At 39.9% G+C, this 59,392-nt stretch overlaps 3 protein-coding genes across 14 annotated transcripts; 2 read left to right on the top strand and 1 right to left on the bottom strand.

Moving 5' to 3' along the window:
* Positions 1-11,256: 11,256 nt before the first annotated feature.
* Positions 11,257-43,184, top strand: si:ch73-217b7.1 (ensconsin). 11 transcript variants are annotated; one of them, XM_036147506.1, is made up of 20 exons: positions 11,257-11,390; positions 27,313-27,459; positions 27,563-27,640; positions 28,104-28,267; positions 29,088-29,205; positions 29,577-29,678; positions 29,991-30,101; positions 31,131-31,226; positions 33,397-33,516; positions 36,475-36,623; positions 37,931-38,070; positions 38,166-38,419; positions 38,492-38,633; positions 38,718-38,889; positions 39,874-39,978; positions 40,062-40,112; positions 40,204-40,228; positions 40,308-40,428; positions 40,524-40,711; positions 41,592-43,184. In XM_036147506.1, exons 1-20 carry the CDS (start codon positions 11,345-11,347, stop codon positions 41,600-41,602), a joined length of 2,340 nt encoding a protein of 779 aa, XP_036003399.1. In that variant the 5' UTR covers positions 11,257-11,344; the 3' UTR covers positions 41,603-43,184. The 11 variants fall into 11 exon arrangements, with proteins under 11 accessions (XP_036003399.1, XP_036003400.1, XP_036003397.1 ...); XM_036147507.1 differs by having other exon boundaries at positions 36,451-36,623; positions 38,166-38,383; XM_036147504.1 differs by having other exon boundaries at positions 36,451-36,623; positions 40,524-40,701; positions 41,588-43,184.
* A 72-nt stretch (positions 43,185-43,256) lies between these two features.
* Positions 43,257-47,007, bottom strand: armc1l (armadillo repeat containing 1, like). The gene is made up of 7 exons (XM_012868849.3): positions 46,886-47,007; positions 46,302-46,480; positions 44,667-44,758; positions 44,345-44,528; positions 44,141-44,257; positions 43,960-44,034; positions 43,257-43,853 (listed from the first exon to the last, which is right to left on the bottom strand). Exons 2-7 carry the CDS (start codon positions 46,452-46,454, stop codon positions 43,659-43,661), a joined length of 816 nt encoding a protein of 271 aa, XP_012724303.2. The 5' UTR covers positions 46,455-46,480; positions 46,886-47,007; the 3' UTR covers positions 43,257-43,658.
* Positions 47,008-47,048: 41 nt separating this feature from the next.
* mtfr2 (mitochondrial fission regulator 2) lies at positions 47,049-54,722 on the top strand. 2 transcript variants are annotated; one of them, XM_036147514.1, is made up of 8 exons: positions 47,049-47,200; positions 48,309-48,514; positions 48,671-48,775; positions 49,503-49,627; positions 50,823-51,019; positions 51,095-51,404; positions 53,819-54,002; positions 54,089-54,722. In XM_036147514.1, the coding sequence occupies exons 2-8, from the start codon at positions 48,443-48,445 to the stop codon at positions 54,140-54,142; spliced, it is 1,047 nt and encodes a 348-aa protein (XP_036003407.1). In that variant the 5' UTR covers positions 47,049-47,200; positions 48,309-48,442; the 3' UTR covers positions 54,143-54,722. The 2 variants fall into 2 exon arrangements, with proteins under 2 accessions (XP_036003407.1, XP_012724301.2); XM_012868847.3 differs by having other exon boundaries at positions 47,050-47,200; positions 48,342-48,514.
* Positions 54,723-59,392: the final 4,670 nt, after the last annotated feature.

Raw genomic sequence — 59,392 nt, 5'->3', positions numbered from 1 at the left:
TGTTCTTCAATTATGCATTATGTGTTGTCATTTCTGCTTTAACTTTCTGTTCTCTCTCTTTTTTCTTCATAGTAGGTACACCTGGTCTGGCGTTCTGTTAACTGTGACATCATCCAGAGAAGACGGCTCACCCACTACTACCATCTAATGTAGAACAGATTACTAGATCAATGTGTGCTTCTGTGCTTTTTTGTTTCTCTTGTTGTGTCTCTGTTCTGTCTTCCGTAACCCCAGTCGGTCGAGGCAGATGACCGTTCATACTGAGCCCGGTTCTGCCGGAGGTTTTCCTTCCCGTTAATGGGGAGTTTTTCTTCCCACTGTCGCTTCATGCTTGCTCAGTATGAGGGATTGCAGCAAAGCCATGTACAATGCAGATGACTCTTCCTGTGGCTCTACGGTTCCCCAGGAGTGAATGCTGCTTGTCGGGACTTTGATGCAATCAACTGGTTTCCTTATATAGGACATTTTTGACCAATCTGTATAATCTGACCCAATCTGTATAATATGATTGAACTTGACTTTGTAAAGTGCCTTGAGATGACATGTTTCATGATTTGGCGCTATATAAATAAAATTGAATTGAATTGAATTGAATAGTGTTTAGCAATTAAAAAAAATGTAAATAAAGTCTAAAATGTGTGGTGTGCATTTGTTTACCTCGCCCATTTACCATCATACCCCTAAATAAAATAAAAAGAATATTTGAAAGCAAGCAGCATTTTAAAGACGAAGGAAAGCACCAAACAGGTATAAGATAAAGTTGTGGGGAAGATTAACAGAGGATCATGTTAAAAAAAAAAAACAATATCCCTTTTAACACATCTGCGAACACTCGTCAATCCATCATATGAAAAAGAAAAGAGTGCAGGACTACTGCAAAGCTACACCGATACCTCATCCGGATATGGCCATCCCTATGGTAAAATATGGTGGTATCAGCATCATGCATAATTTCTTCGATAGAGACTGGAAAGAAAGTCAGAGCAGATAGGAAACATTTTCCACCTCAGCCCTCTACAGGCTCAGTTTGAGGGTTTGCTGCAAAGTTAACGACCTGAAACAGTCGTCTGTGTGCTCTCTCTATGCGCTTGTTTGGGAAGAGAAGGGGCTGCTGCAAAATCTCATTAACAATCAGCTCTGCTAGTTTTTGTACAACAAGAAGACTTGTTGTGAACTGGCGCTATCTAAATAGGCTACACTGAATTGAACTGGAATAAAATAAACAGTGGAATCCCAGGGCTGCAGTTCTATGCAGTTCAATTCAGTATATATATATATATATATATATATATATATATATATATATATATATATATATATATATATATATATACATATATATATATATATATATGTATAGAGAGAGAGAGAGAGAGAGAGAGAGAGAGAGAGAGAGAGATAGATAGATAGATAGATAGATAGATAGATAGATAGATAGATAGATAGATAGATAGATAGATAGATAGATAGAACCAATCCACAACAGTCTTCTTAAAGCACTTTACAACAACCATATCAATTGTATGTGCAGAATTGCATAGTCAGTTCAATCCAATCATACAGACAGATTCCAATTATCATACAGACAGATTCCAATTCAATTAGATCATTTCAAATTTTATTCTGGTTAGCAAAGATGTCAAGTTCAGGTCAAGTTAGAAAAAAATATTTCTTGAAACTTGAGAGTGGAGTGAGGCTTGCCCGTTATGTAGGACAATAATAAATAATAAATCAAAAATAATAGTACATTTTATTTATAACACACATTACATTTACAGAAACTCTCAGTCCTAGGACAATGGACACAGGACAATGAGACTAAAAATACGTACAGCTGTAGGTACACTTCATAGCTCAAAGCATTTTGCCAGGAACACATTGGCCCACTTGATCGATAAAGTTAAAGTGGACATATCATGCTTTTACATGTGTACTTTTCACATTTAAATCAATCAGGTGTGGCCTATATAAAGTGGAAGAGCAATACTTTGGTCTGAATTTGTCCTTATTGTAGCTCCACAGTCCCTCTTTTACCCCTGTTCTGAACTGCGTCACGGGGCGTTCCACTCAATGCCGTTCAGCCATTTTTGTAGTTTGACAGCAGAGATACAATTATCTAGCGATGCAGAAACTTTTAATTCCCAGATTGATTAAAAATGTCAACAATGGACAACTTGCCTGTCCAGCTATATATGTTTGAGCCAAACATTTTGACACATCCTTGAGCTTGGACTACAAAATTGCAGCCAGAAATAAACATGGCAGATCAGTGGGGTAGTTGGCTCCGCAGCAAATACTGTGATGTAATTTTTCCAAAAGAAAACACAACAGAGGATACAGAAAACTGAAAGGCTTGAAAAATATGACTCAAACAGAGCATAAAGATACCTTTGCAACACCTGGAAAGAATAAATGCAACTTTCCTGCCCTCCTAGAGACTCCAAGTGCATAACAAAACATATTTAAGAGCTAGAAAAAGTGGATTTTTGCATGATATGTCTCCTTTAAATCCTGTTAATATCTATGGTAAAACTTAAACATGTCAGTCTCTAAACATAAATCCCACCAGGATACAATAGATGTGTGGGGTTGTAATGCTTTTTTTTCTGGAAATGTCTAGTTGCTATTAATGCATTTCAAAAGCAGTATAAATGAATATGTGGATTACCAGGTTGAATTTCCAGCAGCCATATGAACTTTGGAGACTTGTCTACTATTCTATTCTACTCTACCGTGACATTTACTCCAACGACCCCCACGGAAAACAACGTTCTCTTTCCTCTACTTTATAAATACTACATGCACGTGTTCCACTTCCACAGCTTCTGTGTGTGCCAGTGTAGGAGGAGGGCGTACGTTAACATCTCTAGAGAAATCCTTTTAATTTCACTACAATGAGTCCATTCTATTTTTTACTCCTCACAGAAATGTTACAACTCCAAGCATGAAAAGATGAAGGCATGTACAACATCACACAGTCTGCTAAGCTGTTTTCCCCTTTTTCTACTTTTACTAGTGCAGCTGCTGTTACAACCTGTGTTAAGAATTTATTTAAAACCACTTTAGCAAAAGTAGCGTCATTCGCTGTTTTATGGTATGTGAGATCTGCTACAGTAAACAGTATGAGGGATACTTTATGAACTGTGCAGAAACATGGGGAACACTGTAGATCATCATGCAAATAACAAAAATATCTCTTTATAGTAAAGAGGTGATCATTAAAATCCACTTAGAGCACAACAAAAATACATTTTCCCCTGCTAAATTAATGTTTTTTTTCTTTTTTTTGAGATAAACAAACAATAGTCTTGTAAAATAATTAGAGATGATCTATCTAACTACTAGACTACTAGACACTAAAATCAAGATGAGCTTAGATTTGCCTGCAGATAGTTTTGCATGTTAATGCTGATATTCGAATCATCCCTACCATTAAATTCCCATGTCTTTAAGAAACTTTCCCCGCAGAAAAAGACTGCATTCACTTCTTAAGTGTTTCGACACATTTATCTTATCCCGTGGAAAACAGTGAGAGAAAAACTGATCAATTCCCATTTATAGCTATGGGAATGTTATTATTGACGTTAAATGTTTTTGTTTGCTTACAAGAACTTCAAACTGCATCCTTTTAGGTTAGAAATTAAAAAGTTTATTCCCTACCCAACTTAGGAGCGACTGTTGATTTAAAGTAATTGTCTACAATTTATTCAAATCTATTCAGAGGAAGTTTTATTATGTTACTAAAATAATATCAAGCATCAGAAGCTTCCAAAGAGTTGTTTAGGGTGGAAAATGAGTCATTATTTGTCATTTGAAATTAGGCATTAAAATATAAAATAGTCACAAAATAATTTGCAATTAAGCTAATTATATTTAACATCTTAGCATTTTTGTGATTAACTATTAGCATAATTATTAAAATACATAACTACCATGCAGAAAAATTTGGAACAACTAGATGTTTCAACAGCACATGAAACAGAGTAAAAGTGGTCTAGAAATGGCAGCTTTTTGCCTGACACCTGCAGCCAACTTTCAGATAATTTTACTGAAAGTAACTAGTAAGTAACTAGTAAGCATGTTTGGCGTCACATTTGGCCAGAAAATAAAGATATCTGCTTATATTGGAAGCCAAAAACATACTAACTTGCCAATAAGCGATAAACCTTTTGTGATAAAAAAAAATTAAGCACATTCATGAGCTCAAGAAGTTAAGGTCCTTTAAAAATGTAATAACTGCAACTGATAAGATGACATTACATAAAAAGCACTGCAATTCTTGAAATAAACAATTTTTCCAGTTTTTGGTACAGTTTTGGAGAAGTGCGGAAGAGGATTAGGGCCATTTAAAAAAAGCTTCAATTCTGACTTTATTCTCAGAATTCTGAGAAAAAAGTCAGAATTGAAGCTTTTTTTTTAATGGCCCTAATCCTCTTCCGTAGACAAGAGACAAAACATTTCAACAAAGAAGAACTCGTCCAGATGACCTACTCATTTCTTTTTTTTTTGTTTTGTGTCACAGAGAACACCTTCATGCTGAACCATTATAAGGATAATAAAACTGTAAAACCATCTAATTATTGAAAAGAGTAAAACTAACCAACGCTCCTAAAAAGCAAAGGGATGATCTTCAACATGTTTTTGTCAAATATAATGAAAACTTCATCAAAATGTTTAATATTACTGACAAGGACTCCTGGATAGGTGTCAAACATTTCAAGAAAGAACCGAGCGAAGGTAAATCGCTAGATGTCACGCTACAAACATTGCATCTGTAAACATTGCCTAGAATACTACCGCAGCCATCCAAAGGGTTACATCAAGGATTTTAAATCAGTGACAATTTCCTACCAACACGCAGCCATATGCTTGTTGTCCTGTTTGTGCATGAGCTACTTGTTTTGGAGATTTGCTTACTCTGTTGCGATCTCCTACTACTGTACGCATTAAAGAAGACTCTGTGTGTGTGTGTGTGTGTGTGTGTGTGTGTGTGTGTGTGTGTGTGTGTGTGTGTGTGTGTGTGTGTGTGTGTGTGTGTGTGTGTGTGTGTGTGTGTGTGTGTGTGTGGGAAGGGTAAGTCTGTTTTGATAATATGGGAGGATTCCTGGTGGGGGATCTGTATCTGCTCAGATCGTTCTCCTCAGTGCCATCTGCTTCCAGTAAATTATTTAGATGATTACCACACATAACAACACAAAGAACATCCATGTTGAATCTAAAGAGGAGCATTCGGTCCACATATGCTAAATAATTATATCAAAATAATTTCTTAAACAAAACTGTTACAATAGCCAAAATAAGGGATAGTTCAGGATGTCTGAAGTGGGGTTCTGTTAATAGGTCATAAGCAGTTAATATCTTACCTGCAGTAGATAACACTCTTCAGTGTAAATCAAAGATTGCAACTCGAGTTTGACGGCCAGTTTACATGACAATGGTCCGTTTAAAACCTGATTGTTGATCTGTTCCTGTCAAGACATCTACATGATAACATTTTAATTATGATCTCTGTCCACACGGCACTAAAAGAAGAGTTAAACATTGTGTAATTTCCCTTCCACCCCAGTAGTAGGCGGTATATTCTCTGAAACTAAACAACACACGCATGCCAACAAACAAGGCATCCCCACGAAGTCATACTGCGCGTGTGCCTGGACTTCCCCTATACAATCAGATACTATTTTTTCCTGTGAACACAACAATGGAGCCTGGGATGATTTTAAAATGTTCCACTGTGAAACCTGTTTTCACATGGCGCTGTGTTCAGAGAACACATTTGCTGTTGTGGTGTAGACAAACAGTAGAAACATAAATAAACTTTTCACCTAAAACTGTGTGGATGTGGGCCTGAGACTCCGACTCGATTCACACTTAACTGGGGTGACTGAGGCTCGGAGGTTAGTCGTCTTTCAATGAGCGGGATGTGGGTTTGATTACAGCTTCCACTTATCACATGTTGATGTGTCCCTGGGCAAGGCACTTAACCCCAAGTCGCCCACCAATCTGTGTATCAGTGCGATTGGGTGAGCGGTTGCTATGACTGGAAAAAATGCTATATAAGTTCAGTCCATTTGACATTTACCAAAAATAAAAGACCTCAGACTTGACTTGGACTCTTGCTCTGAGAATCAAGTTTTATCAACGTGTATGAAGGCTAAAAGTAAGTCAGCACGTGAGCTCCAGACTGCCGCTGCTGTAGCACGAGCTTGATTGTTAGCCAGTGACGTTGGTGGGTTATTGGCTGTATATGACGATCTGTTCTTGTTAGCTGTAGCTTCACAGTAATGATCTCATGAAGGGGCCTCAAACTTAACACCTCATTAAACGACTTTGGATCATTTAGGAAACAAAATAAATGCGACCTACCTCCATGGTTCTCTCACAGACTAGCGAACCGTATCATTGCATGGATACTTACAGCTGGAAAAATATTTAAGTAAGAGCACGTGTGCCTTGATCATTATGTTGGAACTCTTTTCTTTTGAATATCTTTACAATTTGGACTATATGAGGACAAGGATAAACTGATGTTAATCTTGTTTGAATCATTTTGAAATTCATCAATAGGAGGTTTTAATCCCAGTGTTTGTCTACATTTCTAACTGGGTTAATATTACATTTGACCAACTTTCCAAATAATATAAAGCAGCATTTAACAGTATTTTGAATGCTAACTTAAAGGTGAAAAGAAAGACATAATTGGTCATGAAAATAAACAGGTTTAAAGATAATCATTAAATGTTGATACGGTAGCTTTAGCCAAAGGATTGGCAGCACATTTCCAACAGTGATGATACCCATTACATAGTTTGACACAGTGGTGCTCCAGGAACAACCTCATGCTGAACACCAGCAAGACCAAGGAGGTCTGTGAGATAGCCTGGCCAAAGTGGCTGAAGAAGGGCTATTTGCCCCTGGTGAGAGGTTTTCAGTCTGTTACATGTTACAAACACACTCTAGTTTCTCAATCAATGTCTGGCTGGACATCGATCCATGCATATTGCACTTTTCTTGTTTAAAATGATTGCACGGAGTTACTGCAGACATGAGTGTATCATTGAATGTGAGTTCAGGTGACTAATTCATGCAACAACACAGCAATTAATATCATTCTCATTCTGCTGTCAGAATTGTTGGACTCAGATACGAGTCTTGTCAGAGCCTAAAGACTATTTGCATGCTTTAATGTTCTCAGGAACTGTGTTGGTCAGTGCAATCAACTGATTTTGTGAACACGCACGCACCAAAAGTGTGGAAACATGTCTTGTAAGTAATGATGTGCAATCTGTGTGGATCCTGAGTCAGTGGCTAACTCATCAAAAATTATACTATGGTAACACATGGTGACAATAAAGATTCTTCATTCTTGACATCTCACATGTGATGGGAAAATGCTTAGAAACTTGATTGGGAATTAGGGCAAAAGACTTAAGACCCGACTAGGAGTTGCCCCTGAAAGACTTGAGTCTTAAAATGGACGACAATGACTTTACTTGTAAAAATGACTTGTGAACATCCCTAATGTAAATCCACACTGCAAAAACAGAACTAAAATAAGTTAAAATCTTCTTGAAATTAGTGTATTTTTCCTTTATTTGAGCAGGTAAATAAGATAATCTGCCAATGGAATAACATTTTTGCACTTAAAATATGGAGAACTAATCTCCATCAACTTATTTCAAGTGCATTATATCTAATTATCTTATTTTAGGGGTAAAATTAGGGGCAGATAATCTTATTTACCTGCTCAAATCAAGGACATATATACTAATTTCAAGAAGATTTTGCTTATTTTTAGTTATGTTTTTGCAGTGCAGATTAGTTGATCACAAAGGAAGTTAGTCAAACAGAGGTCAAGACCATAACAAAGTTTTACCAACCTAAAAAGAAAAAAAAAAACATTTTGCTAATGTGATGGTAACATATTTAAGAAAGTGTCACATTTGCATTTTATTTTTTAAATACCAAAACCAATGACTGTTTAAATGGGAAATGGAGGAAGGAGGCAGTCCCAAGCGGCAGAACAGATTCCAAGGCATCTGGGCTGATTTTTGCATGTATTTTGACTGTGGTGCTGTTTACGTTCGTTCACTCGACACAGAGAAGGCTGATTCTTCGACAACAAGCAGGGAGGAACGTGCTGCAAGCAGAAAAAGCAATAAAACTAAATGTATTAAAGACCACTAATAATCCTCTGGTCTGCTGCCTGATAAACCTTTAACTCCTGGTAGCATTGCGAGAAAAGCCTACCTGTTATTGTTTGCCCCCTACATTTAAACCTTGATCTATCCTGAAACCTCCTTCAGAGACAAACCCGGCTTTTATCAGAAAAATGAATCCGAGTGAACCTACGGAGAGAAAGAGTCTATACGCGCTCTAGAAATCAATCAGTTCTTCAATCGGCTTAGTCCCACGATAGCTCAACCCCCCACCCTCAGTCGAGCGCAGCCTCGAATGAAGAACCCTGGAAATTAATCAGGGGGGGATCTGCATCCTTGAGAAACAGCCAGACGCATATGACCCTGGATCTTACCTTGGGCTTAACCCGACCTACTACTGTAATCCTGTTCTGGGATTCTGAGACGTACAATTTAAACAAATAGAAAAAAAAGAAAAAAAAATATATATATATATATATATATATATATATATATATATATATATATATATATATATATATATATATATATATATATATAAGAATAAAAACCCAGACTCCAAACACAAAAAAGATGAGGAGCTGAGAGAGAGATTGGATGTCTTTGTTTGGAGATGATCTGTCTGGGAGAGAAAAAAAAAACAGACAGTCTGGGATCTAGCGCCTTTAAATAAAAACACAAGAGAGCTGAATGAGTACGGCCTTTTCTTTTTATTCCCAGCCGTTTGCTCCCTGCATCTCCCACCCTGTCAGACAACATGTTTATCTGTCTGCCCGCATCCGACTATATACCTACAGGCCAATCTCCTCCTTCCACCTCCTCCATCGGAGAAGTCGCCAAAACAGCTGGTTGCCATGGCTCCAGATTTCTGTGCACCAATCAGAGGCTGTTTTGCTGAGGGTAGAGAGAAGCCGCTACACAAGGCACAGTCTGGTTAAAAAAAAAGCAGGGATACTGGGAGAGATTAGCATATATCCAGCCAGGAACGACAAAGCCTTATAAAAATGGCACATAGTACATTATCAGACATGAGATATTTTGGTCTCATTTTGTCAAATGGACGTGTTTATTATGTCCATGACACGTTTTGGAGGGGTTTTTTTTATATTAAAATTATATCTCTACCGTCTACGTCCTGCGCTGAATACATTTAATTTATGAAAGAACCAAATTAACATAGATACTGAAGCCAAAAAAAAAAAAAAAAAAAAAAAAAAAGCATCGACTGTTTTGATGAATGAAAGGTTTATATTGTGAGAACATGGCTCCCTCTGCTGGTAGTAAGGCACAATTACGTTATCAATAGCGTATGATTTCTAAAGTGATACCCACAAACATCATTTTTGTTTTTCATTTGGATCTTATGTGACAGAGAAACACAAAATGCAGTAAACATTTAAACTGAATGGCTTTCTCATTTTTCCCCCCAGAAACAAAAACCTGAAAAAGTGTATTCAGGCCCTCTGCTCTAGCAGCCCTGAATAAAATCCAGTGCAACCCTCTGTATTCAGAAACCAGCTTACAGTGAGCAGCAAATGGATCTCCAATGAACACACACCTCAACAGATAAACAGCACGGCACTGCTTTCTTTATTAGATGCAGAAAAGAGGAAAAAAAACTCATCTTACACAATTATATCAAGAAAGGGTTATGATGACTTACTGAGCACAAGTGGCAGGACTGACCTGAGCTGGAAAAACAGAAACAGATTATTATCCTACTACAAGAGGAAGAGAAAGCTGTGAACTGATTAATCAAAGATGCATCACCAAGCCACACAAAATGGGCTTTATATAACAAGATTATGAAAATAATAATAAAAAAATAATCAAATAAAAATACATTTACATTAGGAAAAGCAAGAGATTAACAATTTCATATTGATCCAAATGTTTTACATACATCTTTCTTCCTATTTGTTTTGTTCTACCCCTTAACTTGAAAGGATTTTTTTTAATTTTATTTATTTTTTTTACTTTGGGATAAAAGAGTCAAACTCCAAACATAGTGCTGCACATTGGTGCCTTTGGTAGCACTGCTGCCCTTCAGAACTTCTGGGTTTCAAATTTTGATCTGGGGTCTTACTGCATGGAGTTTGCATGTGCACACATGCAAATTCAAACATATGTATTCACCGGGTACTCCAGGTTCCTCCCAAAGTACAAAAACATGGAAACAACGTTTCTAGTCTCTCTAAAAGAGCCCTTACATAAGAGTATGCACCTGAATAATGGTTTCTCCTTTATCTATCTATCTATTGCCCAGTGATGGACTGGCGACCTGTCCAGTGTATACCCTGTCTGGAGTTAGGCACCAGTCCCCGAGTAACCCTGCACAGTCCTGCAGGTAATGAATGAATGAATGAATGAATGAATGGATGGATGGATGGATGGATGGATGGATGTGCAAATGATAAATCTGGTATATGGGCCAAATCAGAAGATGATAAATTATCTTTTGCATATCACGTGTTTTAAATTCTTGCATGAATGATGTCACGAGTCTCTTAGTTGAGCCCCTTGTTCTGCACCGTATGAACCTACCCTTAGTCCCCCTCTAGTTGAGGTTTGATCAAGTTTTTTCAGACATTGAATTTGTAGATGATAAATTGCATTCCATATTCCTTAAAAAATATATACTTTTAAATCAAAGTGAAAGTTTCAAATTAGATAACCAACAGTGTCATTAGGCAGTTGCTATGTATCGGACCCTCAGTTGACTGGGCATAGAAATGAGCGATACAGATCTGGGTTATCTGTAGTGACCTCTACTGGCCACCAGATGGCGCCATAATATATTGTGCGTTGAATCCACAACAGAGGAATTCCACCTGCTCCCTTCTCTTCCTAAAATATCTACAAAAGGCTGGTTAAATAAAGATTTATTCCCTCAGCTGTTTCTCCATTTACAGTAAATCGTGTACGTATGTCATCTCTGACCTTTTAGAATACTTTAAGAAAGTCTAAAATAAGATCTATAAATTCAAAAGTTTTTTTGCACAAAGAATCATATCAATCGACTTTACGCATATTTATTATCTGTAGCCGGCATCATTCCTCTCCGCTGGCTGGAGCTAGTCTACCTGTCGGAGGGAGGGGCCCCCCTTCTCGCCGCGGCTCCGTGTCGGGATCAGGTCCCTCTGGTTCCGGCTGCTGATGATCCCTCTCAGCTGACGTCAGGAGAAATGGCGGAGCAGGATGGCAGCGACACCTCTCCTACGGAGTCCCAAGGTGAGCTCTCGTACCGAGGCGGCTTGGAACTGAAATGTTTCCAGGCTCGGAGCGGCGACCGCGTCTGAGCCGTGGCGCAGCGCTCACCTGAGCCTTCTCCAATCTCCATTTTTCTCGTCTTTTCTCTCTCGTTTTTAAACTCCGAATCAGAGGGAAACCCGAGTTCTCCACCGGGTCGGTCACGGGAATAGGATTAACAATCAACCAACTCAACCGACCGGTTGCTTATTTTTTTTTTTTTTCACCCTCTTTACTTTAACACGGCCCGTTCTTCTCTCTCTCTTTGGTTGAACTTTTGGTTTATTTGTCGCCGAAGGACATTTGTGCGCTCCCGCTGTCCCGACCAAAAACACCTGTTGCTGACATTTTGTCAGCCGGTCCCCTGTCAGCGCGTGCGACAGGTGGATTCACGGGGATGAACGGAGGCTTGTTGTTTCTCACGGCAGCGGATGAGACGAAGGGCTGTGAAAATCGCTACCTTTAAATTAGACTTGCTGCTAATTTCCTTTCCGTCGGATAGAGGATGCTTTAAAAAATAATAATTATTATTATTATTTGGGTCCTGATACCAGTGTTGCTATTATTAATTCAGGATCTATTGGTACGGTGATACAGGAGATGAATTAAAGTAAAACATCTTGTATAAATCCGTTTTGATTTACGCAAAACGAGCTCTGTTGATACTTGAAAGGAAACATAAGAGGAACTTTTTTTTCTTTCCCCTCCAGGTAGCCACGCCCCTCCATCTTAATAAGAACTGGGCAGGTGTTGTTTTTTATCTATTGTTGGTGTACAGTACTACCTGCCCTGATTGGGATCTGGCTTTGTCATGTCCTCTGTAATGCAGTGTTTCGTGACTGGAGGGTTACTTTACAGAATCAATGTCATCGCCGGGAGATCCTCCGATTCTGGAGAACCCAGTCCAAGCAAACATTAAAAAAAGTGAAACAGGATCCGTCCGGCTGCTTTTATTTGACACGGACTAGCAACAAATATTCCCAGTTCTGCTGGAATAACCTAAAATACTGATTGTCAAATTCCCAGCATCCTCTTCCGCTGAATTCTTGCTTAGACAATAGACAATAAAGTTGTCTAAGTCTAAGTTTCGGTAGTGGTTAGAAATTGCTGATCAGCACCAGTTTAAACGAACTGGATGCAGCGTTTGCTCGCCTGCGATGTTTCAGGTGCCATGCGTTCATAGTTTGCTTGAAAATAACATGTTTAGCCGTTTGGATGAACTTTTCTAGCCTTTTATGTCCACATCTTAAATAGATTTCAGTAGGTGCGACATTAAAGCTCAGGGAGATGGATGGGGATGAAAAAGAAACCACAAGGAGGAATATAGGTTAATTGATATTTATATAATCGTTGCAACATTCAGCAACGATATTATGATGTTGTTGTTTTTTCAATATTGTGCAAACTCTAGATTAAATACCAAATGTAGTTATTTTCAAGTGCTTCCAGCACAGCATATTGTCCCTTTTTTTTTTTTTTTTTTGCTCGACTGCTCTGTAGGAAAACACTTGGGAGTCTGCCAAGCGGATGTTAGCTGGTCCATCTTGTCTGATAACAAACCTGCAGACGTGCTGCTTGTATAGCTTGCCAACTGTAGTTTTTTTAAACTAATGGGTGGCGCTTCTTTAGTCTCCAAATCATCACCAGGAAATATTTCCAGGCACTTGAATTTGTCTTTCTCGTAGAGTAAACGTAGAGTAGTCGCCTGTATGGCGAGCTTGTTGGCAGGGTGGAGCCGCACCACAGTGCTGTTTGGCATTGTGGCTCTGGCATTTTCTCTGGCCTCTATAAGTAAAAATGATACGATGGAGTTTTTGGAACCGTTACCGGACAATCGATACCAGTAACCGGCCAACGGCGGATTAGCAATCTGTGCACGTGACGGAAATTGTGCAGCTTCTCTTGGAAGGTAACCCTGATGTTCTGCTGGCGCCACTTGGAAGTAGGTTCAGTAAACTACCAAAAGCAAACATGGCTGTAAAACTGCTTTTTTGATGGGGTAAATTAAATGTTTTGTGTTATAATTTTTTTTTTTTTATTATTATCTGCATTGCCAGTGAAGAAATCAAGAGACTTGCGAGGCTTTCAGTTAATTTATATCTCTCTCCCTGAGGAACATCGGAGTGCTCATTGCTGATTATGTGATACATCCAGAAAAACTCAAAGTGCCTCTATTGCCCCATCAACCCTCTTATTTGTTTTATTTGTTAGTTTTTGATGTCGGTCATTCTTCAGTCTTACATCATAAGCTGTCTTCATGTTTCAAGATGAATCTATACATCTTTGCATTTCCTGTAATGATTTTTATAATCAACCACCCACCCACCCAGTAGTCTAGTTATGTTGTTTCTTCATTTAGTTTAACATTTGCATGTATGTTGTTTATGTCTGTTTTTATCCTTTGTAAAGAAAAAATAAGTTTGATGGATCACTACTAAGATGAAGAATGAGATATGTGTCGTTCGACAGACGGAGGGCGGTGGAAGGCGCTGAAATCAGTCTTTAAAAAAATCAGTGATTGTGTAGAAAAATCTCTGTTCCTGCAAAACTGCATGAAAGCTACATGAGTGACTAACAAGATAATCCCCTTTGATTTGTAGACAAGCCATTCTTTGGTGTAAGTCTCTAGCTCAGTGTTTATTTTCAAAAGTATACATTTTTTTCTCATGACTTATAAGATATGAAGTAAAAAAAGAAGATGAGCCCAACATGCATTAAATGATCACATTTTTTTGCTATTTTGATTTCGAGCATCAGGAACAGCCCAGGGCAGCTTACCCTGCAGTTAGACCGTAACTATCTGAGAATATAGCCGTTATTTTTGTTACCTTTTTGTTAATAGACAGTTTTCATCCATTTTGATGATTGATATACCAGGTTTTAAAAAAACATACAGCTCTAAAGCTGCTATAACCCTCAGGTTCTTTTAATAAAATCCCAGAAAAAGAAAATGCTTGAAAGAGTTCATTTTTCTCACACTTTACCCACAAGCTACTGCTGAGCACTGGAAGTCAGTGATTTAAAAAAAAAAGTGTTACTTAGTATTAAAATATTAATTGGTATGTATAATAATAAAAGTATTATTTTTGATATACTGTTTTAGCAACATGAGGAATACTTATTAAGTGTCTTTATTGTTATAATGTAGCCATAATGACATTTGTGGTGAGACACACTGCTTCTCTGTTTTAGATTAAAACAATTAGATCACGACTAGGTACTTTTTTATGTAAATACAGAGATTTAATGAAGTTGTATTTTTACTCTATCTGCATGTTGTGAAAACCTCAGGCCACCCCATGCCTACTGAACTACAGCAACTTTTACTCTAAAGATGATGCGGTAATAAAGCCCCCAAACCTGATTTGATGTTATCCATTATTTAGCATGTATTACAAGCTAAAATTTTACTAGTTTTTGTGCTAAAAATCTGTACTTTTCCCCAGGGGAAGTGTAGTTTACTGGTTGTTGTTTACAGTTTAGCTGCGTCCCTTCGCCAACATGCCTACATCGTCACCAGGCCTCTGCAGAGCTGACGGAAACGTGGATGTTGGAGCAGGGATGCAGCTACAGGTTGCAGGACATCAAATAAGTGGGATTTGATTTCAGTGTTTTCCAGATCTGGATAAGTATGGAGAAGGAAAATGCTATAAAGAAAAATATTTATATTTCCAGATTTTATTGTTTAAATGTCTTGTCCATTATTTTGTCCTTCACTCTTTGTGTCCCTCCTTCCTTTGCCCTCCCTTCCTTCCTATATCACTTTCTACCTTCCTTCCCTTATTCATGGTGTCCTACCTACCTCACTTCCTTCATTTCATTCAATGTGTCTTTCCATCTTTTCTTTCTTTCCTCCCTTTTCATTTCTGTCTTTTCTTTCTTTGATTGTACCTTTCTATCCTCTTTTTCCCCTTTCTTGTTAATTTATTTCCTTTTCTGTGCCATACCCCCTTCCTTGTATCTGTCCTTCCCTTCATCCTTCCCTCCTCCTTCCCATCTACCCCCCTTCCTTGTGCTCTGTCTTCGTTTTTTCTTCCTAGCGTCTTTTTTCTTTCCCTTTTGTCTTTCAGTTTATGGTTCCATTCTTAAGGCCTGCTCACTGTAGAAATACTGGAAATAAATGAATACTTAAATATTAGTATTTAATTTGTTGACATGCAGTACCGATACAGCCAACAATAAACTGTAAATACCTATTTGATCTGAATGTTTAAGTCCTGCTGGTGCCTGATTGCGCTACTGAATCTGTGTGAGAAGGGCGTGTAGCAAAGCCTATCACGTTAAAGTCAGGTGTAGGCTTACAGCACTGCTGAGTCCTGGGGGGACAAAGATCACATTGCTCTCTGAGGAGATGAGGCAGCAGATCTCGGCTTGAATTCCTTTAGATCTTTTTTTTTTTTTTTTTTATTGAAAAAGTCCTTTTTAAATAGGATATTAAATAAATAGCGCCAATGGCCTACGAGTGATTAAGCTAAGTATTCACACCCTTTGAAACTTCTGTTTCAAGGGGTGTAACACATGTGTTGTTATAAGCATAAATGTCAGTTTTGTATATTGAGATCTGATATGCAACAAAGTAACGCATGATTGTGAAGTGGAAAGAAAGGGAAGGGTAGTTTTAGTTTTTTTTTTTTTTTTTTTTTTTTTTTACATAAATAATAACCCAGAAGAAATGAGGTGCATATACTTTCAGTAACCCTGAGTTGATACTTTGTAAGACTACCTTTTGCTGCATCTGCAAGTCAGTTGGGGTATGTCTCTGTTGGCTTTGTGTGACCAGAAGGTACCTGTTTTACTCATCTTCTTATTAAAATAGCTCCAACTCAATTATAATTAGGTCTGGACTTTGGCTGGGCCATTCTTACACATTATTGTTGTTTGATCTAAACCCTCACACTGTACCTGGTTGCATTTTAAAAATCGCCCTGCTAGAATTTAAATGCACCATAATGTTGCCACCAGCACATTTCACCATGATGTGCGTTGTTTGTTTCCCTCTTATATGCATTTTGCTCAAGGGCCAAACATTTCAGTTTCACCTTCTATATGGTTTACAGCAAAATAGAGAAATGACTTCATATGGCTTTCATCTTGCCACTTATTTATCATGACCAGATTTGTGGATTTCACAACTGATAGCTGCACCTTTTGATAAACTGCTGTACCCGAGCTGTAGCTCTCTGCAGCTCCTCCAGAGTCACCCTGTCAGTTCTCCAACAAGCCTCTTAAACCTCCACAGAGCAGTTGTAACCGTCCTGGTAATAAATTACCCTCGCGTGGACGGTATTTCCTTAATTTGGGGGACTTCTGAATTGGCACTTGATTTCATTTCAGGGTTTCAGAGTAAATAAAATATAAATAAAATACATTTAAGTTTGTGGTTGCAACATCAAAAAAATTTGGAAAAGTTTAAGGGGTGTGATTACTTTTCCAATGCTCTATATTAGAAACTCTAAGGCTGTGCACAGTAAAAAATAGACTTGTTTTGAGTTATTTTAATTATCATGCTGCTTTCTTTCTTGGCTCCTGGCTGAGTTTGAGTTTCAAAACTATTTTGCTGGCTGCTTTGGTCTTTGCGTTTGAAGCTTGTTAAGTATGAAATCTTAACGCACAGACAAACACCGACAGCGAAGCGTGTGTAGACTGTTTGCACCCTTATCGGTAAGATTTTTTACTTTTGAGATGTGGCCTTCTGTAACTATAGCACCTTTGTTGTCCTCCCTTCCATGTTTATGTTTAATTAAAAATAGTGCATCTTTGGCTTTTAATGTCGTTTTTAGATATACTCTATCCTATCGAGGCAAATTTATGATATAAAGGGACACACAGTTTAAAATTTGGTCCTGCTTACTGTAACGCTGCTTTCACTTTACAATTTAAAGGGACAATGTACAGCTCATAAATATCACCATTTTATGTGCAACACCAGATTAGCTCCCAGCTATTTTTGTGTCCCAAAAAACAAATATAAACAAATAGGAAGGAATAAGAACATATATCTGAGCTTTAGATGACTTTGGACAAAGAGAAGAATGTCAAAACCATCTTTTAATCACATTTTGTCACATCGTGCTAAGGATGGTCATCCCTTCCATATATGGTAAATAATGTTGCAAAATGTAATTTTTTTATATATATATTTTTCATTGGCATCCATGAAAAGCATGTTTTTAAAATTTTGCTTGCATGTCTTTTTTTGAGAGGGGGAAGGCTACATAAATATAGTTTATATAGTAAAGATTGCTCAAGAAAAAAAATTTAAATAGAAAAAAAGGTTTTAAACTGAAAATCCAACTTTTTTTCAGGTTCAACATGTTTTGTTTCTGTATCGAAACATTTTTTGGTTTTTGTACAAACTTTATGACTCCGATTTAGCTCCATAGGAATAGGCCAAATGTGTTGGACCCTCGAGTGTTGTGGGAACATGAAACAAATCGTTCTAATATACCCAAACCAATCAAGCGTAACGTGCCACCAGTAATCAACCCATCGCCGGTTTACATTGCAGAAAAATAATCTGATTTCTCTTTAAATGGAGGCTTTGGGTGGGGTGCCGTAAACCATGCGCTCTCTGGAGGCCTCCCAGAGTGATGGTGCTGCGTTACTTGATTTCGAGTGTCGGCATCAGCAGCGGTGTGCGTTGCGCTGACGTCCACCTGTCACCTCCTTCGCTGTGTCACCGGTCCACGTGCCGCTGTTGTCAGGGAAACCCATTACGATGTTCCGGCTCACCTTCCACTACTGGATCTGCACTGAATATTTTATCAGCTCCCCCTGACCTCTTTTTATCCCTCTCCTCCCTGTGTGTGCTTCTTGGTACAGTAGAAGGAAATGCCCTGTGATGTAATTCTACTGACACATTTCTAGATTAGACTTAGTGTGTGTGTTTGTGTGGTGGGAGGGGGTCGCAGCAGAGGTTGCATCCTCCTGAGGAGCGCAGGAGTCAGCTGTGAGGTTCTTACAGACCTCCATCGAGCCCCTCTTGTGGATTAAGTCTTCTTTTCTAAGCCACAAGCGCTCATCCTCATCCTCACTCTCTCTCTCTATGCCAGGCTGTTTGTCTGCTTCTCGCTCCTTCCTCTGCCACTGCATTGGGCTTGGACTTGACTCATCATTTTTGCCTTTCTTTGGCTCTCCCCAGCATTACCTCTTTTCTTTTTTGTGTCGTTTGCGTAGTCTTTTAGCTTCAAAAGTAGCCTGACGAAGATGGCAGCTAGTGTTTTTCTGTAAGATCCCCGCATCTTCCGGAAGAAGAGAGCCTTTAGGGGTGACCCCGACCTCCGGAGCCCTCCGGAACAATTCCCTACCCACTGTGAATGGGGGGTGGGATGGGCAGGGCTCGGGCGAGTTAGCCTGGGGGCTCGAGCGGTCGCAACAGGGCAGGCGATGCCGGATAGGAAAGCACAGAAAGCAGCAGCAGCAGCAGGAGGAGGAGGCGGAGGAAGTGGCTCATCCAGAGACAAGTGGAAGCTGAGGAGGAGAGGCAGTCGGCTGACGATACAACCGCTCTTTACCATCACTGAGGAAGAGGAGGTAAAGAGACGGAGGGAGGCTGGCAGGAAGCAGAAACGAGGTATGAGGGAAACGAGACGGACAGGTGTCTAGCGTCATCCTGTAAGTTCGGGTGTGCATAAATGTATCTAAGTTAAGGACATTATCTAGGACAGAGAGTTTAAAATTGAGCTGAGGTATTGAACTTTAGGCATGCCCCAGAGAGTCAGAGCTGCAGATGCTCTGAAAATGTGACGCACTAAAGTTTTGTGAATTTCTTTTACAGTATGGCTTATACTGCGAGTAAGGTGTCTTGCTGCACTGTGCTTTATGGGTAAACATGGTTTGGATCAGCCTGCGCTTTGCAGACCCTGTATGTGCAGTATGGGCCTCTGATAATGGACAGCAGACTTGACTGTTTGTGCAAGAAAAAAAAATAGCTGAGGATGCAAGACTGAGTCAGGACAAGGACAGCAGAGTTGAGAGCGAGGGTGCATTTCGCTTCACTCGTGTATGTGGCTGTAACGCGTTAGTAAGCAGAGGTCTGTCAACACGCCCGCCTATGACTGCAATCACAGCCGTAAGAAACGTGCAGAGCTGGGACTTTCCCCTTAAAATTGGCAGGTCTTCAAAAATTAAGCGTTTCTGGTGTTTCTTTTTAGAAAGGCGCTGGAATGACAGCTATGCACCGGTTTCTGCTTGTGCTGAAATTTGCGGTTAGAGGACAGCTGGGAGACTGTAAAACAAGGAAGAATGATTTATTCAGTGACTTAAATATTTTATAACTCTGAAACCAGAGAGTGTATAAGGCAGTAACACTGTTTAATAAGAAATGTTAACGATGGCTTGTACCTTTTTAAAATATTGATTGTAAATTATTACTTTTTCCCTTTTTGTTCTCTGGGTAGCAGCACCATTCTGTGGGCAGGCTTTTTTCATCAGACGTTCACTCTCCATCAGGATGACCCTAAACACACTGCCAGAGCTTCGGCAGAGTAATTTGGATCTTACAAATTTCTGTGTTGGAATGGCTTAGTCAAATTCCAGACCTGAGTTCAGATAAGAATCTATAGCAAAGCTTGAAAACTGCTTTTTATCAAATGTCCATCCTTGGACTGAGCTCCTTTATTCTACAAAGAAGAATGGACAAATGTTTCAATTCCTCCCCAAAACACTTGCAGTTAATTGCAGCAAAACGTTGTTAGAAAAGGAAAGATTATTCGCCCAATTTACAATGATGCACTACTTTGCTTTGGTCAGTCACATCGAATCCCAATATGGTACACTGGAGTTTGGGGCTGTAACATAGGTAAAAAAAATTGTTTAAAATGTATAAGGTGTATAAATACTTTTGATAGGAACTGCATGTTTGAATCGGAGGCTATAGCTTAAATCTCTTCATTCATTGTATTTTGACAGTTTTAACTCTTTTTGTAGTTGATTTCCCAGAATATTAGCAAATGTTACAGGGTTTCCCCAGAAAACTGCTGATTGGGCTGTCCATTTACGTCAAGCTAATAACAGCTAGCATTAGCCTATGTTGTCCGGAAGGTTTACTACTTCACTACTGCAGATACAGGAGCTTTACTGACCTGAGCATTTTACATTGCTCTCAAACATCTGGTGGCCCACCAGGCCTATAATACAGTGGGGGATTGGGGGGGTGGACCCTTAATGTAGTTGTGTGGCAGGTAACTCAAGTGTCACAAAGTTTGTAGACATCTCAAAAGTCTAAGAATGTAGTTGTATTCAGTTACACTTCCTGCTATTATACTATTCATAAGAAAGTAACAATAAAACCTCTGAGAAAGGTCTTGACAAAATTAAGATGGTCAATCTTCAATCAGTTTGTTGTCTTTGGCTGGATGTTGCTGTTTATGACACCCCAGAACTCATTCTTACATTTGAGCTGAAAAATGTCTTCTCTGCGCAGCGAATGCAGCATGGACGGCAACAACATGAAAGCCTCTGTTGTTGCACCTTTGTTGCATCTAGACTCGAATGCCCATCCTAGAGCTATAAAGGAATGCCTCCAACCCTGCCCCCTTTTGCCTCTCCGGTGGTTGGAGGTTACAGTTTGGCTTAGCATTAGCAGCAGCTAATCCTCTCAGGCTGCAGGGAAGGAAGGAGCTGCACACTGTGCCTGCGTGTTACCCACTGGCCTGGACGGCAGAGCATTAATCGCCAACTCTGACCGTTTAATCTGACTGGCGATGAATGCAGATTGACTGGGGGGCGGGGAGGTCGTGCAGAGAGACAGACACAGAGCGCTGGAGGAGGGAGGGGCAGATTAAACAGTCACACTCACTTATATCTCACTCTCTGTCACACACATTCATGCAAAGCACATAAACACGTGCACGCACATGCACGCTCAGACAAAAGGATGGGAACCGGAGAGTCAATAGCGATGACATCGACTGACCTCGCTCAGTTTTCAATCTAATTTAGAAAGAGCAGGATGAAACTGCTGCCCTTTTGGCTTCTACCTGGACTGCTGACGTTGAGCCCAGATTCTGCCGCGAAGAATGTTTTCAGGAAGTAGAAACCCTGCTTTCAGCCCAGAGGACAGACCAGGCAGGGTCCCAGGTCCCTCCTTTGGATGAACACATCTGAAATTATGAAAAAATCAGGTAAAGCCTTGAACTTTTACCTCTTAGCGGAAACGTGATATATACAGTTCCCTTGTATTTTTATCAAGCAATAGACGTAGATAAGAAATGTGGATAAGAAAAGTGAAAGGGCACAAGGTTAGATTTTTTTATGGTCAGAAGTTAAAAAGGGACTTGGACTTTGTCTTTTCTGCATTATACTTTTAGTCCACAAATATCTTCTTATCCTTTGGATAGTTTTTTTTTTGTTTTTACATACATTACAATATTATATTTTGACTGTCGGGGGAGGGGGGGGGAGGGGGTATACAAAAATGGAACTTTTCAAGAAATGAGGAAAAAGCGTCTTTCTTCTTTTACTGTTTGTTCAAAGTCATATGCACCAAAATGCAATATTCAGACATAGAGTAGAATAGAAATATCCTTTACTGTCTCCCTGTTGGGAAATGCAGGTGTACCTGCAGCAAAGTGAAACACAACTGAAAGCATGCAGAGACATACAAGGGTTAAAGTATAAAAGTACCGTACAGCTGTCAAAAACAGCATACTGAAAAAAATAAAGAAGTGGGAAACTGCAAAACTAGTATGTTTATTTATGCGTAAACTATTTACAATAACGAAAAAAACCTGCAAAAACAACAGGGATGTAAAATCTTAATGAGTTTGTTGGGAGCAGTAATGGCTGTGAAGTCTTAACAGCTGCCCGCAGGAAGGATCTGCGCTAACGCTGCTTTGTGCGTCTAGGGTGCAGCACTCAGTCAATGAAGGAGCTCTCCAGCTCTGCAGCAGCTTCGTGAATGGGGTGGGAGACATTGCCCAACAGTGTTGTTATTTTTGCCAGAGTCATTCTGCTATCACCCTACACTGGGTCGAGGGTCATCCTAGGATAGAGCTGGCCCTCCTGATGAGCTTACCTAACCGCTTCCACTCAGCTTGTAGGTAAGCTGCTCCAACAAACTGCACCGTAGAAGATGGCTGATGTCACCACAGAGTCAAAGGTCTTCAGAAGTATTTGAAAAGCACCAAAAAAAGTTTGAACTTAAATAACTGCAGTGTTCTTACCCATTTTACATCATCGATTTAGACATCCTTAAACATATTTTTAAGTGTCTCTGTTTTTACACCTAGAGTGATAGAATCCAGATCGTTGTGGTTCCTTCAGTACCCGGGGTTTCTGAGAAGCTCTGCCTTATTCTGATTTGTAAATGTAGTTCATTGCGTAACGCAGACCTCTAGGTTTTAGATTTCAAAATATGTTGGAAGGTTAAGAGCAGCATGACGGATGAACCTGGTTACATGCAGATTCTGTTGTGTAATGCTTAATATGACGATTGGATGCTTTTGCAAATGCTGTTAACTCAGCCGATGGGTTTGCACAGGCAAATGTTTTTTTTTTTTTTTAATGTCTGACTTTTGTTGGCCTGGAAACGTCTGCAACAGCCTGCGACATTCAGAGAAAGTACACGGCTACACTTAACGCAGGTCAGACCACCGGAGAAGGTTAATGGTCACTGATTCTTTGCAGAAAAGACTTTTCATACCAAAAATATGTTTTTTATGTTTCACTTGGAAAATAAGCGTATCAGGTTTGACACAGGACACCGATCCATCTTTTAATCCATGGTCTTATGTTTATCCGAGATCGGGTCACAGGGTTTAACCGGTCTAGGAGGGAATCCCAAAACACTCCTCTTCCCAGCTGCACCGGTGTGAAGTAGACGTCTGGGTTCTTGGGTTGCATTAACTGCAGGTGAAAGGTCAGGCTTGAAGCAATAGAAATGTGACGTAATACTTGTTTTGATTTTTAAATCTGCTATTTATGCACACTTTCGTTCCCAATGTCCAAAATATCCGTCCAGCCGTCCATCCATTGCAAGCTTTATGTTAAAAGCCTGACCTTGGTATTAATGCCGGTAGGAAATTTAAGTCTGTAAATGTACGGATTTTGTTTATGAACTAAGTGTTGGAAACCCTGCCTGGTTATTTCCAAGTGTTCCCTTTTTCTTTTTTTCTCTCACTGTTTCATCACGCCCTGTACGCTTTAACGTCTTGGCTATTATCGCCTAAATACAATTAGAGCAGTAAGTTATTCCAAATTGCTAAAGTATGTGTTGGACTTGGAGTAGGAAGTATGGTTGCATAAAAATCCTACACTGAATATTTACGATGAACACTCATTTAACTCAAAATGTACAGTTACCTCAACACGGCTTTGTCTATTGGGGCAAAAGCTTGAGCCAGACATGGTAGTGACCTCAGATACGCAACTCTCCAGCTTAAGTGTCCTTTATGTCATGTCTAGCTTATAATGAGTAACTTCCCAGCAGATACCAAGTCAAATATTTAGCTGCGGGAAACGATCCTTTCCTCTTTGAACAGATCTTTCATTTGAGGAAAATGGATTTCAGGTGCGAGCAAAGTCCTAACAATAGTCATTATAACCACATCCACCTGAGGCAGGGCCGACCTGTGAAGGCTTGTGTACACACCTCCGCAGCTGCCCCATAGACGGTGACATACTATACTCTGTCAACTGTGACCTCATGTGTTTTTTTTTTTGTTTTTTTTTTTTTTGTAAGCCATTGTAGGGTCAGCAATATTGGGTTCATAATGTCCTTCTACATGCCAGACACACGAAAGTACGCAGTGAAACCGTGTCCAGCCTCAGAGATCCGTCACTGGTGGAGTCAGATATGAAATCTGCACTTTGCTCCTCCTCCGCTTTGTTGCAGGTAATTACTAGACAGGGTGCCGTGTTCCTGAAAAGATAGGAAGGCCACGTGGTAGAGAGAGAGAGAGAGCTGTAGTGTGTCGTTATAGCTTGACTTGGAGGAATCCGTTGAATTCTAACATTTGCCTCTTTCACATGTATGTCTGTTAAAGTCTTCTAGTCATATATGTATAACCCAGGGGCCTACCTGCAGCAGTCATTCAGCGAGTGGCAGGGTACACCCTGGAAAGGTTGCCAGTCCTTCACAGGCCAACACAGAGACACGCAGGACAAACAGCCAGCCACATTTGCATTCATGCCTATGACCGGTGTCGGAGCGAGCGATTAGCATAGCCAGTGAGGTTTTTGGACCGTGGGAAGAGCCCACACATTCATGCTGAGAACATGCAAACTGCATGCAGAAATTTGAACCCGGGACCCTTCTGCTCCAAGGCAACATTGGCTGCTGATTCCACTGTACAGCCTGAAGATAATCAGGATAATTTCATTTCAGGTGGTCTCAAAACTACTTATACCTCAAATTAATTACCTGTTCATTTTGTGATAAACAACCTTAACAACTGGAACTGACACGTCAGACCTTAATGAAAATATGAAATTGGTCAGGAACAGCCTGACCAATGCATCTCTATTGTCGCTACATGCATGCTCGGTATGAGGGATTGTTGTAACGCAATGACAATGCAAACTGTCCACCGTGGCTACGCGCTCTTTCAGGAGGAGTGAATGCTGTGTCTCTGGATACGATCTGCTGGGTTTCCTTAGATAGAAAACTTTTTTGACGAATCTGTCTGTATGACTTGATTAAACAGACTTTGTAAAGTCCCTTGAGATGACGTGTGTTGCTAATTGGCGCTATATAAATAAATTTGAATAGAAAATGTAATCGAATTATTAAAGGGAATCTCATCTCATCTCATCGAGATATTTAGCTACAGGTAGCGTTGCGGTGGGCAGGATTAGGCCACTTTGGACTAACGATTGGACTGTGAGAAGGAGTCCAAATGAGAAATCGCCTCTGTACTTCATGGCTCTGTCTGATCATGTATATATTTAATTTCTTTTTGTCATAGGGTTCTGTGTTCTTATACACTGCATCATCATATTCAAGTGTTTATTCTCGTCAGTGTTAATCATTCTGGGATTTTTTTATTTTTCTTAAAGCAGCTTCCGAACAACTTCTTATCTTTCCTACTCTCCATAAAACATGTTTTTCTTTCCACTTTTAAATACTTTTTTTTTTTTTTTTTTTTTTATAATTGACTCAAAAACTGCAAGTCGGTCACTAATGTTTTCTTGTTTGAGGCACATTATTAAACCTGAAGTTGGCTGTTATCTGGAAATAATGTGTAATGTAAGACCTTTTGTAAATTGGAACTGTACACACAATTAGAGGTGACATGGTCAATGCGTTGCATTTTTGTGTTAACGCAGGTTGTGCATCGCCAACAACTCATAGACGTCAAAATTGTTAACATTAATACAGCTGGCTTGAGAAACTCGAGAGAAAATACGTTGAAAGAAGCTTTATTTGAACACTGAATAATTATTTACAAATCAGGATTAATGCCTTCAAGGCAATGCTACTCAGGAATCATTGTTGTAATTACATGCACATATTAGTCATCAGTCATAGTCAACCAGTTCCTTTGGTCAGGTCCTCTACCACTATCATAAAATCACTGAAATTATTTTAAAGGGATTTCTGACTTATCACTCGTAATGTTTATAGTTGTGGTAAAAACAAAGTTCTAGATATTTTAGTAGTTTATATGCTATAGGTCTACATATTTTGATCATGTGTGGGAGTTTTTGTTTTTTTTTGTTTTTTTCAAACAAGCTTATTAAAGTTTGGGTTTGTTTAATAAATGTAGGTTTAATGGAAATTTACACTGTGTTTGTAAAATTACAATCATGTTCAAATGATTTAACCATCAAGTAGAAAATGTCTAAGTTGAAACAGACAGCTTTTACATTTCCTCCTTTCCAGGAAGGTTTGCTCAGTGAGAACCATTTACACAGAAAGCACTCATTACTAACTCAATAGTATAATAAACCAGGGAATCATTCGATTATTACCCCAGAGATCAAATATGAGTGAGAGCGTTTAGATTTTTCCACTTTCAAAGGTAGAAACACTTCTATAATAAAATGACTTCAGTACTGAGCGCCGCAGCAATGCAATTATTGCTGTAGTAACCAAATCTCAGATAACAGACAACTTTATAGGTTTTACACGTAGAGATTATTCTGTCTTGACTTCTTTAGCTTCAGACCTTCTTTAAGGTAGTGTTGGGTTGTCTTTCAGCTTCCCCACAGCAATCTAATTGACGTAGAACGTAGGCTTTGCTTCTTTTACTTAATTGGTTGAAAGAAGAACTTATCTTGAGTCAGAGCCTGGTCATCAAGACCAAATGTTCCGATTATGTTCTAATCAACACTTTGCTAACCAATAAAAATCAAATGCAAGGTTTCTTCTTTTTTTTTTTTTTTAAATGGGCTGGAAACGGCTTTTATGACATTCTCATTGGTTAAATATTTCTGATCTCAACTCTGCATCATCTGCCTCGTCGACTCGGGCTAGAATTCAAGAAATACGCCGGCTGATGTTGTCCTACAACCATTTGCTCTGACTGTAGAAATCCCGTTGTTTACATGTGTGTTTGGCGTTGGTGGCAAAGTTAAGAGTGTACATGGTCAGTTTGGCCATAGAAGCATATTCAAAATGTATGTTAGGTATTTTGTGGGTGTAAATGTGTTTGGATAAAACGAGACGCAAGTAGTGCTTTTTATTTTAATCCAAGCGCCTCGTCACACTTCAGTGTCTTCTTCACAGAAAAGCGCCATCCTGTGGGAGTAATGTTGAGTGTAATTTGGAAGTCAGACTTTTACAGCTGTGGGTGATAAGAACCGCTTCTTTGCATGAAGGGTCCTGGAACAGTTTTCAGTCATGAACTGCTTTAACCTACAACAGTGGTTTTCTGTTCTCCTGGTCCCGCTGAATCCTGGTCTTTTCATTTTTCTCACTTTCCTCCTTGTTTTACGCCACCTCTGTTGCTTTTCTTCTCAGCATCCTTCTCCCAGTATAAGTCGGAGGATGGCAGAGTGTCTTCAGCATCCGGGCAGACCTTCTCCCCCACCGGGACGCCTGTGCCCACTCCCGTCCCTAACCGTACCACCAGCAGAAACACAAGCAGTTATGCTGCCACCAAAACAGGTACATTTGATTAAAAATAAAAGCATTTTAGTGAAAAAAGTTGCCAGTGTCTCCTGTTTTTAAAGGGCAGACTTGCTAACAGTACTTGTAAACTGTGCTGCAGACTCGTTGCTCTTTAACAAGATTGATGAGAGGCTGAGGCTGGCCCGTGAGCGCAGGGAGGAGCAGGAAAAACAGAATGGTGAGCACTCTTTTATCTTCATGTGTTTGAAAGGTATTTAGAGGGAAATTGATGTCTGAGGCAACGTAAAGCGAATCCCCAGGCTGTTCTTGTTTGTTCACTCCTGACATTTTGCGGCCCAACTTGGCTGGCAGCTGTGCAGCGCCCGTTTCCCTGGATGTTACATAAAATCCAGGGTGAAAGCCAGTCGCCATGGATTCCACCTTACATAATGCGGCCGTCCATCAGGCAGGTTTTAGGACGGCCAAAAAGTCAAAAGCTGCTTCCTTGTTAAACATGCCGATCAGGTTTTAAATAAGTCAAAGATCTGGCTCCGTGTGAGGAGCTCATGGAGCTTTGTGCCTGCAAGCTACGGCATTCTCGCTTAACGTGCCGCTGATCGCTCACATTGTCGCCGTACGTCTGTGGCAATTTAATAACGCATGTCAAATTCCGACTTGTATGTTCGTTCACGTGCACGCAGCTGCCAAGGAGGCCCAGTGGCAGGCGCGCGAGGAGCGAGCCCGGCTGCACTATGAGAAGCAGTTGGAGGAGAGGAGGAAGAAGCTGGAGGAGCAGCGGATAAAGGAGGAGAAGCGACGGGCCGCCGTGGAGGAGAAGCGACGGCAAAAACAGGAGGAGGACCGGGTACACATTGCTTTTTTTTTATGCTGAACAAGCCTCATCAAAGAGTAAGAGATGAACCGTGGCAACCACCTTCTTCTTCTTTCAGTTTTTTCCCTTTCAGGGGTTGCCACAGCAACCCATCTGTGTCCATCTCACCTTATCAAACCAGAAACTATGAAAATCTGCCATATTGTTTATTTGCATCCATCCATCGTCTATACCAGCTCGTCTCTATAGGGGAGAGGGGGGACCGGTGCCCATCTGCAGTTACACAGTGGACACTTTGCCAGTCCATCACAGTCTATGACATAGTTCACACACACACACACACACAAAAAAAAACTATAGCACTTAATTGCAACAGAAACATTTATTATGATCTCATGAGCTGTAGATTTCCTTTTCACAAATACAATGCAATTATTTGGGTTCAAGTCGCTGATTGCATTATTGCCCAAACAGCCTTGAAAATGGCCTCATAACATCGGTATCTTGTAAAAAATCAATGCAGAACAGCTAGAAATTGCTGAAGATTCTGAATTTGGGGTTTTCTTTAGTTGTCAGTTATAATCACCAAAATTAAAAGAAATGAACACTCTGTGTGTGTAACCAATGAATATAATATACAAGTGTTCACTTTTTGAATGGAGTTACTGGGGCAAAAAAATCTACTTTTCATGATATTCTCATCATATTATTTAAAAAATATACATTTATTTTAAGGCTTTTTCTACATCTCGGAGAACTGGAACATCTCTCACTATAGCAGATTATGTTGAGCTTGTTCAGTTTAAAAAGTTTCCACATTGAGGATTTTTTGTTTCTGTTGTTCTGACCGAAGGTGCGCCATGAGGCGGTGATACGCCGCACGCTGGAGAGGAGCCAGAAAACCAGACCGAAGCAAAACCGCTGGTCGTGGGGAGGAGTGCTGCACACCAACGCTCCGAGCATCCCGGCCGGTACTTAGACACGTCTCACAGCTGCACAGGCCCTGTACAAACACATCAAGCTCTCCCACAGAAATCTCACCCAGGCTTACCCCCCCCCCCCCACCTTTAACTCGGAACCTTGTTTGATTGGTGCCCCCGTCAGCGGGCTCCTTTTGATGAACCGTTTCCAGCTGCTGCAGCTTGTCAGAATTGTTCTGCCGTGTTTATTTTTGTACTTTTCAGGTCCGCTGCCTTCTGTTGTTACTGCTTACTCACACCCTTCTCTGCCTTTCCCTTTCTGTCTCTCTTTGGCTCTCATATTCAACCTCTCTCTGACTCCTGCCCCCCCTCCCCACCTCTACCTGCCGTTTGCTCTCTGTTCTCTTCCTGTCTTGGTTCAGGTTTTGTCGAGTCTGCTTTCCTCTGTCCGCTCGACCTTGCTGGACTGGAGCACATGCAGAGTGCTTTCAGTTTCTACCGCAGATATGGATTGACGTCCCACTGTGAATATTATGGCTCTGTGTCAGATAGCCGGCTAGAGTTAGAGCACTAGCATTAGTACACCTGTTGACCGACGTTAGCGGCGTCGTTAGTATTTGGTTAGCGTTCCACCATGTGTTGCCTGATTTTTTTCTATCGGCAAGGACCGTGTCTTTCCACCCAGAACTAACTCCTTTATTGCTTTAGGTGTTTGTAGTTTTTCCAGATCTAACCTAAATTAGCCAGCGTGTAGAGAGCTTTGGACTGTTGGTTCATCAGCTCTCAGTTCCTCCTGTTTGCTATCACTGATTTATCTTCCTGATTTCTGACTCTAGATGCTGACAGACGGTCAGTGTCCACTGTGAATTTATCCAAGCACACGGACCCCATCATTACCAAGCGCCTCTCCTCCTCTTCTGCCACACTGCTGCACTCGCCAGACAGAGGTAATGAAAATAAACACCATCCACATGTGGTTTCCTTAGACTTTTTTTTTTTTTTGCCTTTTGACAAATCGTATCTCATTTTAATTGCTTCTAGAATTGAGGATGTGACTTACTCAGACATATGGTTATGTTGATGTCCCAATCAGGATTTCCATACGTCTTTTTACTGAGAGTTGGATTAAACTGTGCTGAATAGGGCTGTGCATAAAAATCGATACAAAGATTAATATCGATGTTTTTAAAAACGATTTAATATCGATATTATGGCTTTCAATATCAATATACCTCCCAACCCCCAGGGGACACTATTACCATTACTTTTCACAGCGATGAAGTGCAAGTGAGACAAATTTGCGGAATGGCTGTCAGGATTTTAGAAGCGCCCTAAAATCAGATGTTTGGGCACATTTTTTGGTTTCTGTGATACGTTAAATGTATTGAACCGAATGCACTTTATTTTCCTGTTAATATATCAGTGTTCAATAAATTGAACCTAAATATAATATTTGGCTGGTTTTGTTGATTGAATGACGTTGAGCATTAATTTGAAAGTACTAAACATCGATATTGCAGTCAAATCAAATCAAGCTGAGCTATATCGAGAATCTTATTGTATTGTGAGCTATGTATCGAGAATCGTATCGAATCCTAGATGATACCCAGCCCTAGTGCTAAATAGTTGTTCTGACAGTTAATAAGAATATAGGACCAGCAGGCGACTACAAAAAGGAATCGGCACGTCTGGTTCGGTCAGTGAGAATTGGGAATTATTTATTTGTCTCATTATTTTAGATTATTTTAGCTCAAAGTAATTATTTTCTCAAGTTTCATTCATCTCAGATAGTTGTTTACTATAGCATCGTACTTATTGGACACACAAGTGATTAAAATTGCTCTACGTTTTTTTTTTTTTTTTTTTTTTTTTTTCCCCAAACTGTTTAACTATTGTTTCTAAAATGTGTTTTTTTTTTCTACAGCTAAGTTCAACATGAGATCATGTATTCTTTGATGTTCATATGTTGCTGACAGGCTTACAGATGAGAACAACTTCCACCCCTGTCATGAGCAAAGCTCAGTCCAAACCCCGCCTACATCAGGGGAAGACCACGCAGCACAAAAACACAGGTTTCATTTTAGGGGCACTTTTGGCTTCTTATAACCCACAGACTGCGCAGAAAAAAGATCATAGGCTGAAAACTGTGAATGGAAGTAAAGAAACAAAAAATACTCCTCAGTTGTGATGCAGAATTCCTCTTTGTTTATTATAAATGTGCACATGCTTCACATTGTGCATTTAATCACCAGGATTGGGCTCCAATGTCACCCCTTTCTATAATCCCCGTTAGGATAATCTTGTTTTTGAGGAATGCTGTATCCATCATGGCTGGGAAAATGCCATGTTTTCTATTATCAAACGTGTTTACCTTTTTTAATCTGTTTTTTTTTTAGTTTAATATTGCCATACCAAACTAAAAAAAGAACAATAATTAGGTTTAATACAAACAATTACACTGTAGATTGTTTAACAGAACAGTTTTTGACAGTACATTTTTCAGCCTATTATCTTTTGCTTGCATAGTGATGAAAAGTATTTAACCCATTAGATGACTTCTTTTTTTGCGTATTTCACATCATCAAGGCACTTTCGTATCAAAGACAAGCTGAGTAAATGCAAAAAGTATTTTTATATAATTTGTTTATTATGGAAAAAGGGAAGAAACTGGAAAAAAAAAAACTAACCTGCCTGACATAGAATCGGGAAGTAGGCCAATAAAGTCTAAGCAACACCATGTGCCCAAATCTAAATAAATTCAAGAAAAGATAAGAAAAGCATTCATTGAGATCTATTGTTATAAAAAGGTTTCCAAAGTAGTTTCTGAGGCTTTGGGGCTCCTGCGAATAGCAATGAGAGCCACAAATGGAGAAAACATGGAACAATTGAGAACCTTCCAAGAAGTGGCTGGACTACCAAAATTACTCCAAACACTCATTAGTGACTCATGCAGGATGTCACAAAGGAACCATAAACAACATCTAAAGAACTGCAAGCACTGTGAAATAGTGAGACCTAGGTTTATATTTTGGGCCTATGTCATCTTTAAATCGGGCATAAAACTAACACCACATCTCAGAAAAAGAACCTCATACAGACAGCCGAACATGGTGGTGCTGGTGTGATAGTCTGGGGTCCTTTTGCTTCTGCATCACTTGAACAACTTGCTGTGATTGATGGTACATTAAATTCTGCTCCCTTCCAGAAAGTGTCCAGCCTCCAGGTTATGATCTTGATTTCAAATGCACTTGGGTTTTGCTGTAGGACAGGGATCTTGAGTGCATCAGCAAGACCATCTCGGAATGCATAAAAAAAAAAAAAAAAAAAGCCAAGATTTAGAAGAGGCCAAAAATAAATTTTAGACTTAAATTTCATTGAGATGCTGTGCAAAGATGTTATACAGGTCCCTCCTGCTCAGAAACTTTCCAGAGTAGCTGAACTAAAGCAATTCTGCGAATAAGAATTGGCCAAAATTCCTCCATTTACCACAAAACTCCACGGCAGTCGCTGCCTTCAAGGTGGGCAGAAGCAGATTAGAGTTAGGGGCGATTACTTTTTCACATCGTGGCAGGTTGGTTTGGATAGTTCAAACTTCAGGTGTGCAGTCTCAGAAAGGGAATTCATATTTACTTTTTCCCCCTTGAAATCATCTTCTAAAAACTGCATTTTGCCTTTACTCAGGTTGTCTTTGTCTGACGTTACAATGTGTTTTGATCTATAGAGGTGTGCAAAAACAGTAGAAATCTGTGGGTCCAAGTACTTTTTCAGAACGCTGAATAAGGTACCAGCGCTGCAATGCTGCATGTTTGGCCTGATACAGTGAGTTAAAGTGGGTAAATGGATGAGCATGGGCATTATTTAATTATATCTGTGTTCGCAGTGAGCCGTTGGGGAATTATGGTCAGATATTTGAAATGCTTGCATTAAATCCTGGGATTTAAGGAAGAACCACTTTTGTTATGCTGCATTATGATTGTTTTGCTGCAGCACTCTGTTGCTGCATCCTTTCCCTTTTGTGTGCGGTTCACTCCAGGGTGTTTGCGCCGTCTGATACTTGCAAGTTTATTGCATGCAACAGGGTGTGCATGGTTTAAACCCGTCTTCGCCTTTTAGCAAAGAGAAGATGTCCTGGGCCTACGAATGGTTTCTAATCTGATTTGACTGAGCGCCTGGGCCGATCAGTGGGCAGGTAATAGTTTTAGCTGTTATCAAAGCTCAGGTATTATATGCGTCTGTGTTCAGGACTCCGCCGCCTTCCGCTGACACCATGGGAGAGCAGCGTGGTGAACCGTCTACAGCAGCCAACCCACTCATACCTGGCCCGCAGCCGCAGTGCCATGAGCTTGTCTGGAGACCAGTCAGGTAACATACATGTGGCCTGGTTCTTGTAAACACTCTTAAATCGCCACCTCTGGAATTAAACCCTTTAAAATATTGTTATACACTGCAAAAAGGGAACTGAAAGGGAGTAAAACTTTCTTGAATTGAGTATATTTTTCCTTGATTTGAGCAGCTAAATAAGGCTATTTGCCAATGGCATGCACTGCAAAAAGGCAACTAAAAGTAAGTCAACTTTTCTTGAAATTTGTGTTTTTGTCCTTGATTTGAGCAATAAAAGAAGATTATCTGCCAATGGAATTAGTATTTTACTCCTAAATTAACATAATTAGACATATTCACTTGAAATAAGATGACGGAGATGAGTTGTTCCTATTTTAAGTGTAAAAATCTTATTCCTTTGGCAGATCATCTTATTTATCTGCTCAAATACAATAATTTCAAGAAAATCTGACTTACTTTTAGTTCTCTTTTTGCAGTGTGAGCATTTTTACCCCTAAAATAAAAAAAAATTAGATATCCTGCACTTGAAATAAGATGAATTGTTCTTATTTTAAGTGCGAAAATCTTATTCCATTGGCAAATAGTCTTATTTACCTGTTCAAATCAAGGAAAAATTCACAAATTTCAAGATAATTTTACTTACTTTTAGTTACATTTTGCAGTGTAGAGTCTCTTGACCTGGAGGGTTTAAGGTTTGGCTGGACCTAAAGCAGTCTGAAACTGCCTTTACCTGCCTGTATCAGGCAGCTGAAGCAAGCACCCATACACACATACACACACACACACACAAAGAATGAAGCAGACTGCTAGATCCTGGTGTCTAAGCTGTTTAGCCAGTATTTACCAATTGATACCAGGTTGTTTGCTTCTTCTGTTACCAAAGAGATAGTGGCTTTTTAACCTTTTTTTTCCAAGTTAGTTGTGAGAACTTTGATTTTTATCTTAAAAGATAAAGTTTATGTAGCAATAATAAGTCATTATTCTAATGTCTAAGTGTTTTTCTTATGTTGAAAATTACCAAATTGTGTGTAAAATTACAAAAAAAACACAAGGCTCCATCAAAGGTCGATATATTAGAATTTCTGAATGTTTTTTTTCTTATTTTAATATTGTTCCCCTCATTTCTATGACTTGAGGCAGTGATTCCAAACCTGGGTTTCCATAAAGGGGGAGTGGAGCACCAGGCTGCTTGATATAGTGAGAATCTTATTGGACTTTAGCCGTGGGTAGTTTTATCAAACATGACAACCCTCTGAATAGAGCAAGCTCGAAAAGGACTGCTTGTGCGACTGCCCCCAACCAGTCATAGCCGATATGGGTCGTTTAAGAGAAAATAATATTACTGTATAGTTTGAGGAGCATCTCACATAACTGATTATGTGTTGCTCTTTCTTTCTAGAAATAAAAGTACCAATAAATATATCGTCATTCACACAGGAAATAAGTCGAAATAACAACGAGCCCGTATGATTGGCTCCATCCTGACATCTTTTCCCTGGTCAGAACTATGAAAGAATAAGGTGGCGGGTGGCTAAGGAAGCAGGTGTTTAGGAGATGATGCTGGGAAGTATTGACCTTTAAGTCAGCACTTGCACACAAAGAAAGGCAAGGCAAATTTATTTATATAGCACAATTCAGTACAGAGACAATGCAAAGTGCTTTACATAATTAAAATACAGGAAAATAAAACAGAATAAAAGCAAGTAGAGATAGAATGTAGAAACAAAAAAGAACATTAAAAATAGTAACAGTCAAAGGCAATCCTAAACAAATGTGTTTTTAATCTTGATTTAAAAGAACTCAGGCTTTCAGCACTTTTACAGTTTTCTGGAAGTTTGTTCCAGATCAGTGGAGCATAGGAACTAAATGCTGCTTCTCCTTGTTTGGTTCGTGTTCTGGTTCTGCAGAGTAGGCTGGAGCCAGAAGACCTTAGTGGTCTGGAGGGTTGATACACTGATAACAAGTCTGTGATATATTTAGGTGCTAAGCCATTCAGGGATTTATAGACTAACAGAAGTATTTTAAAGTCTATTCTCTGAGATACAGGGAGCCAGTGTAAGGACTTTAGAACTGGGGTTATGTGCTCTACTTTCTTAGTCTTAGTGAGGACGCGGGCAGCAGCGTTCTGGATCAGCTGCAGCTGTCTGATCCACTTTTTAGGCAGACCTGTGAAAACACCGTTGCAGTAATCAATTCTACTAAATATAACGCATGGATTAGTTTTTCCAGATACTTCTGAGACATTAGTCCTTTAATCCTGGAAATGTTCTTCAGGTGATAGAAAGCCGACCTTGTAATTGTCTTTATATGCTTTTGGAGGTTCAGGTCTGAGTCCATCACTACACCCAGATTTCGGGCCTGATTGGTGGTTTTTAGATGAAGCAGCTGAAGTTGTGTGCTAACTTTTGATCTCTCCTCTATTTGTCCAAAGATTATTACTTCAGCACTTCCTGTTTTGTTTCACTTTGCTATCTGTCCTAACATTAGGCAAAGTGTATAATTGTGCATTTATGCTTGTGTTTGTGTCACATTTCATATATATGTCCTCTGTCTGGTGTTGGGTGTACTGTTTAGTACTAACTAGTTGGTCCTGATTGAATCATAAACTAAAGGTTTCCCTCTTTGGGCTGTTTTTTTTTGTGTGTGTGTGTGAGGTAATGTCATATATATGTGGAGCTTCTACCAATCTATAGCACTAACAGGTTCTTTCTCTTCTGCTTTCTCACTACCATACATCATCTTTTCATTCCTTTAACCCCATGTCTGACCTCCCTTAACGAATGGCTTTGTTCGTTACTACTCACCTAACCTCCTCCTCGCTGTCCCTCCTCCTTCTGCACTTTCCTTTTTTTGTTCTCTCCGAACCCTTTCTGGTGTCCCACAAACCGTTCCAAACCACACCTGCCCCCAATCACCCCCAAACCTCCCCTCCCACCTGGTGCATCATCACTGTAGCCATGCCTGTGTGTCCTCGCTCAGTTTCCTGCCACCCCATGGGCGCCCTGTCCTTCAAGGCCCTGCAGGCCCAGGTGCTTCCTCAGTGCCGCGGCCACGAGAGGAGCCAGAGCAGGGAGAAAGCTCCGCCGGCCTCCGCCACGCCGCGCAGGAGGACCACAGGAACCGTGCAGGTAGGAGACAGGAGTGTTTCTTTACATTAAAGAGTTGCCTCGGAAATAAACTGAAATTCTCACCTATGGATGTATGATTGTCCAGGGATGATTGGTGGCAAAATAGTTTCCTCAGTACACATGTGCCACCCTAACTGGAGACTAAATGGGTTATTTTTGAGACTTGATAAGCCCAAATGTGTTGAGCTTTGGATATTCTTCCCTCCTTTACTGTCATCCTCACTGTGTGGGTAGCAGAGTAAACTTGGCTCCTTGCCCATCTGCACACCTATTGTATCGGACCATATGTCACTTCTTAGTGCTGCAACACATATTGCTGTGGTAGATGGAGAGATAAAAAGGGGATTTGGTTTTGGGCTTTAAAGTTGTCAGTTAGCGCACCGTGTCATGCAAGCGTACCCATATTGCTAGAAATTTTTCACATTTTGTCATGTTCCAACCAAACACTTTAGGTTGCTTTAGTGGTATTTTATTAAAGACCAACACATAGTAGTACTTAAATGTAAAAGTGAAGGAATACAATGTCAAATCTGAAAAGTTTGCTGTGCATTCATTTGAATTCGAACCGCCTCAGTTAGTACTCAGTATAATCTCTGACTATAACTGGAGTTGTACCTCTACTGGGATAATATCTCTGTGACAATTGTACATCTAGAAACTGGCTTTTTTTTAACCACTTTTATTTACCAAATAGTGTTTTTATTATTTTTCTTCCACATTGATTTTCAAGTGTCACAGATTCTCAGCAGAATTAAGGTCTGGACTTTGACTGGGCCAGTACAACAATTAAAGGGGCTTTGATCCGAACCATTTGATCGGTGCTTTATATGTTTAAGGTTGCTGCCCTGATTACTAGCTTTCGTGTCCTTGCAGAAGAAAAGGCGTCTGCATAATGCTGCCAGCCATCATGTTTCATCATAGGGATGCGTGTACAGGGCAATACGATAACACCAAAGAGTGTTTGTTTCTTTTGGTGTTATCTGCAAATTGCACATGAGACTTCTCATTTCTTTTAGGAAATGCTTCCTTCTTGCCTCCTCTTCGATAAAAGGCAGATTTGTGGAGCCCATGACTAATAGTTGACAGTCAGTCTGTGGATAGATTCGTATATCTGGCCTGTGAACCTCTGCAGCTCTTTGAGATCTCCCATGGGCCTCCTGGACGCTTGTGTAACGAATGCTTAGAAATACTTTAGCATGGTGGCGTATCATCTTGCTCAGTTTTTGAAGAAAAGCAAAATATCAAGCAAAAAATAAACTGTTATATATTTTTTTTTATTGACTGATTCTTTAAAATATCTGTATAAGCATAAGGACCGTGAGGGCGTCAGGAAGTCTTGGAGCAACCTCTCCCTCCCTCTGGCTCCTATTCTGACATTACCCCCCAGCAAGCCTGCCACATCTTCAGGCAGGAAGTCCAGCAAAGGGACAGCGCCCTCTGCTGGCAGGTAAAGAAATCGCTACACAGATAACTTGGAAAGCCTCCTGTTTTGACATCAGCTGCCAAATGCTTGTTTTTTTGTTTTTTCTCCTTTGCCCACAGACCTCCTCAGAAAACGACGGGACGCCCCCCGACCCCCAAGCTGCTTAAGTCTCCCGTTTCAGAAGATCCTGGAAATCTTCGTCCTGCCAGGCTCACACCTGAGAACTCCCAACCGTCAACGCCAGTCTCAGCTCCAAGGGAGGAAGAAGGGGAGAAGGAGCAGGTTTTAAGTCCTCCTCAACCCAGACCCCAGCCACTGGGTCAGAACAAACCCTCGAGTGAGCAGGTTGCAACCCCACCGACTGGAGCCAACGGTCAGTCACCAAGTTGACTGTTTTTTTTCTTTTGTTTTTTACAATTTACAATTCTTTTATGATGCTTTGTAGAGAGTCCACCAGCACAGAAACCCTCAGCTGGCACCACAGATCCAGAGGAGGCGAGCAGGATCCTGTCTGAAAAACGACGGCTGGCCAGGGAGCAGAGGGAGAGGGAGGAGGAAGAGCGGAGGCAACAAGAGGAGCAGGCGAGGTAAAGGAGGTCTCTGCGAGGGACGTCTGCGGCACCGGCGGTGCGGGTTTGACCGCCGTCGGTTTGTTTCTCTCCCCCGCTCAGGTTAGCAAAGGAGGAGATGGCCCGCCGCAAAGCCGAAGAGCGGGCAAAGAGAGAGGAGGAGGCCCAGCGTCTGGCGGAGGAGAGGAGGAGGCAGCAGGAGGAGGAGGAGAGGAAGGCGGAGGAGGAGAGGCTCCAGAAGGAACGAGAAGAGGCAGAGAGACTCCAGAAACAGGTTCAGCAACACAAGCACCTTGAGGGGTTTTGTTTTTAGCGCCGTGATCAGAAATGCATTTAGTGAGGCGGGGCCACCTCAGCAGACTGGAACGTCATCACAAAAACTCACAGATTGGACAAATTCAGTTCACACCGCAATGTACATTTCATGCAGATTGAGTACATATAGAGGGTCATATAATTACAAAATCATGTGCCCCAACATGATTGAGTGCTGTACATGCTCATACTTTTCATGTTCATACTTTCCAGCTGGCCAACATTTCTGGAAATCCTTTTTTTTTTGTTTTGGTCTTATGTAATATTCTAATTTTCTGAGATACTGAATTTGGGGTTTTCATTAGTTTTCAAAATTAAAAGAAATGAACACTTGAAATATATCATTATGTGTGCAATGAATGAATATAATATACAAGTTTCACTTTTTGCATGGAATTACTGGGAAGAAAAATCAACCTTTTCATGATATTCTAATTACATGACCAGCACCTGTATTTCATGCATTTATTTCTTTGACATAACAGCTTATAAAAACACAACGTTCATTTATCAAATAAAAAAACGTATTACATGAGATCAATACACAGATTATTTTATGACCCATGTAATGATGCTTACAACTGGCACTGAATTTGATGTCCAAAATACTAAAAGTCATTAAGACATCAATTCTTATTGCCACATTGCTAGACAGGACACTGGGAAAAGGAAACAAAAAAAAAATACTGAAAGTCACAGTGAGGTTTTCAAGCACAAATAAAACACAAAGAGGAGACAACTTGGATTTTATTTCCATTGTCATCTAAATGTTTGCCATAAATGTTGTTATGACAAGATTTTCTATTATCATGCAGCACTCGCTGTAAGTCCTAATTATCCAAATTAATAGAAATAATAATATATTTGTGTCACTAATCTATATAAAGGAGAATGAACTTGTCAGTGGTATTCTGACTGACTGAGACAGACCTGTTTGTATTAGAAAGAGGAGGAGGAGTCTCGTCTGAGGGAGGAGGCCGAGCGACTGAGGCAGGAGAGGGAGAAGCACTTTCAGAAAGAAGAAGCTGAGCGGCTGGAGAGAAAGAAGGTGATGTAAATAAATAATCCGTTCTGTTCCCAATCACCCGCGCGTCCCTACGTTTCTTTACACCTTCCCTTTACCTGCTGCAGCGCCTCGAGGAGATCATGAAGAGAACCAGACGCTCGGACACATCAGATAAGGTAAAAAAACAAAAACAAAACGCACGTTGGTTGGCAACGGAAACCACGCCTCTTTCAAAAAATCTTTTATCCTCGTTTCTCTCATCTCCAGAAAGCCAGGACCGGAGACGGCGGAGGTAACCTGATGCGCTTTTTTTTAACTCCCAGAATCGCTCTCCTCTGTCGCTCCTGATCTCGGTGTGCTTGTTTCGTCAGTGAGCCCCGGTTCTCCCGGAGCGCCTGCAGCCACCGTGCCTCAGACACACAACAGCAACAGTCACCAGCCCGACCTCCGCCCCCGGCACGGCGACGCCGCACAGAGCCGCCCCGACCAGAGGTGGTGTGAGGCCCAGCAACACCAGCACCAAGACATCCCACCAGACCATTTTCTGTTTCATTTGTGAACGCTGGCTTCCGATCTTGTTTTGACAGGGAGAACGGAGAGTTCGAAGAGGTGATCAGGCTGCCTTCACATTCCAGGCTGTCTCCTCCTGAAGGAGAGGAGCAGCAGCAGGAGGAAGAGGAGGAGCAGAGGAGAGTTTCTGCCGTAGCCTTCACGGAGAACGGTCTTCTAAAGCCTCCGAGTGGAGTAGAAGATATCTCAGCCCAGCAGGGACCAGGTCTGATTCTGTGTCGTAACGTTTATGCGTTTATTTCGACGGGAGGCGTTTTCCACGCTGGAGCAGCCTCACAACAGAAATATATGGCTCTTGATGCCTGTGGATAAGTCCTTAGCAGACACTTTGTGCCTGAACCAGACAGAGATGCTCCCGCCTGCACAAATCACACCAGTTCACAAGCTATTTTCCAACAAAGAGCTTGCGCTTAATTATTTCCAACGTAACTGTAGGGAGTATCAGAGCATGGCGGCGTTGTCTGAAACCAATAAGATAAGATAAGATAGGCTTTATTGATCTCACATTGGAGAAATTCACATGTCACATCGGCTCAGTAATCAATAATCAGAAGGAGGTGCCCAAGTAGGACAAGGTGCATCGGTTATATAGTGTGTCCTCGTTTATACAGTGGATCAAAGAATAAGAAGTAGATAAGAAAAACAAGAATAAGAATACAAAATAGAAATAAGGCAGAGGATGTCTTATGTGCATTCACGGTGACTCATATACATGTGTGTTGACATATATTCTGGTGCTAATAGCAGCAGAAGTCACTTCTTTCAGGATTATTGCACAGTGTATTAAATAGGATTGCACATTAGTTATTGCACGTAGGTTGTTAAAGTTATAGTTACAGTTATAGTTACAGTTATAGTGCAGCATTGTATAATCTGGTAGCAGCAGGAATGAATGACCTGCGGTAACGCTCCTTTTTACAGACAGGGGGTCTAAAACCTTGCAAAACCTTTCAGGGGTCAGGATAACTTAAGCACCAAAAGAGTGACAAATGCAGTTGTATTTCTAAAGATTTTATTCCTTTATATTTTAGTTCTTTGAGTCCTATTGTATTCTTGTTTTTGATATTCTTTCTTTTGAAATCCAGATGTAGCCTGATGTGGCTTTGGGCCGTGATGACTCCACGGCCACAGAGACAGGAGAAGCTTCCGGAAGGACGCGGGGAATCATGGCGCTACGAGGACTGAACCAAAGGAGGGATTCCCAGCATCATATTTATATTCTTCTTCTCCTGGGGACTTCCGGTGTCTCCAAAGAACTCCAAAAAGACATCTTTCCCAGGAGGATGTGTCTTTCCCTTTTAGGGGAAACTCAGGCGAAGGGCTCGATTTTCTGACACTTGCTCGTGGTGTTTTGTTCTTCACGTGGCCCCAGTTCTCCACCGGTCCTCAAACGCCCCCCCCCCAAAAATCACTGGACGGTGATGAATTCCCACGAGACCGTGAAGAAAAATCTGACAATAGTGCAAACTGAGATCACCTTTTCGGTCTCCGACCATGATACTTGAAGGGTTTTTGTTTTTGTCGAGGTTCTTGGATCTGATTTTCAGCATCTGCAATGTGACTTTAATTCTGGAATGAAAAAAAAAAAAAAAAAGGCTCAGAGCTGCAGAGTTTTCTTGTAGTTTCAGCTGTTTTCGTTGAATCATTATTTAAGCGATGGGATGACGGCACAAGGTTATATAGAGAGGGTGACATGTAAAGCGATGTGTTCTGTCTACAGTGTTTAAAACTAGAGGTTATAAGGTTGAGACCAGGGTGATCGAGTATTACAAACTCTAGGCGCAGTAATTATGAAAAGAAAAATCTGTTTTTTTTTTTAAGGCAACAGAGAAATGGGGCAAAAACCTCCTTGATTTTCTTTTAGTTTTATTTAATTGCTGTACAGATAAAATGTGATTCTTCACACAGCCAGCGTTTTTTTTTTTTTTTTTTCCACATTTAGGATAATTAATTTGCTTTGGGTTTAAGCCGTCTTGTTTACCCTATTTACAGTTAAACTTGGTCAAAGCTACATCCTTTAATCTTTCCCACAATGCTGGAGGACTGTTCCTTTAACCGGGCCGTTAGAGGCTGAATGTTGTTCTGCCTAACCCCGGATCAAAATCAGTTCAATCATTTCCCGCTGATACTGAATCAGCCTACTGGATCTTTTTTTTTTTTTTTTTTTCTTGAAGGGATGCTGCTAACTGTTTATCTTCCTTGCATTGCAGCTGTTTAAGGTGATGTTGTCTTTACACTGAATTAAAGGTAAATCTGCATTCCTGAGCTTCGGCACTTGCAGCCAAACTCTCCTGTGTCTCCGTTCTGAAGGAAATATCACAAGCCAAATTAAATGCACTGTCCCAACCATATGCAGCTTCTCAAAGATTTTTTTTTTTTTTAACTCAGTTCTTGGTGTTTGTCTTTTTGCATCCATTTTGTCACTGGAACAAAATACCCAACATATGTACTAGTGAGCAGGAGGTTTCTCCCAGCTGGGCTGGTAAAGTCATGGTGACTACGTAGGTTTGTAAATTATACCAAGTGGACATTTTCTTGAAGACCACAAAGCTTTGAAAGCAAATGCACCATTTAAGGCTGGTATGTGAAAACAGAGTTCATTTGAACCATTCTTTTGCTGAAGTGTAAAATTATTACAGCTCTATTACAGGGTAAATAAAATTTTTTGGAACTGATTACATATGTACTTCCATTGTCCTGGACTGACTTTCTTTTACTTTTTAGAGCACAAAAAAGGCAACTCACACAAATACAGATAATATTTTGTACATTTATTTCAACATAAACCAGTTCAACTAATTACAAACAGCAGGAGAGATGTAAAGATTTAGAAGAATGACAGAAGTGATCAGAAACCTTCCCCCTTTGTACATGTTAGGAGGTAAATTCTGCCTAGAAAAGGCAAATATTGAAGTTGGAAGGAACATTTATATGGAATATATGGACAGAAAACAGCAATGGGACATACGCTCAAGTTTAGACGTCAGTTTTGAAGATTTTTAGACAGCAAATCTGCTTATATACATAGCGATGATCTGTTGTTGCTCGTTGAGTGAGAGATTTTAAGCCTCTCGCGTGGGCTCATTGTAGGTAAAGCCCACTGCAGTGAGAGGGAGGAGTCCACCCGACACTTTTGTGACACAGTCTGAGCTTCACCAGTAGAAGGTTTTTGTCAGGAAACCTGCAGCAGCGCTCAGCCAGCTCCCAGTGGAATCTTCTTTAGCCGCAGTGCGGGAAATGGCTTTGTCAACCTCCGTCTCTGGGCTCTCCTCTTCCTCTGGGAGGTAGTCTGGGAGGGCTGAGTTTTGTGGCACCTGAACGCCACTTGAGTTGAGAGCCATGTAAACCTGAAGGCAGAAATATGAGAGGAGGAGGCATTAAATATTTTAAATGCTCAGTGGAAACTTGCAAAAAAAAAAAAAAAAAAAAAAATGCCATTCGGATGTTATTCACCTCCTCCCCTGCCTCGTTTTTCACCACCTGCTGAGCCGACAACACGTTGGTGGAAGCGATGGCCGTTGCCAGACTCTGAAAGAAAAGACACACAGGTTGCTTTTTTCGAGCCGAATTTCACTTTATCAGACAGAAATCAGAACAAAATATTGAATGATTTTATTTATTTATTTTTTTTTACCTCGGTGGGAAGGTCTGAACGGATACGGACTGTACATCTCTTAGAGGCCATTTGAAAAGTGAAGCTGATCACCCCTTTGACTTTCAGAAGAGCCTCCTCACATAAGCTTCTTTGATGCTTGAAAGCAGCAAGAATATGCATGTGTAAACGACATGAAGATGCTTCTGAGTGTAGCTGGGATCGTAAATATGCTAGTGAACCTACAGTGCTGTCCAAGCCCTGGATGTGTAGTGTGACAGACTTGGCCTTCTTGTTGGTGGAATTGATGAAGAACTGGGGCTTCCTTCTTTTCGGCCTCTCTGGTGTGCGCGGTGCTGGATTAGCGGGCTCTCTCAGAATGCCATAAACCTCTTTAGCCAGAGCTGTGATGTCAAGAGACAGGCCCTCTCTGTGTGGGGAGAAAATCATTTTATATACATTTTATCATTTACAATAGATAATACCACATTTGCTATAATAAATGTATCACCTCGATAAAAATATTGTATTTTTCCCCCCCAAAAAAAACTGAATCGAATGTTCTTACCTTCTGATGAGGTTTTCCAAGCTCACCATCATACCCAGCTCATTCTTCATAATGGGTACATTGGGAGGAAATTCAGCCAGGTAACGAAGAGTCTGAGCACAAAAGGGATAGAGAGGAAAAAAAATCATAACAAAAGTAATAAGATTGTGCCTTTTCTTATTTGTCACACTACAAACATAGGGTAGTTTGACTTGACTAGTTTCCATTTTAACTGTAAAAACAAACATGTAGCATTACCACAACAAGCCTTAGTGTTTTTTTTTTTTTTTTTTTTACTTTTTATGATCAAGAGTTTTCAACATAAAGTTGTGGATAATTAAGCGGAAAGAAAATGTTCCATGGTTTTCAAAAAGTCTCAACAATATAAATTTGAAATGTGAGCATTTGGATTCAGTCTTCTTCAAACACTGGCTTCCAGGGTCGCCTGATTTAATAAATGGAGTCCGTGTTTCTTTTATTTAATTCCCAGCATAAAAAAGAGCAGTTCTGTAAAGGCTTGTTATCGAATATTAGTAAAGAAACAGGATCATGAAGACCAAGGTCCAAATGCTGTCAACCCATTATGAAAAAGGAAAAAAGGTACGACGCAGCATAACTACAAAGACTTGGTCACATCTGGCTGTTATGAAAGGGTGGCAAAAAGCTTTATTTTTCACACATTTGGCCTAAAAAATCCATCCATTGTCTAACACGTCTATCCCTTGTGGGATCGCGAGGGGCGCTAGTGCCTATCTGCAGCTGTCAATGGGCGAGAGGCGGGGTACACCCTGGTCAGGTTGCCAGTCTATCGCAGGGGGCCTATAATATTATAATATAAGTCAATTAGTACTCAATTTACTTTCCTCCAGTGGGAGGAGGAAGTGTGTGCTCTGTTTGACTAAGCACAAGAAGCAGCAGTCCGCACCCTGGAAAAACATTTTTGTGACGTCCCCCCCTGTACCTGATAGCTGACAGGAACAGTTTATCCAACTACCATCAGCATTAGGTAGAAGCTTGCATTTTTATTCTTTTGAAGAATAAATATATTTGTAGATATGCTACAAATGCAAAAAAAACGTATTAAATATTCACATTGTTCAAGAAGACCACGTAGATCATATTTCAGCTGTTTATCAACTTGTTTGATGTGTTTATCAATACAACTTTGTAAGGATAAATTCCGCCAACAATCTTTCTTTGTATTTCTGACTCTATATATTTTATTATATTGTTATGAGCACTCCACAGTTTTTATATTATGAAAATTTAGCTTATCCATGAAAGAAAAGCATGTAAGCCACTTGACTGAAACTTTTAAGATGGTGTTATAACTGCACAGTTAAATTCTAAAGAAGTCCATCCGGAAATTTGCCCCAAAAAAGGCCTTTGACCTTGAAATGTTAAGAATTTGGCATCAAAACGTCTCAAACAACTTGCTGATGTTGCAGCAAAAGTTGGTTTTGACTCAAGTGGGCTGAATCCATAAGCACTTAAGTCTGTAGAGATTTTTTAGAGCCATCTATGTTTTCCCATCTTTTACAATCCTTTTTATGTGATGTGGCATTCTATCACATAAAATGAAAATTAAATATACGCTTTGCTCAGTTTTAAAAAGAGAAATTACGGGGACGTATACATTTAGCTACGTTCGTGTACCTGCAGGGTTGCAAACAGCACTTCTGCATTCTGGTGGTCCAGAAAGAGAACCAGTCCTGGAAGACAACCCTGGTCCTGGACGATCACAGCTCGGTTCTGCGGTTCAGAGGCCAGGTCCCGCAGCTGACACACCACCGACAGGGCATCCATCATGTTTGAAAAACTCACCAGACCTGAAACTGGAACACACCTTCACTGACAACCCGGCCATTGTTGACAGCAAGATTAGCTCAATAGATATGTCTCGAAGCGCCTAAATCTCTCGTAAGCGAACGTTTTACAATAGAGGCAGAAGGTAAATGCAAACTGAAAATAATGTTTAACACTTGTTTTGGAAAAATATGTTAATAAAGTATGAATAAACGTTGAACTTTCGAGCCTCGGCGTTTCATCGGGGCAAGCTAACGAAGCTAACTAATATCTTGTGACACGTTAAGAAGCTGTCCGACTTTAAATACAACATTTCAGTTCATTTCACCGCATTATTCAAGCTTAAAACACTGAACTCTCACTTTAATTACATAAAAGTAATGCCCCAAAATCCAATAGACGTTCATAGGTTCAGCTTAGCTGTGTTTTCTTACCAAATAGAAGAAGTAGCTCGTGCCGAAAAATACAAATTTGGTGGCTCTTCTTTCGCGACGTGCTATTGGCTGTCCAACTGTCCCGAACGTTTGTAAGCCGCCCTTTCCTATTGGATATTCGCCCTACTTCTGCACCTGCAGCCAATCAGGAGGGACTTTGCTACTGCGGCATTATTTGACTTTACGGATGTTCTGGCCACACGCGTAAAGAAACGGGCTCCCTTTCTCAAAAGAGTTAATGTCAATTTCGGTAATAGATTGAAGAGATGTTTGGCTAGCAAGATGTGGCTTCTTTGACCAGAAGAACAGCGGACGGTGAGTTTATTTCCTCACAACCTCGTATTCGCTGCGGCGTTCTCAGGTAGTTACTTTTGATGACCTCTGCAGCTTTCCCCCATGCACTGCGGGACTGCAGAACTCAGTCCGGACAGTTCTTGTTTTTCACCTAAAGGCTCACTTCTAGCTCTGATATGACTTCCCGAGCATCTGTTTGGGATGCATTCAGGTGAAAGTGGGGAATTAAAAAAAAAAAAACGATGTTTGTTCTGTCCATGTTTTGGATGAAATGGCTTCGGTTAAGAATGGTTTCTGTTACCGGATGAAACATTTACTGCATTCAGAATGCAGTAAATGTAAAATTAAAAGCAAGTTTAAAACCGGAGAGAATTTCTCTGCGGTTTTAAACTTGCTTTTAATTTTCCCTGTTTAAGATTGTTCCTATCATTAAAGACAGTCCTTTCTTTTGTTTTTCTTTATTAGTATTATTATTATTTAGTAATCATGTTAGAAGTGCACTAAAATTGACCATCAGATGCTACAGAAAAATGAAAAATACTACTTCTTCAATCATTAAATCTGTAAAAGCGTACTGCTTTCTCTATATTAATGGGACCTTAGGTGCAGTCTTTCGAATTTCATAACAATCAGACAAAGGTTTGGAACAAACGGCTTCAATAGATAAATAGATATCATCTTTTAATTCATTCATTTAGTGCTGGATTAAATGTTGCTTTCTCAATCAAACAACTTGCAGGACTTCTTTTTCTCTGTGTCATTTATGTGTGTATCAGTCCTTAGAAGAAAAAAAAAGGGGAACCAGCTAAAATTCAAGCAGGTCAGACTTCAAAGAAAACCAGAAGATGGAACTGGGCAAATAAAAGCCTTGTTAATGTATTTCAATTTGTTAATATTGTTGTTGTTGTTCATGCACTCCCTTATGTATAGTTTTTTTTTATCATATACCAGTTATTTAAGCTTTAAGCTAAATTATATTGTTTTTATCACTAATTTAAAGAATTACCTTTTAGATAGACCAACTGAAGTTGTCCTTCAATTCATATTTCTTTATGGTGTAGTTTGAACCTATTCTACATCAAGATGGCTGCCTTTGTTTTCTGGAGCGTCACCTCATTAAAAGCTTTAGTTGGGCGTGTGTTCGTTTGGTTCTTTCTTTCAGGTGTAAAGTATGCGACTTCTCTTCGTGTTGGCCTCGCACTAACCCGTCAGCAGAAACAGCAGCTTTGCGGTCATCAGCTGCTGCAGGGAAAAGTCCTTGCCATGTCTTTAGTAGAGGATATTCTGGATGTGCTGCGTATGGTCCTGGAGTATTTCGGTGTACCTCCAGAAATGGTAAGAGTGCTGACACTGCAGTTCCTTCGCTGTTGTGTAACCGTTTCTCAGCCATGCGCTGTGAGCTAATGGTTATCATCTGTATTCTTGGTGCTTCATCGCGTTTAATTCCTTTTTTAGTTTATCCTTTACGACTGTGTTTCATCCCGACTGCAGCTTATACCTGTGTGGGACACTCAGCTGTGCGGGCAGTATCGCAGCATTGTGCGAATGATCGGGACAAATCTCCCGCTGAAGCCCACTCCACGTGTCCATTTTCAGGTAATCTACAGATAATTTAACATTCTTTTATTTATTTAAGCCAACACAGGGATTATCTTGTACGCACAGGAATGTAGTGCTGAAGTATAGACCCATTTACTGTTTAGAAACAAAATCGGATGCCCACGCAGAGTGGCTGCGGAAGTATGACAGCTATCGGAGGCTTGTCAAACAGCGGCTGAACATTATCCGCGACAGATCGTGAAGCCTACTCTAAAGAGCTAATATTAACAAAATGGCAACCGGCTTGCAGTTGTTAAAGCATGATGTTACCAAGTTGCTAAATATTCAGATATTTGGTGGAAAACCCCAGCATGTACACAAACTACAATCGTTTGATGCTTATAACTGGGTAATATGTGGCCTTGTAGAGGATTATTATCAGTAGAATTCATTTTGCAGCGTACCCTAGGAATCAAGTCTCTACAGGAGACCTCGCCAAAAACAAAATATTAAAAAAAAAATAATTCAGTAGTGGTGCCTGAACTCCTGCCAAGAAGATACGACTCAATTCTTGCATTAAGAGCCTTAATTGGTTTCTGTTTTAATTGATTAAGAATCTTTTTAGCCCTGTTATGTGAAGACATTTAGATTCCTACCAGTTCCTTATATTTGCTGGGGGAAAAACCCCAGACATTTAAAATACTTAAAATCATAACTAAAAAAAAAACTACATACTTATTGTGTCCGTTAAATCTCTGTATTTATGTCATTTTTCTGCCCTCAGATCCCCCTGGTCAATTATAGGCCCCATGGATACAGTGAAGATGCCGCCGACACACCCGCCATTCCAACATTTGCCGATGTTATGTGGGTGTCCGACTACGAGGGGGAGAGCTTTGCCAGAACCAGGTGCTCAAAAAAATATGTGTGTGTGTGTGTATATACATAGATAGTTAGGCCCAGAAATATTTGTACACTTGTAAAATGCAGTAGAGATTAAGCCAAGACGAGGGATTATTTGCTCAAAGAGTCCTATCAAAGATGATCGAATGCTGAAATTGAGTCAAACGGAGCTTGAACAAAGTAATTAGTTGGTTTGAGGGTGTGCACATTTGTGCAGCCAAGTTTTTATCACCTCTTAAACGGTTCTCTATTCCCACATGACAGATTTGGTTTTTAGTTGAATTGTTCAGGATATGTGTCAGTCTGGAGCAGGGCGATTGTGAGACTTTTTTACAGAGGAAAGGCCGACAGTGCTCTGCCTTTTCAGTTCAAATCTCTAACTTCAAGAAGAGCGGCTGCATGTTAGCAAAATATACGCGTATTGAAATCCGCTCATATCAAAATGTGATGAAAGGAAACGCACTAAATATAGGATTGACGTTAGGGCTGAACAATTAATCGCATTTTCAATATAATCGTGATTTAAAATAACGCAATTTCCAAATCGCAGAGGTCTGCAATTTTTGGCTATGTAACAATTAGGTAATTAGACACGTCCATTAGGTGTCAGTAAAATGTTTGAAGTGGGTTTGCCTCCACATGGAAGAGAAGACATTTGCAGCAGTGAGATAATGTAATTTTATTACTTGTTTTAGAGTTTGTATAATCATACATGGCATTAAGTACAGGTCAGTCAGTTTAATACATAGACTTGCTTGTTGGTTGGACTTTGCAGTTTATCTTCAACAAGGATTGATGTCTAATTAAATTAAAAGCTGTTCTCTTGAATAATATTATTTCTGATCAATAGAAACATTAAAAGTTCATATTAAAATAGTCCTTGTTTACAAACATCTTTATTTAGAGGCCATTTTTGTTGCTTGTGTTTAATGCGGAGAAAAGTCAAAATTGCAATTTTGATTGAAATATATTGTAGGCAGAACACAATCATTTCTGCTCTGAGTTTAGATGCTGTGGGTCTTTTAGCAACTAATCCACACGGCGAGGAAACAAATTGATTTGTTGTTTGTATATATTTTGAAACACATGATAAATTAAACTGGGGGGAAAAAATCGCATTAAATCCCAATATTAAGAAAAAAATCGCAATTAGATTATTTTACAAAATTGTTCAGCCCTAATTGACGTGTGGTATTTTCAGGAACCATTTAGCTCCACAGAAGGAGAGCGCTACGAGCCAAGACTTGATGAGGTACCCCAGACCAGCTCCGAGAGGAGGAGGGTCTGTGCGACAGAGGGCTCATCCCGAAGCCCTGCAGAAGATCACACAGCTGGAGAGTGAGCTGCTCAAGCTGCGGGCTCAGATCGCCATGATCGTTACTGCAGCTCCCCCCTCAGGTACGTTAGAGCTTTCTCTGTCACCCAAACACGTTAAAAATAACGATCCTAACAAGCCTTTAATTTATGTTTCAGCTCTGACTGAGACCCAGAGTGATCCGCGTTCACCTTTAATGTCCCCTGCTCCACACCCGGCTCTCACCTCCACACCTCGCCATGCTGCTCCTCCCCCACCACCTCCTCCTCCTCCTCCTCCTCCCTGTCAAAGCTTCTCCAGCGAGAACTCGTCTGTGATGGACTTGATCAAGGAGCGTAGGAATAACAACTCAGATAAGGCTCAGCTTCAGCCCTCGGGGATCAACGGAAATGAGGAAAGCAAACAGATTCCTTCGATGCTGGACGTCCTGAGGGATTTAAATCAAGTCAAGCTGCGCTCAGTGCAGAGGTAAAATTTGGTCAATTCTCAGAGTTTTTTATTTTTTTGCTAACTTTGTTTTCTGGGTTTTTCCCATGGATTGAATGAGCATGTTTAAACTATTTTAAGATGTATAAATTGGTCTAAATAAATAAATTGCTGGGCCAGACCTCTGTTGATTGTCAACAGGCCCGGTAAGGCAAGAAGGTGGTGAACGTCTCCTGGGGGGGGCTTTAGCTCCACCCCTAGCCGAATGGGGAGACGAGGCTTTATCATGTGCTCCAGAGTTTGCCTCACGGAGTTAAAATTTAGAGTTTTATGAGGACGGAGAGAACGGCGATAAAGACTGTAAAGCTGCTGAGCAGTGAAAATAATTTTGTAGGTAGTTATTGGATATTCGTGCTGTGCTGATTCAGCTCTGGCTTCCTCCGCCTTATTTAGGGTATTAAATACCGCGCGCTCGTCTGCGTATAAAGCTGATGTGTCCTTTATCGTTTCTTTTGTTTCCATTCAGGTGTTGTTTATAGTTTGTAAATGATAAAATTACATTTCGGTGTCACCCTCTCTGTCCACATTATTAATGTCGTCCCTCTTCGGTTTAACTTTTCCCTGGACTTCCTCGGATAAAATCCTCTTGTTTCTCCTCGGCCAATCGGTGAACAGCATTCTGTTCCCATCACGACTCGGCTCTATTCCGCTCTGACTGGCCCTACTCCTGAGCAGGGCCGCAAACGCAATTTTTTTCATCCTATTATTGCGATTTAATGCGATTATTTTGTTTGTTTGTTTAATTTATCATGTCTTTTTAAACATATACAAACAACAGATCAATCTGTTTCATCGCTGTGCAGATTAGGTGCTAAAAGAGCCACTCTGTCTCAGCTCGGAGCAGAAATTATTGCGTTCTGCTTACGATATATTTCAACCAAAATTACGATTTGATTTTGACTTTTCTCTGCGTTAACCACAAGCAACAGAAAATGACCTCTAGATAAAGATGTTTGTTAACAAGGACTGTTTAAAACAAGAACTTTTAATGTTTTTATTAATCAGAATATTATTCAAGAGGACAGCTTTTAATTGATTTGGACATCAATCCTTGTTGAACATAAAGTGCAGCCAACAAGCAAGTCTATGTATTAAACTGATTGACCAGCACTTAATGCTGTGGTGAGATTCCTGAAAGTTTCTGGTAAAACAGTATGATTATATAAACTCTAAAAAAAGTAATAAAATTAGATTATCTTACTGCTGCAACTGTCTTCTCTTCCATGTGGAGGCAAACCCACTTTAAACATATTACTGACACCTAAAGGACGAGTCTGATCCATTAATTGTTACATAGTGAAAAAACACAGACCTCTGCGATTTGGAAATTGCGTTTTTTTTTTATTGCGATTATATTGCAAATGCGATTAATTGTTCAGCCCTACTTTAATGTGTGATGAGACATTAAGCAGGAGATGGAACAGAAGTTCATACTTACTGCTTTAGCCGAATAAAAAAGCGCAGTCCGAGAACGGCTTTGGAATGTACTGAGAGGCATTCAGACAAAACATTTTTTGTGAAATCGAAGAGGCAGGTTGATTAGAACTATGAACCAGCAGGGACGCTTTAAAGCAGGGGTGTCAAACTCATTTTGGTTGAGGGGCCGCATGCAGCTTAATCTGATCTCAAGAGGGCCACACGAGTAAACTCATTGCAAGATTAAATAGAACTAATAAATGTGGACTTGTTGTTGATTTTTATATTAAGTTAATTTCACTTTTACACAATATATAATGAATAACCTCAGCGTTTTTAAGAAAAGTATGTGCAATTTCAACAATACTTTTACTCAGTTAAACATTTACTTGTGTATTGTGCATAAGAACTGATCACAGTGATTATACAATGTTGAAAAACATTTATTCACATTTTTTGGAACTTAAAAACACTGTCCTGCATGACAAAATACATCAAACAGATAAAAATTAAGAAATGATTTGAATTTTTCCACACCTGAAGCTTAATCTGCTAATTAAAACACAGCGCCCCTCGTGGACAATATAGGAACTGCATATTTTCAATTAAACGAAGTACATGTTTTTTTCAATAATTGTTCTCTTCCTTTTATCTTGTTCACTTGTGAAAGTCAAATCTGATGAGCTCTTTGTGGCATCTTATTGCCACATTGCCAGACAGGACACTGGGAAAAAATTATTTATTTTTTTTATTTTTTTTTTTATAATGATAATGCATTTAGCCACAGGGCCGGACTAAATTGTTCGGCGGGCCGGATCCGGCCCACGGGCCGTATGTTTGACACCCCTGCTTTAAAGGGACCCTAGAGAAAGCAAGTTCCTTTAGGGGAAAGTTTGAATCTGAGGTGTCTCTACACTCCTTGTTTACCTGTTACAGAAAACGGACCCTTTGGCGAACATTAAACACTCGTTTCTCTATAGATCACCAGGAGGCACTCCAGTCAGGAGGAGGAGCGGGAAGGGCGACGCTGCTTTGCTGAATGACCCCGCAGCTCTGATCGCTCGGGCACTAAAGAAGAAGTTCGCCCACCATCGTCACAACACCTCCTCCGACAAAGAGAATTCGCTGGAGCTCTCTCCGTTTGGCAGTCCAGATGCGCCTCGGGTGTGTTTTCCACCACAGCCGCTGCCCAAATTCCCTTTTCTCCAATTTCACTCCGCAGAAATATTGACCCGGTCCTTCTGTTTCAGGTTCCTCATCACGGCAGACGCAGCCAAGGTCGTCACCATTTATTAACTGGTTAAACTCAAGACGCATCACATGAGACTTTTCACTAAAGATGGACAAATTTAACAGATTTCTGCAGCAGCTACTGATTACAATGTTGTTTTAGCTTCTCTTATTTTGGGGACGGTTCTGATGAAAACTATTTGTCTCTAAATGTCTTTGTTTGTGTTATACGTTGGCATTGAGAACCTTCTTAAAACTGTTACTGTAAGCGGGGTTAAGGTACTCTTTATATTTTTGTACAAGGGAGTTTTATTGTTTTTAATCTGAACTGTGAAAAGGTGATAAAATATTAAAGCAGGTAAGCTAAGGACTTCAGCTCTTAGCTGCCTGCTATAGTAGTTACAGAAGCCATCCGCTGAGGAATATCATGGAGATTAATATTCAGAGCTCTATTCTATGCAAGCTTTAAAGTCTTTTTTTTTTTGTTCATTAAAATTACATTTGCACTGTTTTATTTTAATGTTTCCTCTTGCTCGTTTTTGTCTAAAGCCAGAAAAAAATTGTAAATGGTGTACATTGCTGTGACCAATGGCTTGTCGTCCCAAAGAGATCCATTTTTTTTCTGCAAACACTTATTATATAAAAGTCACAATATTTTTTTCATGTTTTTTTTATCCTCATGTCACCCCTGCCCCTATGTCTAGGACCTATTCCACAAAAGGAGGGGAAAAAAATCCTGCAACACAGGATAGCAAGCAATTTTCCAACCCCTGTTTGGTTGTATTTTCTGTTTAGTCTGCTAAGGAGGATCTTGCATACATGCATCCCATCATGTTGCTTTGATCAAAGATAATTTTTCAAAAACCTTCATGAAAAATTCCCATTCTCAGGATTATTAAAAACAGGGGAACCTTTTAAATCTTTTGGTTTTTATTAGTTTTAATGGATTAATAGACAGTAAGGGTATCACAATCTGCAATAATGCACTCCATGTTTAGCAGATGTACTTTTTAGAGAGAGAGAGAAGTTATTGCTAAAGTTAATTGTGTCATATGTGAGTAAACTGGTCAAGAAAAAAAGAACAAAACATCTCTTAAGGCATTAAATGTCCAATTCACCAAATATCAGCATTCAATATTTTAATTTAATACGTTACTCAAGAGTTTCTGCAGGAAAAGAATGAAAACTTAAAAAGGGGGGGGGGGGTTGCACATTTACCTTATTAAAAGATGGTCATCCATTTTTTTTGCACATTCTTTTGAGCTGAATTGTTTTGATTTTTATTACCAGCGATAACATGATTTGGGTCAGTCTCTCTCAAAACGCTTACTGCATTATAGACAATTTGAATGAATAAATAAAAGAACAGATTCTGAATCAAATTCTACATTTCAGATAAAGTCACTGGATATATGTAGTTAGACCTATGAAAACACAAATATTTAGTCTATTTTTAAATTGCAAGAAAATGTAACTTGTCTCTAATAACAGCTTTAAAATGAAAAGCCTTTATCTTCATCGACCACCTGGTGGGCCAAATCATCCTGAATTGCAGCTGGTACAACACAACATTAGTCCAGAAGCTCCAAATGGTCCCCGGGTTTGAACTTTGGCATTTTTGGATTACAAAGCATTTTATTTCCACTGGGTGTCAGCACTGAATACATAAAGCCCATTTGTTCCCTGCCTTACTTTCTTTGGCCACATTATCGCCCAATAAACACTATGCAGATATGTCAGTTTTCCCTTTAGGTCATTCCTCTCCACCGCTCATTTGTTTCATCGCTCCTAGCTGTTCCTTATTTCCTTCTGACTGCTCTTCCCCTGTATTTAAGCTGTTTGGTTCTTTTGTTCCCTTTCTGGTTTCTCTGATTTCTAAATGGTTTTAAACCTCATGCTTCCCTGATTTCTCTGTGCCTGTTATGTTCCTGCATTGCATGCCTGATCTCTTAGCTTTTTTGTATACTATGCTCTGTGCCAGAGTCCTCCCTATATCAAACCACGAGGAATGGCTTTTATACTAGTAATACTGTACAGCCTTGATCTCAAACTGTTCCAGAAATTCACACCTTTAAATAATAACTCTCTAGGGTATACTGTTGCCTCTAGAAACGGTTTGCTCAGTGATATGCATGTGATCTTTTTTTTATTATTTTTTGGCGCCTCCGTGTATGGATATCTAAACAATAGAAGCTTTATTAAAACTGAGCACTCATTGGGAGCTGAGAGAGTTATTGAGACTTTTTGTAAAAACCTCTGAATTTGTCTTCTATTTTAGTATTCACAACGAACACTCTTAGAATTTCTCAAATTTTACATCTGTAAGATAAAACTTATTCAGAAAGCATATTAGTCCTTAAGAGAGCTCCTAAAGTGAAAAACATTTAGGAGCAGTGAGGAGGACTTATGCAGAGAAGATGGCACAAATGGAGAGAGCCAAAAATGATCCACCACCTAAACAGTGAAGTAAATGAGCACATACTTCTTTAATAACCATACGATTATTAATTATTCTTGTCCAGGCTGGTTTTAAACACTATTTTCAAATATTAATGTATGCAGTAAAAGTAAGTACATTTTAAAAACACCTGCTACAACATGTCTTTATTTTCAGGTTCTTTAAAACAGTGTTGAGAGAGACAAGCTCCTGGAGATCAGGGAGATTCTGCAGCTGATCGAAGGCACAGGAAGCCTTCTCAGTTCAAACCAGACCCCCAAAGACCATGAGAAGGCTCATTCTGTAAGTGAAGAGAGCGACATCCCCCAGTCTGTTGGTTTGATGTAGCTTAGCAGGTATGTCTGTAGATTACGAAGCCAGATGGTGTTACAAACTCTGTTGCGAACTAGGCAGCGCCAGTCAAGGCCGTAACACTGCCTGACAACAGTCACCCCCTCCTGCAGACCAACTGTGCAAACTAGTTTGCACAGTTGCCTCATATAGCATAGAAAATAAAAAATTAAGCTCCTAAATATTTAAAAAGAAGAAAATTACCCAACTTTTTACCTCTGCACGACTAAACAGAAAAGCTACTGCCCTAAAAACAGGACACAAATGTTCAGAGGATAAGGGAGACTTTTGTGTAAGTAAGTGTGTTATGCTAGACCAGGAGTCCGCAACCTGCTTCTCAGCCACAATTTGGCTTTTTGAACCTTCTGCAATGGATGGTTTTAGCAGTTATTCGGATTTTATAAGCGTATTGCATTGAAATTTTGCAACAGAATGACACTAAAAAGACCTTTGATATTTTTTAGCTCTATTTTTCTTGTCAATAGATCAGAGACTACATAATTCTCCACAAATATCAACGCCCCATGGGAGAAAATCTAAGCATCCTTTTTTTATTATTATTTCAGAACCCAAAAATTGACATTGACTTTAAAAATGACAACAAATTAACATTTCAGACTACATCAGTGTTATTTAGTCTAAATGAGGGCAAAAGTGGCTCTCTGGATTGTAATGGGGATGCAGACCTCTGGTCTTGACATAATGAGAAAAAGAAAATGTTTTTCTGAACATACATAATGCCTAAATATCCACCAATGAAGCACATGAATCACTTTTATACCCCCATACAGCCTTGATTTCATCAGGCAGTTTCACAAATCACACATTGAAGACCAAACTGTCTAAATTTGGATATACTGCTGCCTCCGGATATTGTTTAGTCAGTGATATGCATGTGATTTTATTGTGCCTCGGTGTATATATCCAAACAATATAAGCTTTATGAGTCATGAGCATTCACTGGGAACTGAGAAAGATTTATTGTTGAGACTTTTAAACACCTCAGAGAAGATAATTTGTCTTTTATTTTAGTAGACCACTTCAGATCCTCGAGGGAAACAGAGATTAAAAGTCTCAGTGATTTGTCCACAGAGGATCGCCATAAAAGTCACATGAATGAACAGACTCTCCTATACTCAATTGTCCAAAATGTAAACTCCAAATTTTTATTAGCAGCCTGTTCATTAAATATTCTCCTATTCCATTTTGTTTTACCTAACCTATTTTACTTGTATTGCCACCCTTCTCCCTCTCTCAGCGTCCACACGGTTTGAAAAGATCATTTCGCTTTAGAAAGATAAAAAAAAAGGAAAAAAGCTTCAGTCGTTGTTATTAGTAAATTGATTAAAAAGACTACTGTTTTACATAACTAGACTCAAAGAGGCCAAAAACCACACACCTGCAAGAACAAAAGCGCAAATCAGGCAATTTTATGCACTCAGTCCTAAATGTTAGCATTCACATAAAGTTAATGTCCCTTACCGGCAGGAATCCCGCAATTGTTTGCATGACATGAAGTATAAGCACAGCCCACCTCATGGAAATTAACAAAAATGTCCAGAGACAAGAGAGTGCATACTTTTGTAGTTCCCTTTTAGAAGGATGTAGGCCCAGAGTTGACAAGAATCATCCGTGTGTGTTTCTGTTGTGTAATGTTGTATAAGTTATAGACTGTTTGAAATCAGCATAGCAATCTAAAGCTCCTTTCCTCCTCACAAAAGAGTCCTTACAGTTGACCTTGTGAAAGGTCAAGGAACAGGAGCTGTAGCTAAAAGTAGAAGGTTTCAGATGCAGCCAGCATTTAATTTCATTGTTTCTGAGCTCCTGAACCAACTTCCTGAAATCCTTAAAGGGGGCATAAGATTTTTCTGCCTTTCGTTTCACATTGAAATCCTCCAGTTGTGGTCTATTTAAAGTGGAATTGCAATCCTTTGGTTTGAATTTCTCGTTTTTGTTGCCCCACAGCCCCTCTTTTACTCCTACTCTGAGGTGTGTCTGAGAGCAACCCGTTTTGGTGCGGTCTTTTTAAATGCAAAGAAAAAGGAGGCACTTTACATCGCCCCTCTGCAGGTCGCAGAGTAATCCACTCCAACATGTTTGGCTATTTTTGTAGGATGCTGGGGGATGGTGTGATTAAATATGTACGTTAATACACCCAACTACCAAACATTTTCACTTATCCAATTTGAGCTTGGACTACAAAATTGTGGCAAAAAAATAATAAAAGTGTTGGATTTGCAAAATTGGTAACATTAACATTGCTTAGCAGTTCCGAAACAAATACTGTGACGTAATTGTTCAAAAAACATAATTGAGATCAGAGAAAACTGGACGACTTGATAACCGATTATAAAGATATCTATGCAGTACCTGGACTGACCACATCTGAATTTCCTGGACTACCAGATAATCTAAGTACACAATAAAATGTATTTAGTGGCTAAAAAGTGGATTTTCAGTGATATGTTTCCTTTCAGAAGCTTTCCATAAAGATCAAAGATTATTTTATCAGATCACTTTACTTTCTCTTCGAATT

Source organism: Fundulus heteroclitus, chromosome 15 (genome assembly GCF_011125445.2).
Source record: "Fundulus heteroclitus isolate FHET01 chromosome 15, MU-UCD_Fhet_4.1, whole genome shotgun sequence".
Taxonomy (NCBI): domain Eukaryota; kingdom Metazoa; phylum Chordata; class Actinopteri; order Cyprinodontiformes; family Fundulidae; genus Fundulus; species Fundulus heteroclitus.
This window is presented reverse-complemented; position numbering and strand designations above follow the sequence as displayed.

Coding starts and splice junctions, on each gene's coding strand:
- si:ch73-217b7.1 (XM_036147502.1), top strand. CDS start 18,795: ATGCCGGATAGGAAAGCACAGAAAGCAGCAGCAGCAGCAGGAGGAGGA. Junction 36,624..37,930: donor GGACCACAGGAACCGTGCAG/GTAGGAGACAGG, acceptor TATCTGTATAAG/CATAAGGACCGTGAGGGCGT. Junction 40,429..40,523: donor CAGAGCCGCCCCGACCAGAG/GTGGTGTGAGGC, acceptor TTGTTTTGACAG/GGAGAACGGAGAGTTCGAAG.
- armc1l (XM_012868849.3), bottom strand. CDS start 46,454: ATGATGGATGCCCTGTCGGTGGTGTGTCAGCTGCGGGACCTGGCCTCT. Junction 44,258..44,344: donor TCCAGGGCTTGGACAGCACT/GTAGGTTCACTA, acceptor GCTGCTTTCAAG/CATCAAAGAAGCTTATGTGA. Junction 44,035..44,140: donor GTTCAGACCTTCCCACCGAG/GTAAAAAAAAAT, acceptor CTTTTCTTTCAG/AGTCTGGCAACGGCCATCGC.
- mtfr2 (XM_036147514.1), top strand. CDS start 48,443: ATGTCTTTAGTAGAGGATATTCTGGATGTGCTGCGTATGGTCCTGGAG. Junction 51,405..53,818: donor AAGCTGCGCTCAGTGCAGAG/GTAAAATTTGGT, acceptor GTTTCTCTATAG/ATCACCAGGAGGCACTCCAG. Junction 54,003..54,088: donor GCAGTCCAGATGCGCCTCGG/GTGTGTTTTCCA, acceptor CTTCTGTTTCAG/GTTCCTCATCACGGCAGACG.